This window comes from Nicotiana tomentosiformis, chromosome 5, assembly GCF_000390325.3.
Source record: "Nicotiana tomentosiformis chromosome 5, ASM39032v3, whole genome shotgun sequence".
Classification (NCBI taxonomy): domain Eukaryota; kingdom Viridiplantae; phylum Streptophyta; class Magnoliopsida; order Solanales; family Solanaceae; genus Nicotiana; species Nicotiana tomentosiformis.
In genome coordinates, this window is record NC_090816.1 from 20006545 (window position 1) to 20078633 (window position 72089).

At 39.0% G+C, this 72089-nt stretch overlaps 1 protein-coding gene and 1 long non-coding RNA gene across 2 annotated transcripts; one reads left to right on the forward strand and one right to left on the reverse strand.

The window, feature by feature from the left end:
- Window positions 1–17064: 17064 nt before the first annotated feature.
- Window positions 17065–21532, reverse strand: LOC104094378 (uncharacterized). Its single transcript, XM_033655852.2, has 4 exons — window positions 21202–21532; window positions 19811–20088; window positions 18888–19129; window positions 17065–17484 (listed from the first exon to the last, which is right to left on the reverse strand). Exons 1-4 carry the CDS (start codon window positions 21398–21400, stop codon window positions 17238–17240), a joined length of 966 nt encoding a protein of 321 aa, XP_033511743.1. The 5' UTR covers window positions 21401–21532; the 3' UTR covers window positions 17065–17237.
- A 7446-nt stretch (window positions 21533–28978) lies between these two features.
- LOC117276564 (uncharacterized) lies at window positions 28979–30346 on the forward strand. The gene is made up of 2 exons (XR_004506835.2): window positions 28979–29375; window positions 29527–30346. It is a non-coding gene; the product is annotated as an uncharacterized lncRNA (long non-coding RNA).
- Window positions 30347–72089: the final 41743 nt, after the last annotated feature.

Below are 72089 nucleotides of genomic sequence, written 5' to 3' on the forward strand. Positions count from 1 at the left end.
CTATAAATTATAATTTTTCTCATATCAATTATGATATATATATATATATATTTTTTAAAATATTGGTCAAACTTCACATAATTTGACTCTCGATAAATAAAATGTGTTATCTAAATTGAAACGAAAAAAATATTTAACTATGACAACTTAGTATGATTTGGCGTAAATATCCGTTGGGAGTAGGGGTGGGCGTCGGTCGGTTCGGTCAGTTATTATGAAAGTACGGTTCGATTTATCAGTTTTGTAATATTAATAACCAAATCAAACCAAAGTATTTACGGTTCGGTGCGGTTTTTTCGAGGTTTGGTTCAGTTATTTCCGGTTTAGTTTTTCGGTTATTAACGGTTCAAAATTTTTATCTTAAATGTATCTTCTATTGTGCTTCAGGTGCAGGAATATTCTCAGGGATGTGTTCTGAAGCATGCACTATATCAGTTGGTTATGCAGCTGAAATTATTGGCTTTATTAGATCCAAAAGAGTTAAATCCCCACATAGTTTTTTATTCTATGCCTTAAAAGTTCTTAAGCCAGGTAGTGGCTCTAATTTCTACTCACGTCTCAGAAAGCAATCTGTTTTTCCGAAAATTTTGGGTATGAGTCCAAAATTTAGATTTTTCGGTTTAATCGAAAATTGAAACATCAAAATCGTAGAAATTTAATAATTTAAAAATCGCACACCAATCGAATAACCGTTTAAACCGAAAACAAAAAATTGAAATTCACGGTTCGGTCGGTATTATGCCCACCCTTGATTGGGAGCCTAGCAACACAGAATTTAGAGTGTTATAGGTTCTAACTTGGAGTTGCCACGTTACACCATTTTTTTTTAACTCTCAGCTGGTACAGTAAAATCAATAATTATCCATTTCCCCCCTATAACATGCTTAGTTGCGATCAGAAATAATTATAGACCCCCCAAAAACGCATTCTATTATTATATGAAATAAGTCGACAAAGATAATCTTATATTATTAGAATATTTATCCAATCCTAGTCGAAAGAATGAATAACCTAAAATCTATAAATAGTGAGTAAATTGTCCATTTAATTTCTATAAATGATTCTATTAATTAAAACCATCTGCATTTAAAGCCTAACGAACTTTCACCTTTTTCTAGACACTAGCATGCAAGCAACTCTAATAAGAAAGTACGTAAGATTTATTTTTTCATCACCATTTTTCAATTTTGAATTACCAGTTTTGATACAAATCCAAACATATAACATTTGTAAATTTAGAATTTCAATACTAGCTTTTTAAAATTTTGAAAAGAAAAAAGTTAAGTTCTCGTGATTAGGGGTGTACATGGACCGAGTTGGTTCGATTTTTATCAAAACCAAACCAACTATATCGGTTTGGATTGGTTCGATTTTTTCGAATTTTTCAGTTTTAATTTTTTATTATATGAATATTATTTCAATCTTACTTCGTTAAAGCTATAGATAAAATTTTGATAAGTGAATATATGTTTAGTAAAAGTTAAAAAAACTGACAAACATATGATCTAATAAAATATTCTTATGGGAGAATCTTTTTAGTAATACATGATAGTTATTTTCTTAGTCGTCTAACAATAATTTTTCGTTGATGTACGCTTTCAAGGTTAATCTAATTTAACTAAATAATGATATGTTCTATTTATTTTTTAAAATTATCGAACTACCATTTGAAATTCGAAAAAGGTATAAGAATTTAACAGATTTTGACATATGAATATGAAAGAACAAATTAAGAGATTGGCGCACTTCAATAACACTTAATAAGAAAGTGATGGTACAACTCATTATTTAACGTAAATAAATATGGATGCACTTCATAGCCTATTAAATATTACATCCCATGAGAGAATCCCAAATATATTTAGATCTTTTCTAATTTTTTTTATATATTTATATATTGGGTTGGTTCGAGTTTTTTTACTCAATACCAAACCTAATCGGGTTTTTTAATCGATTTAGTTTGACTTTTCGATTTGGTGTGGTTTTTGGATTCAGTTTGAACATCCCTACAATTGTAATAACCTGGCTGGTCATTTTGAGTGTATTAGCCCCGATCCCCTATTTACTATTTTTTCCGTATCTGTTTCTGCTTATGTGACTTGCCGGGAGGTCTTATTTTTGGTTTCAGAGTGTTTCAGGACACTTAATCCCTAAAACATAAGCTTAAGTCTCAAGATTTTGACCATAGTCGGAAGTGTGTGAAGACGACTCCGGAATGGAGTTCTGTCGGTTCCGTTAGCTCCGTTGGATTATTTTGGACTTAGAAGCGTGTCCCTACTGTGAATTTGAGGTCTCTAGCTAATTTAGGCTTGAAATGTCGAAAGTCAAATTTTTGGGAAGTTTGACAGGGGGTTGACTTTTTGATATCGGGGTCGGATTCTGATTCCAGAAGTTGGAGTAGGTCCGTAATATTAAATATGACTTGTATGCAAAATTTGAGGTTAATTGGACGTGGTTTGGTAGGTTTCGACGTCGTTTGTGGAATTTGAAAGTTTAGAAGTTCTTTAGGCTTGAATCCGGGTATAATTGGTGTTTGATGTTATTTTGAGTGATTCGAAGGTTCGACTAAGTTCCCATGGGATTATATGACTTGTTGGTATGTTTGGTTGAGGTCTCGGGGGGCCTCGGGGGTGTTTCGTATGCCCATCAGAAGCAAATTTGGACTTAGGCATTGCTGGTTTCTTCTGGTGTTTCGCACCTGCGGTGGGAGCCCGCAGGTGCGGCCCCGCAGAAGCGAAGAGGAGGAGGCAGATGCGGGCAAGGCTGGGTTGGACTGGAAGCGCAAGTGCGAGGTTAGGAGCACATCTGCGAAACCGCAGATGCGGAAGTGGAGGCGCAGATGCGGAAAAAGGCCTGAGTAGGAAGGATCGCAGAAGCGGGCAGGGCCGGCAGATGCAGAATCTGGGAGCTTAAGTGGGATCCGCACCTGCGATGGAATTTTCGCAGATGCGGCATCGCAGATGCGGCATCGCAGATGCGACAGAAGGTCTGCAGGTGCGGTTTTGCTGGGCAGAACCTATAAATAGAAGACTTCGAGATTTTTCACTATTTTCACATTTTGGAACTCGGATTTTGGAGGATTTTGAGGAGTATTTTGAAGTGTTTGCTGAGGTAAGTTTCTTGTGCTTAATTATCTTCAATAATGGTGTTTACCCACTGATTTTACACCTAGTTGGTGAGGTTTTTAGGTGAGATTTGGGAGATTAGGGCTTGGGAATTGGAGAGTGAATTTTGGGGTTTTGGAGAGGCAAATGATGCCGGATTTTGATAAATTTAGTATGGTCCGACTCGTGAGTGAATGGGCTTTCGGGTTTTATAACTTTATCGGGTTTCGAGATGTGGGCCGGGAGGAGGTTGAGCCTATTTCGGATTTTGACTTATAATTTCGTATTTTGCTTGTGGAATTGAGTCCTTCAGCCTACATTAATTATATCGTACTGCTTGTGGCTAGATTCGGGGAGTTTGGAGATTGATTCGAGGGGAAAAAGTATTGCGGAGTAGGATTTTACGCGATTTGAGGTAAGTAACAGTTTTGAATCTGGTCCTGAGGGTATGAAACCCCGAATTTTGGTATGATGTGACTATTTTGGAGGTGACACACATGCTAGGTGACGGGCGTGTGGGCGTGCACCGTGGGAGATTGTGACTTGGTCTGTCCCGTGAGACTGTAAAGTCGAATAGACTATTGCTAGTTACTTGTTCTCTCTGTGTTATAGAGATTTGACTGCATATCATGTTAGAAATTATGCTTAGGCTATGTGATTGTAAGGTTGGGACCCGCAGAGGTCGCGTACCTGTAAATTATTTGCTAATTGTTGTCTTGTACTCAATTATAGTTTTACTTGTACATCATATCTCAGTCTCTTCTTGATTCTTGTTAAGACACTATGTTATTTGTTTGGGATGATCTTTATGATTTCCGAGGGCTGTGACACTAGAGAGGTACATGACTGAGTGAGGCCGAGGTCCTGGTTGTGAGGTATAGATACTGTAGCACGCGAGTTGTCCATGCGAATTATGATGTTTATACTTAGCACGTGAGTTGTCCGTGCGGATTCTGATATGATACTGTAGCACGTGAGTTGTCCGTGCGGATCTTGATATGTTATGATAACACGTGAGTTGTCTGTGCAGCACGTGAGTTGTCCGTGCAGATTATAGCGCTTGGGCTGTAGGAGCCCCTCCGGAGTCTGCACACCCCAGTGAGCGCATGTACCTATTGAGTGTGAGTACTGAGGGATGAGAGCCGAGTGATTGAGCTGTTGTGACGAGTTGAGTGTCTGTTGCCCTGAGAGGCTGTACTTATTTTTATTTGTTGATACACTTAGTTGTTATCTGTCATTGTTGTGGAATTTCTGAAAGATTCTATATCCGGATTACATGCACTGTAACTATATAAACTGATTTGACTTGAACTGTCGAATTTGAAAGCATGTCTATTCTTTGCTGGAATTACTGAAAATGAACTGTATTTGTATAGCTCGTCACTACCTTCTCAGTTCCTTATTTATTTCTGTTACTTGCTGAGTTGGTTGTACTCATGCTATACCCCGCACTTCATGTGCAGATCCAAGTGTGTTTGATCACGGAGGTCGTTGAGTTCATGCGCGATCGAGTACTGGAGACTACGAGATAGCTGCCGGCGTCCGCAAACCTTGTCTCTCCTTCTATGTTTTTCTTTCTTTCTGTATTGATACTTAGACACTATTTGTATTATGCTATAAATATTCCGAAACAAGCTATACTGACTGAAAGAACTGGATCCTTTAAAAATTCATTCCAATCCATCGAATTATTCGACTTTTGATGCAAAAGACTGGATATCTAGATGCTCATGACTCAGTGACACCCCGATGTCGAGCTATTTTTTTCGCACTTATGCTTTTGGTTTTACCTCATTTTTATGAAAGACTCCGGTTATTTTAAAAATATTAATTCATTTATGTTAAATGTTGAAAGTGTTTTGGAGGTGTCGGCTTGCCTAGTATCACGATAGGCGCTATCATGACGGGTTAGGTTTTGGATCGTGACAACAGTCATGATAAACAAAAAATAAATGTTCCTTCTAAAATTACCCCTTAGGAAAATAGATACTAAAGGGAATCGATAAGCATTATCCGAAACATGATTTTCCTATATTAGGTAGGTTAATTAATGATGAAAAAAAATGTTAGGTTAATCAAATTAATGTAAGAAATGACAGCTATCTTAATCCGTCCAAGAAAACCAGAGGATAAGATCATGTCAAAAACAAGTTTAGTTGATGATTAGCTTAATATGAGCAGGTGTTTACTATCAACATCTTTCATTAATTAGTAGATATACGTTCACCATCAGTTAATGAATTTTATTTGCAGTTTTTAACGGGATAAGCACCGTTGTCGCACTTGAGAAAATGTATCTATCTATATTATATTAAAAGGAGGGTAGTATGCATTGTGGTTAAACCAAGTGACAAGCTAAAATGAACCACTTGGCAATTTTAGGACAACATTAATAATTAAAAATTATAAATAAAAATATAATTAATTAAAATAGTTTAATGAATCTTATACATAATCTAAATAGATCTTAGACAGATCTAATCTATATTTATATTTATATGTATGTTTGTATTTATATCTATATCTATATTTATATCTATATATTGATCCACTCATAGATTTTCTTCTATATTAGCTAGAAATATGGAGGTGAAAAATTAATTAAAAACTATAATAGAAAAAAATAAAAAGACGTAAATTGAGATAACGTGTGACTATTTATACTTTGGAGTAAGTTAAAATATAAAATAAAACTAAAATTTATTTAGATATTAAAGATTTATTGAGTTTAAAATTAAATAAATTCAAGCAGCAAAATAAGATCTTACATAAAGTATACAAATTATTTATAAGGTAAGAGATATTTTAATAACAAGAACAATAAAGTCATATTAATATTGATAAATCGTGCAAACGAATATTTTATACGTAAATATTACTACAACATTTAGATATAATGCATTCAAACAATTAAGAAATTTTTTTTCTATGATTAATATTGGAATTGAGTTCAGTTAGTTTAAGTATGAAAGCATAACATAATTATTTAAAAATATGGTCCAATTAAGAAAATAGAATGATAAAAATTATTTGAATTTGAGATGAGAAAGTTTTTTAATTTATATATATATTATATTAGAATGAGTGTGGTAAAAATAGATATTAAATTCAAACAAGCTAATAAAAATTCACATGACAATGTAATAATATTAGGTATTGAATAATATAAAATCAAATATTAAAGAATAAATAGAGAAAAAATAAAAATTCAGATTTTTTATCATGTAAGGACATTTATAAATCATAAGTTTAGAAAATAAAATAAAGTCAATATACAATACTTAAAAATATTATTAAATAAAAGTAGTTGATAATGATATTAAATAAAATTACAAGTTAATGAAAAGCTATATAAAACGTAATAAGACTATATATTAGATTTAAAAAAACAGCAAAATTATGTTAAATTATTAGAAATTTACTATTAGAAATGAAAGGAAAAGACTATTTGAATTTAAGATTAGAATTTTTTTAAAACTATAATGAGAATGCTCAAATTATGGATAATACCACGAAATTGAAGTCTTATTTATGAAAAATAAAAAAAATAAAAAATAAAATTTTAAAAATACAAAATAAATTTCTAATATAGGTAATTTTACTAATGAAAATCAAAAATTTAATTTGTATCTTAAAACTAAAAAAGAAAGAAAATTCAGGTAAATAAATAAAATGATAGTGAAAATATTAGTACAACATTTAGATATAATATGTTCAAACAATTAAGAAAATATTTTTCTGTGATTAATATCTGGATTGAGTGCGGTTAGTTTAAGTTTGAAAGCATAGCATAATGTTTTGAAAATGCGGTCCAATTTAGAAATTAGAATGATAAGAATTATTTGAATTTGAGATAAGATTTTTTTTGTTTTTAAAAATATTACGTAAAGAAATAAAATGATAGTAAAAATATTACTACAATATTGTAACGATCCGGCCGGTCATTTTGAGTGTATTAGCCCCGAACCTCTATTTATTGTTCCCTCTATTTTATTTTGTGGTTACGTAACTTGCCGGGAGGATTCATTTTTGGTTTTAGAGTAAAATGGGACATATAGTCCCTAAATTTGGGAGTTTAAGTTCAAGAAATTGATCGTAGTTCGAATTGTGCGAAGACAGCTCCGGAATGGAGTTTCGACGGTTCCAATAGCTCCGTAGGGTGATTTTGGTCTTAGAAGCATGTTCAGATGTTGAATTGGAGGTCCGTAGGTAATTTTAGCGTCAATTTGCGAAAGTTGAAAATTGGATCATTTTTGGGAAGGTTGACCGGGAGTGGACTTTTTGATATTAGGGTCGGATTTCGATTCCGAAAGTTGGAGTAGTTCTGTAATGTCAATTATTACTTGTGTGCAAAATTTGAGATCAATCAAACTTGATTTGATAGGTTTCGACGTCAGATGTAGAAGTTTGAAGTTTTAAAATTCATTAGGCTTGAATCGATGTGCAATTCGTATTTTTAGCGTTGTTTGATGTAATTTATAGGCTCGACTAAGTTCGTATGATGTTGTCGGACTGGTTGGTGTATTTGGTCGAGGTCCCGGGGGCCTCGGGTGAGTTTCGGATGGTTAACGGATCGAAATCGGACTTAGAGCAAAGCTGAGATTTTTTCTGCCTTCTGGTGCAATCGCACATGCGGAACTATTCTCGCAGGTGCAGTTGGCAAGGCGCAAAAGCAGAATTGGGGCTTGACCTGGGGCTGTGTCGCAGGTGCATGAAGGTTTCCGCAGGTGCGAGCGAAGCTCCGTAGATGCGGAGTGAAGGAAGGGCAGCCAGAGTCGCAGAAGCGACCGCAAAAGCGAGGCCGCAGAAGGGGACCTCTTGTCTGCAGAAGCGTTAGAAGCCGCAGAAGTGGGAAGGACCTCGCATATGCGAGACCGCAGATGCGGTTAAGTTTTCGCAGAAGCGGAAGTTCTAGAAAAACACTTAAATACAAGGGTTCGTGATTTTGCTTCATTTTAAACATTTTGAGCTCGGGTCTTGGCGATTTGTGAGAGCATTTTTGAAGGATTTCTTGAGGTAAGTCTCTTGTACTCATTTTTTTTTATCAATAACCTTGTTTCCCTATTAATTTTCCCACCTAGTTTTTGGGTATTTAAGGTGGAATTTGAGAGTTTGAGGCTAGAGATTTGGAGAGTTTAATTTGGGGATTTGAGTGGCGACTTGGTGTTGGATTTTGATAAAATTGGTATGGTTTGACTCGTGGTCGAATGAGTATTCGTATTTTGTGACCTTTGCCCGATTCTGCGATGTGGTCCCGGGTTGACTTTTTGGGGCGATTTTTTGATTCTTTACTAAAGTCGTACATTTATGATTTAAATTAGTTTCTTCTAGTTGTATTCATGGTATGCAATTGTTTTTGGCTAGATTTGGGCCATTTGGAGTCGAAAAATCGAGGGAAAGGCATCCTTATCGATTGATTGAGCGAGATTTGAGGTAAGTAACTTGTCTAACCTTGTGTGGGGGGAATCTTCTTAGGATTCAGTACTGTTGTAACAATTTGTGATATGTGTGAGCCGTGTAGGCGAGGTGACGAGTGCGTACACGGGCTAATTGTAGAAAATTTTAGTTCTTGCTGAGTAGACTTCTTTTAAATTCCTTAACCGAGTTGCCTTAGCATATATAACTGTCATGTTTAGCCTAGTATCACATGTCTACGTGTCTTAACCTTTACTTGAAATTCATGCAACATGCTTAGTTGAATTACCTGTTTCCTTGATTATTGTATTCGGTCTTTAACTTTAGGATTCCTTGCTGTAAATTCGTTGTTCCATAATTTATGAGATGCATATTTACTTTTGGGATTACGAGGCATTACCTCGGGAGATCCCCCCGTCGTGCATATTTACTTTTGGGACTACGAGGCGGTACCTCGGGAGATCCCCCTATTGCATATTTACTTTTGGGACTACGAGGCGGTACCTAGGGAGATCTCCGTATCGTACATATTTACTTTTGGGACTATGGGGTGGTACTTCGGGAGATCCCCATGTTGTGTATTTACATTTGGAACTATGAGGCGGTACCTCAGGAGCGCCCCTGTTATTTACCTCTATTTGTTGTGCTGTTACTCTTTTGAAATTTTTTGTTGTTCATTTCTCAGTCATTTCATTGTGTTATTATATTTTCTGCCTCATTTCCTTTTGTTCTAGTAGGGCCCTGACCTAACCTCGCCACTACTCTACCAAGGTTAGGCTTGACACTTACTGGGTATCGCTGTGGTATACTTATACTATACTTCTGCACATCTTTTTGTGCAGATCTAGGTTCTTCCTACCAGACCAGATACCAGTGAGCTGGACTGTACGTGGAGACTTCAAGGTATATCAGCCAGCGCCCGCAGACCTCGGAGTCCCCCTCTATCCTTGTTATGTTGTTTTCCCCATTCTCTTTAGACTATGATGTATAGAGATACTTAGTATTTTCTCTTAAGAGATTGTGACTTATTTCTATCGGGTTTTGGAAGTTGTAATTATTAAAAATCGCAGTTCGTGTTTATATTTCATATGTTGAGATTTGAGTTCAGTTTTATATTCAGTTATTCCGTAAATTGTTAGGCTTACCTAGTCTTAGGGACTAGGTTCCATCACGACATCCCACGGAGGGGAAACTAGGGTCGTGACAAGTTGGTATCAGAGCTCTAGGTTCATAGGTGTTATGAATCACAAGCAGGTTTAGTAGAGTCTCGCGGATCGATACAGAGACGTATGTACTTATTTTTGAGAGGTTGTGGAACTGTTAGGAAAAGCTTCACTTCTTTGATTCCTTATCGTGCGAGATTTTGACTTCGGACTCCAAACTTCTGTTTTTCTATTCTCTCACAGATGGTGAGGACATGTACAGCTAGATCGGATGACCAGACACCCACACCCCCTGCTAGAGCCGCGAGAGGCCGAGGTCGGGGCAGGGGTAGAGGCCGAGGACGTCCACGTAGTGCAACCATAACACCCACACGAGCTGCTACAGAGGAGCCACCAGTAGCTCCAGTTGGAGGGCAGACACCTGAACGCATGTTACTGCACCAGCCCTCTAGGAGACTCTAGCCCAGTTTCTGAGCATCTTCAGCACCTTGGCTCAGGCAAGATTGATACTACTTGCTCCTGCCACATCTCAGGCCGGGGGAGGAGCAAAAACTCCCGTCGCCGGTACCCCAAAGCAGCGGGTTCAGGTTGATTAGGTTCCATAGATCATTCCAATGCAGCCGGTAGCTCTAGTTCAGCCCGAGGTTAGGGCAGCAGTTTCTGAGGCAGAGTAGCTCAGGCTCGACAGGTACAATAAGTACCACCCTCCTACCTTCAGTGGCTTGGCATCAGAGGATGCCCAAGGTTTTCTTGAGGAGTGCCACCATATCCTCCATACTATGGGTGTTGCGGAGACTAGTGGGGTTTCTTTCATTACGTTCTAACTTAGAGGAGTGGCTTATCAGTGATGGCGAGCATATGAGTTGGGTAGCTCGGCAGAGGCAGCTTCACTCACTTGGACTCAGTGCTTAGATATGTTCTTACTGGAGTATGTTCCCCAGAGTCTCAGAGAATCATGGCGCGCAGAGTTTGAGCAGTTGTACCAAGGTTTTATGACCGTGTAATAGTATGCGGTCTGATTTAGTGATTTGGCTAGGCATGCACCTACCTTGGTTGCTACTGTACGAGAGCGGGTTCGTCGGTTTAGTGAGGGGCTCAACCCTAGTATCAGATTGAGCATGGCCCGAGAGTTGGAGATGGATATTGCATACCAGCAAGTAGTGGGGATTGCTAGGAGATTGAAGGGTATGCTAACTCGAGATAGAGAGGAGAGATAGGCCAAGAGGTCTCGAGAGTCTGGCACTTATAGTGGTACTGGTGCCCCAACGGCAGCTCGTCAGGGCAGGGGTTATATGGGACACCCTGTTCATTCAGCACTTCCAACCGCCAGCGACGCTCCGGCCACTCCTAGGCCCCAGGATCTCTATTATGCACAGCCAGTGTCTAGCGTACCTCATGTGCGGGGTGCTTTCAGTTGTTAGTCTAGTCGATTAGGCCCGAGCTAGTCGCAACAACCACATCATCCGAGAGCTTGTTTTGAGTGTGGTGACACTCGCCATATAGTGAGGGATTACCCTTGATTTAGGAGGGGTATAACTCCACAGATTTCTCAGGCACTGCGTGCTCCACCAAGTCCTCAGGCTATGGTTACAGCACCAACTACCACTCCACCTGCACAGCCAGCTAGAGGTAGAGGTCGGACAGGTAGAGGTTGCCCTAGAGGAGGAGGCCATGCCAGATATTATGCCCTTCCTTATATGACGGAGGCAGTTGCATCAGATTCTGTTATCACAGGTTGTTCCGGTCTGTCACAGAGATGCATCAGTCTTATTTGATCCAGGCTCCACTTATTCCTATGTGTCATCTTATTTTGCTTTGTATTTAGGTGTACCCCGTGATTCTCTGAGTTCACCTGTCTATGTATCTACACCCGTAGGTGATTCTATTATTGTTGACCGTGTGTATCGGTCGTGTTTGATTGTTCTTAGTGGTTTTGAGACAAGAGCCAATTTATTATTGCTCAATATGGTGGATTTCGATGTTATTTTGGGCATGGACTGGTTGTCACCCTATCACGCTATCCTTTGTCATTCCAAGATGGTGACGTTGGCTATGCCAGGCCTACCATGGCTAGAGTGGAGAGGTATCTTAGATTATGTTCCTAGTAGAGTTGTCTTAATTTTTAAGACTCAACGAATGGTTGAGAAGTGGTGTGATGCGTATTTGGCCTATGTGAGAGATGTTAGTATTGATACTCATATCGTCGAGTCTGTTCCAGTAGTGAGGGGCTATTCAGATGTATTCCCCGTGGATCTTCCGGGCATGCCGTCCGACAGGCATATTGACTTTGGCATTGATTTGTTACCGGGCACTCAACCCATTTCTATTTCACCTTATCGTATGGCCCCAACAGAGTTGAAAGAATTAAAGGAACAATTGCAAGAGTTGCTCGATAAGGGCTTCATTCGGCCTAGTGTATCGCCTTGGGGTGCTCTTGTCTTGTTTGTAAAGAAGAAGGATGGTTCTATGCGAATATGTATTGATTACCACAAAAGAGAGGCCGCAGAAGCGGACCTCTTGTCCGCAGAAGCGTTAGAAGTCACAGAAGCGGGAAGGACCTCGCATATGCGAGACCGCAGATGCGGTTAAGTTTCCGCAGAAGCGAAAGTTCTAGCAGAATACTTAAATACAAGGGTTCACGATTTTGCTTCATTTTAAACATTTTGAGCTCGGGTCTTGGCGATTTGTGAGAGCATTTTTGAAGAATTTTTTGAGGTAAGTCTCTTGTATTCATTTTTGATCAATAACCTTATTTCCCCGTTGATTTTTCTACCTAGTTTGTGTGTATTTAAGGTGAAATTTGAGAGTTTGAGGCTAGAAATTTGGAGAGTTTAATTTGGGGATTTAAGTGGCGACTTGGTGTTGAATTTTGGTAAAATTGTTATGGTTGGACTCATGGTCGAATGGGTATTCGTATTTTGTGACCTTTGCCCGATTCTGAGACGTGAGTTCGGGTCGACTTTTTGGGGCAATTTTTTGATTCTTTGCTAAAGTCGTAGATTTATGATTTAAATTAGTTTCATGTAGTTGTATTCTTGGTATGTAATTGATTTTGTCTATATTTGGGCCATCAGAGTCAGAAATTCGAAGGAAAGGCATCCTTATCGATTGATTGAGCGAGATTTGAGGTAAGTGACTTGTCTAACCTTGTGTGGGGGAAATTCTCTTAGGATTTGGTACTGTTATAACAATTTGTGATATATGTGAGTCATGTACGTGAGGTGACGAGTGCGTACACGGGCTAATTATAAAAAATTTTAGTTTTGCTGAGTAGACTTCTTTTAAATTCTTTAACCGAGTTACCTTAGCATGTGTAGTTGTCATGTTTAGCCTAATATCACATGTCTACGTGTCTTAATCTTTACTTGAAATTCATGCAACATGCTTAGTTGAATTACCTGTTTCCTTGGTTATTGTATTCGGCCTTTGACTGTAGGATTCCTTGCTGTAAATTCGTTGTTCCATAATTTATGAGCTGCATATTTACTTTTGAAACTACGAGGCGGTACCTCGGGAGATCCCCCTATTGCATATTTACTTTTGGGACTACGAGGCGGTACCTCAGGAGATCCCCCTGTCGTGCATATTTAGTTTTGGGACTACGAGACGGTACTTTAGGAGATCCCTTTTTTGTGTATTTATATTTAGGACTACGAGGCGGTACCTCGGGAGTGCCCTTGTTGTTTACCTCTATTTGCCGTGCTGTTACTCTTCTAAAATTTCTTGTTGTTCATTTCTCAGTCATTTCATTGTGTTATTATATTTTCTGCTTCATTTTCTTTTTTCCCAGTAGGCCTTGACATGACCTCGTCACTACTCTACCAAGGTTAGGCTTGGCACTTACTAGGTACCGTTGTGGTGTACTTATACTATACTTCTGTATATTATTTTATGCAGATCCAGATTCTTCCTACCAGACCAGATACCAGTGAGCTGGACCCTACGTGGAGACTTCGAGGTATATCTGCCAGTGTCCGCAGACCTCAGAGTCCCCCTCTATCCTTGTTATGTTGTTTTCCCTATTCTCTTTAGACTCTGATGTATAGAGATACTTAGTATTTTCTCTTATAAACTTGTGACTTATTTCTACCGGGTTTTGGAAGTTATAATTATTAAAAATCGCAGTTCTTGTTTATATTTCATATGTTAAGATTTGAGTTCAGTTTTATATTCAGTTATTCTGCAAATTATTAGGCTTACCTAGTCTTAGAGATTAGGTGCCATCACGACTCCCACAGAGGGGAAACTGGGGCCGTGATAAATATTAAGAAATAACGTGTTCAAACAATTAAGTAAATATTTTTCTATGATTAAATAAAATTTTAAAAATACAAAATAAATTTCTACTATTGGTAAGTTTACTAATGAAAAGTAAAAATTAAACTGTATCTTGTAGCTAAAAAAGACAGAAAATTTAACTGCATCTAATATAAAATTAATTATAAGAGAACTGATGATACCTGGAACATGATAATCAAATAACTTATGTATTAATATTTTAGACTAATTAAAAGTTACAATTTAAAATAAAATATGACATTATTTTGGTTATAGGTAAAACATTAATATAAAAACTAATTAAAATTTATAGTAGGGAAGAGAATGTATAAAAAATAATTGAGGTAGTGTGAGGATACTTATACTTTAAATTAACTTAAAAATAAATAAAATAAAATAATTAAATTATATTTAAAAATATTATTAATAAATTTAAATGATTAAAATATTCTGAATAAGAGGATACAAGCATAAAAATATACCAAATTTCAAGAATAAAACATTTATATTTATTATATACTATAAAAAGGATAATAAGCAAGATGTTAATTTAATTATAAGCTAATAAAAAATTCTATGATAGTAATAATATTAAATAGTAAATAATTCAATAACTATAAGAAAAGAACAAAAAGAAAACAGAATTTACGTTAAAATGATGTGATGAATGAGACATATTTGACTTTCGGATAAAAATAAAGTGATAGTAAGAATTTTGTTAAAATAATATGACTAATGTGCTCGAACAAGACGAATCACAATATGACATGTTTAGTATTCTTTAATATTGACAGCAAAACGAAATGCAAGTACTAAAATCAAGGGGTTAGGTTGCTACAAATATAAAAATAAAGAAATAAAAAAATTGGTTGTCTACTACGAGATTTGAAAAATAATTTCATATCATGCTTCAAAAATTAAATTCTCATGTTATATAATTTTTATCTGAGAGGTTTATATTTTAAGGTTATTTGCACATGATCAAACAACCTACATCGCAATTTGACATGATTTGTCCACGCATCGCGCGTGTACTAATACTACGTTAAAGCTAGTCATTTTTTCAAGTTAGTAGGAATAAGAACTAATTTTTTCGGTTTAATTTATGTGACGGAGTTTGATCGAATAAATAAAATATAAAAACTTTTGAAACTTGTAATTTTGATATGACATGAGATTTTTATGGTTATAAAAATATATATAAAATAAAAAGTTTAAAGTTAAAAAATTTTCAAACATAAAAAAAGTGTCATTCCTTTTAAAATAACTACTAAGAAATATTTTTATCGATATCCTCTTAAAGCCTGATCTTTAACTTTTGTCCTTGTTTTAAATAATTTAGTAAAGTGGTCCCTGATGATTCATACGCTCGACTCCAGCTTATTTAGTAGTGAGATGTTATTATTGTTGGCATAATTTTTCTGGCAAAATATACTTACCAATAGTGTCCTTAATTAACACGTCTCAAGCTTCACAAATAACTCGCGAAGCTTGAGGGTGTTAAGTCATTGTTCTCGGGAATATTTCGACAATGTAGTTTGGCTTACCAATGCGGCAAGTAGCGGAGACAAATTGATTAAAAAATAATTATTCATCTATATTATCTATTAAAAAATAGATTAAATAATAATTTTTTAAATAATGAACCAACTATGTATAAGATTTATATTATCTACTTAAAAATTGATGATTTTAATTTTTAACTTCTATATTTGCAAAGACTCAAATTTAGAGTTCTCAAACTAGGGAGACTAAAAATTCTTTCAAAGTGATCGTATCAAAAAGCCACGGATAATATAAGTATTCATATTATCCACCAATTAACCCATTTTTTATCCGTATTAAATATGAGTTGGTAGGATATTTTATCAGTTTCGACCGATCTATTTCCAACTCGGCGCGCCCGTTTACCATCCCTAATGCAAAAGGCATGTAATATTTTAATCTTACAAGTCGTGGTGGGGTGGTAGCTAATTGCCAGTTACACCCTTATATTGGGTGGGTCGTACACCCCTATCCTTGTCTTGGATATATTCTTTACCTCTCCTCAAGATAAATGGGTGATAGACACGCGCTGCCACGTGTCAACATGCTAAAAAGAATTAAAAAAAAAGATTATTTTCTATATTAAACCCACCCCACTTCCCCATGTCTTCTCTTCTTCCCAAAACAAGCCCATCAGAGACCCATCCACCCACCCCTACTTCCCCGCACTCCTTCTCCTTCTGTCAACAATCTATGGGGAAAAAAAATTGTAAAACTTTATGCAAGCTTTATGGATTTTAAGAAAAGGTTTGTAAACTCTAAGAAATCTGGTCACATTTAAGGAGGATGACAGGAAATGGGGTTATATTAATCTCCATTGTTTCAGGTGAGGAGTAAGTGAAGAAGAAGAGAGAAGAAGGAAAAAGAAAAGGAAAACTTGAAGAAAAAATATAATAAGAAAAGTAGGGGAATACATTTTAAAAAAAGGTGGCGAAATTAAATTTTTAACCTGTGTTTTTTGTCTTTCCACTCTTTTCATGCTTTGAATACATATAGTGGGTGATAGGACTCTCCAAAATACAAGGGTGCAACTGACAGTACAACTCCAATGGGATAATTATCCCGTAAATAAATGATTCCTAAGAAGCATGTAATGTTAAATTTCAGAAGCATGATTCTTGATTTTAGTTTTTTAGTGGTATCTTTTCTTTTGATTTCTTAGGTAAAAGACCAGGTCAAAATGTCATTCTTGTCTATGCAATGTGAAATTTCCTAGGGTATAAAAAATCTACGCATTATAACCGTTCCAAAAATAATAGCAAAATAAATAAATAAATATTGTATATTAATTTGTAGTATATATTATGCTATACATATTTTATACATAAACAGTATATACTTTATGTATATTTGCCCAGTAACTATAATTATTTTTGTCCGGCTGGCCAAATATATTAAAAACCCTTCTTTTTCATTTTGTTACCATTTACTAGTATCTTTCATCCTTATTTGAATTTTCACATCCAGAAGTCAGTCAAAATTATGCCTATCTTGTATCTTTAATAGTCTTTCTTTCATGTTTTATCTGCTAACAGAAAAAAAATAAAAAAGACACTGAATTTCAAATTACTTTGGCTTTTCCCTCTCAAGTCTAAATTATTCCTCCTTTATTTTCCATTTAAAAGGAGTCCAAATGTCACTTCTCTGAAATAAGGTTTCACATTTTACAAGCAATAAGAGCAACATTAAAGAGATTTTATTACAACAGAAAATACAAAGGGAAGGAGTAAGTTTAAAACTTTTGAATGAAGTCAAATATATGCTTGTTAATCTCATCTGGCCTTTCTTGGTTAACAAAGTGAGCTGCACCTTCTAAAACCACCACTTCCTCCAACAATGGAACATCTTTCTTAAACTCACCATTGTGTATGTAATCTTTAGCACCTGGTATGTGATAAACCAAGTCTAATTCTCCGACCATAAACTTGGCCGGAACTTTAACTTGAGCTCCTGTCCAGGGTGCTGTGAGTTCCCAGTTTCTGCATTTCATCATAGGACAGAGAACTTTAGGATGTAAATTGTGTCCATTCAATTTCAAATTCCAAATATATAACACAGACAGTAAAGTTGTCTTTGTGTGGTTCGATGCGTGGAAGCAGCCACTAATGCTTGCATTAGTATAGACTGTCTACGTCACACTCCTTTGGGGTGCTGCCCATCCCGGGACCCTGAGTGAATGCGGATGCGTTGTGCACTGGGCTACCCTTTTATATACCACAAATGACATTTTCTTGACTAAAGAGGAGGAATTAGAGTCAAGTAATTGATAAAGAACTGAGACTTAATAGCTTCCATGTATGAAAAAATTGATCAAAACAATCTGTAAGCAACTAATTGGATAGTCTCATGAATTTTCACAATTTTCTTGACTTCCTAGAAAACATGACAACTTATATCAATCAATTGATTACACCTCGATTTCAAACTAGTTGGCGTCGGCCATACAAATCCATGGTATTGATTCCGCCTTATTCAGGTCTGCCTCATTCTAATAATAAGTAATGTCTTTTCAGGCAAATTAGAGACTTTTTAAAGGTAAAAGTTCTCTAAATCTCATACATATATCTACACAGAACATACATACTGTTTCACTCAATAATAAGTAATTTGTCTATTTAGGCAAATTGGGGATTTCTAAAGGTAAAAGTTCTCTAAATCTCATACTTATCTCTATACACACATAGTATACAAGTCGCTAATCAGAACAAAAAGTCTCTTGACAAAGATCAAAACCTAATGCAATTGTAGAAACAACAAATAAAACCTTAATCCCAACTAGTTAAACCTAAGTTGCTCGGACTCGAGTGCGGGTATTCGATACGGACACGGATTCGAGTGTCGGATTCGGCAAAATCTAAATTTTAGTATCCGGGGGTGCGGATCTAGGTATGGATACGGGTGCGGGGATTCGGCTAAGAAAATTCAAAATTACAAAAAATAGAGCTATAAAGAAATTATAAATTTTGAGAGATATTATGTGAAAAATCCTCCATCTATATCGCGGCTAATGTCTACCAAAAGTCCGAACTCAGAACACGACTCCTTGAATTCTTGGTTTTTCTGAAACACAAAGCAGCAAATATGAGACAAAAGTACTACAATATTGAAGGAATGCCATTTCCCATGTCTTAAAAATCTGTTTTATTTTTAATTTTGAGAAATCAAAATCTCAATTTTCTCTCCAAATTTGTCGATGGACTCATGTCAAAGTACATGAAGTTAGTTGACCTTATCGGGGACGTATCCCGGACACGGAATGGGTGCGGCACCCAAAACGAAGAGCCCGTGCAACTTAGGTAGAAACAAATGTGAAGTAAACAAGTAACGCGAGGAAAACAAATGCAACTGAATTTACGATATCATAAAGGTGAGGAAGACTTACATGGGAAAAGCTCGGTAATAGTTAACTCCACCAGTGAAGCCAGTCTGCTCAAACTTGCTGCTATAGTAATCCAAATCTTCCTCAGTCAGCCAAGATGAAAGCTCAATTGGAGCATCAGGGATAGCCTCAACGCCTTTGCCTTTAGGAAAATAAAATGGTGCAGAGTCGCGGAATCTGAGAAATTTCTTAAGAACAGACTTAACACCAATTGGAGCAAATTCAGCTTCAATTTCTCCTGGTACCTGCAGGTAAGATTATTGATGAACTTTCTAATTTAATCTCAACATAACTCCCACTGCTAACCTATGCCCTTATTAACCACTCAAAAAACTCTTGAATGGTATGTGAGTTGTTCCAAATAAATTACTGGGATAGTTTCTTTGGGCATATAGAACAACCTCTTTTTTATCAAATTAAAAAATACTTCCTTCACAAAGGAGAAGGAGAGCATTGTTGCATCAGTAAGAGATATTGTTGTGTGATCATGGTTACGAGTTCAAGCTGTAAAAACAATCTTTTGCAAAAATGTAAGGTAAAAATGTCTACAATAGATTCAGGGTCTATGTTGTACGGACTCTTCCAAATGCTGTCGCACCCGTGCCGGATCCTCCAAAAATGCACTACTTTTGGAGAATCCGACACACACCCAACAATATTTTCAGAGAATCCAAACAACATAGTTTACAGTGGTTCGGCCCATCCCCGAACCACATACATAAGGAGAGTTTAATGCACCGTGCTGCCTTTTATCACGACTCATTTATTTTGTATATGAAGTCTTTTTCTTTTTTCCCTAATTAGTAGTCCATACTTCATACTAAAAATGTCAAATTTCCGATGCAATTATTCGATAGTCCCCAGAAAACTTGTAAAATCCCTTCAAACACAAATTATACAGATACACAAACTAAAACAGAGAGAACCTGAAATCTCCAGACATAATGATCATCACCATATATAGCCCTCAGTCCATCAACAGTATTCATCTGTGGGTTCGTTGGAAAATAATGGATACTCAAATTAACCAAAGCCTTAACTTTATCTGGCCTAAAAAGGCACAAATGCCAAGCAATTATAGCACCCCAGTCATGACCCACAACAAACACCTTATCTTCATTTGGAGCTATGGCTTCAATAAGTGCTATAAGATCACCCACAAGGTGAAAGATACTGAATTTTGTATGATCATTAATGGGTGCACCTGTTACAAAAAAGAAAAACGAAGAAGAAAGATTGTAAGAGTGAGAACAACCTTTCTTAGAAAGGATATTGCCTGTATACTGTTCGACAAAATGCTCATAATTTCCTTTATGATACAGCAAAGTCACTGTATTTCAAATTAACTTAGTCATTTCTCATAAAAGGTCTAAATTTTGTAGAGTTGAAAGAGAACTACAAACAAATCATTTTATTTCATGAAAAGTTAAATTCAAATATTAAGGCCCGTTTGTCCATAAAAAGTTTTTCCTTTTTTTTTTTTTTAAATATGTGTTTGTTCATGAAATTTTATAAGTTTTTGGGAATTTTTTAAAAACTTCAAAACCATTTTTTTACAAAATTTCAGAAAAACTTTTTTACTCACTCACAACACATTTTCAAGCGAAATGCATGTCCAAACATAATTTCAAATTCCGAATATTATTTTTCAACTTAACTCTAAATACTACTTTTTTTCAAAAATTATAATTTTTATGTCCAAACGCTTACTAAATAGAATCGAAACTACGAAAGTCTTTTTATATATAAAGTCTTAAAACTTAGCTTTGCCTTGCTATGTGAAACAATTCCACTTCATATATATTACGCCTTTTGTCCTGTTTTATTATTAGACACGAAATTTAAGAAATTTAAAAAGAAAATCTTTTATATATAACCCAAATTTAGACAAAGTATCAATTTTTTATATTTTTTTAAAATAAATGGTGGGAAAAGTTCTATATGTTCTTTCTTATTTCACTTTTCTTATAAAAGAATGACAATTTATATCAAGCGGATCCCAACAAGTCAGGCCACTATGATAAAATAGAAATACTAAGATTAATTAAGTTTCTACAAGAGAACTACCGTCAAACCTTTTTACAACAGTTTCGTTTGTTCTAGATATTTTTGGATGTTATAACGAATTGATGTTATAGAAAACATATATTATAACAGAACATGAAATTTGATTTCGAAAAAACTTAGCTTTTATAGTGAAGTGTTGTTACGAGGATATTGTTACATAGAAGTTGAGTGTATATCATTCTTATTTTTTTTTTAAACAGACTAAAAGGGAAAATATGTCACAGATCGAATGCTAAAAATTTAACAGCACCTGTAGTATCTCCATAACCCCTTAGGTCAGGTGCCACAGCACGATAGCCACGTTCAGCTAAGTAGAAAATTTGGTGGCGCCATGAATACCAGAGCTCAGGGAAACCATGGATAAAGAGGATTATTGGACCTTGGCCTAATTCTGCTACATGCATTTGTAGGCCATTTACATCTACCATCTTGTGCTCTATCTTCTCCATTTTTTGTTTTTTCTTCTGTGTTTCTGAGTCCCTCTGAGTGACAAATTTGGGTATTTATTTTGACTTAGTATGGGCAAATGCCGGCTAATCCAAGTAACTGTAGAAAAGGTTTGGCTATGATTCCTATGGCTGTTATTGAAGTCATTGTCAATGTCACTACTATTATTACTCCATTATTGATACAATACAAAACAAATGGCCAAACCTGTCCTATAATTTGGCACGTGGTTTTTGGTGTACGAGATAGAGCAACAATAATATTCCAAAGTTTTTGAAAAGGAGAAAGCTCCCAATATTACCTCAGCCTATCTATTTTATATTTTTTCTCTATCTTGCCGTTCATAAAAATATTTATTTGTTATAAAATAAAAACTATAAAGTAAATAATGGCAGAGAAATTTATAGAAATAGTGATATATTATTCAGCTTCAAACTAACGTACAAATAAATTATTTTGACACCCAACTATTTATAGAAGAAAAGAAGTTGTTGCAACGCTTTTCGGAAGCTACTGAAAAGCTTTTCTGGAGCTACTTATAAGTGCATGTATGAGCTACTTGTAAACATATACTTGGACAATTTTAATTATCCAAGATACATATATTTACACCTTTGTAATTGTTTAGGAGAATGCTTCAAATTGTTGCAAAGGACATATACAAAATAATTTGATAGCTTAGAGGTAAACTTAATTCTTTTTTTGTCTATGTGGCTCTACTGTGAGAAATGTCAGAATCAAGCTTGAAACCCATTAGAGGGAAGTCGCAATATGAGATAAATTAATGACGTTCATAAATTTTATACCAAAATAATGAGATAGTTTATTCCATATAGAAGGTGAAATTTCTATCCTAATTATCATTTCTGAAATTTATATTGTGGGATAACCTGGTTTAAAACTTTAAACCAAATGATAGGCTTGTAAGAGCCACCGCTACACCTTTAGTTTCATTTGCATTTATTAGTGAATGAAGATCTCACTTTTACTCCTTATATTTCACGTGGAGGTAATGTCACACATGATCATTGATCATGCCCAACTCTAGTCCTAAAAAGAATAAGCGGCCGCTGTAAATATAATCCGGTCTAAAAGTCCGGAGTTGAATCCCACAAAGAACTAAGACTTCGCTATAATTGTTTAGTATCACTAAGAAGACAAGTTCGAACAATTCCTAAGTTATAAATATAAAGATTCTTATGTAAAACTAGACTAACAAATTAAGGTAGTGAATTAACAACTAGAGATACTAGGGGTTGAAGAAAGGATTAAGCAGGTCTAGAGTTATGATTTTTCCAATTGTCGGAATCCTTCCCGCTACATCTTCTATAATTTCGCCTAAGTATTCTCTACCGATCGTGAGTACTTTGACTGTCGTAGCTCTCTCTCGAGCAACTACCACAATTTACTAGACGTATTCTCTCGAACTATGCTAGCTGGAACTAATTCACTGCTCACTACGATCGCACCAAGGTTTTGTTATCTCTAATCCCGCCTTTAAACCCTCCATATTGATCTCTCACATATATTAGGAGTGATGTTGTTCAACAACTACCTAAATGCGTACTCTCTCTCTCTCTCTCTCTCTCTCTCTCTCTCTCTCTCTCGAGCAATATACACACTAAATCGGCACAATCAATTGATGGTCATTCAATCAACAACAATAAACACGTAGTTGAACAAGTAGAGAAATTCAATGGCGCAATTATATAAAAACATCACAAGAATTTATTCTACAAAAGGTTCTATCAAAACCCTAGATAACAAATTAGCTATTCATAATAGTATACAAAACTACAATATTAGAATTCATAACCAATAATGAAAATAGAAAGAAGAAAGTGAAAAACTAGTAGAAGAATTCTCCGCCTTGCTCCTAGCGTATTCTTGCCTCCTTGGGTCGAATCCCCTCTCCAAAATCGTCTCTCCTTTAGGTCGAATCTGCTCTAAAAAAAGGTCCTCCCCTTCTTAGAGATGTTCATGGAGTATTTATAGGCTGGGATTGAAGTCCTTGAGTCCAAATTCGGGTCGGAGTCTTTTAATTCACGACTTTTAATTATCGGACTATAGACCTCGCGAGGCCAGGCTTATATCGCGGTCAGCCTAGCTACAGAGTTGGCTACGCCTAGCCTGTAGCGCGGTCAAGCTGACTATAGAGCTGGTGTTACTTGGTCTGTAGCACGGTAAGGCGGACTATAGAGCTGGCTTTACTTAGTCTGTAGCACGGTTTGGGTACTTGGTGCTTTTGTGCTCTTTTATTGTATTTTTGTCCTCTTTTTGTGTAACTTTCACTCATTTTTATCTTCCAATACTCCTACACATAAAATAACATAATTTAGCTCAAACGTCGCACAATTAACTACTAAACTAACAATATGTAAGGCGAGTAATATACTAAAAATATAATATTTTGGCTGCACATCACTACCCCACACTTAAACGTTGCTCGTCCTCGAGTCAACCACCAATTCACACTAACCTTGAGCACTTTATTTTCTTTTAGCACATTCGAAGCACACCATACCTATGACTATGGTTGATAGCAATAATTAAACCTTAGCATATGCCTTCAACACACACTTCCCTTTACTTTATGTCATACTTCAAAAATTTATTCAACACCAAGATAACATGATGATAACAATCCTAGCCTCACAAACTGACTCTATATCATAATGCATTCGTGGCTTAAACAATTAATATCATATAGAAATCTAATAACGTCACATATCCCTTGCGAAATCATGTGCCCTCACAACAAGAGCAAGAGATTAAGTTGAATCCACACATTCGAATCAAATGCTCAAATATATTTTAAGGACTCAGATAAATCAAAGAAATTCCTCACTCTCACAAAGAAGTTACATGCATGCACAAAGTACCATAGGCTTTCCCATTATGTAAACCTCCACTAATGTAGGCTTGCTCAATCTAAAATCAATTAGGACTTTTTCATGATTGTAATGTGGGCTAAAGAACGAGTAGGATAAATTTAAGAATAGTGACTAATCCTCCTAAGCACTTTAACACATCACAAACTTAGCTTTAAGCGCATTTTTCTTCAACACAACTTCACTTTCACAAATAATATCACACCCAAAAATATTTCTTCTTTCTTTAAGCACTACTTTAACTCATACCCACTAGCAAGAACAAGATATTCTTATTTTCTTTTGCTACATATTTTTTTATTCTTTTCTACCATTCCTGCTAGTGGGGTATTTCTTACAATATAAGTACACTTTTTTTTTTCATTGGTTCCACTCAAAAGCCACCCAAGTTCCCTCCTTACTTCTTTTAGCACTCATTTTGCAATTAAAGTACTTTAAGAAGGAAAAAGATCAAAACAATGATAATTAAGAACAAAAGAGTATAGGCTTGTAATGTGATTTCCAAATAAAAGTTTATAGGCTCAAAAGAGTTGACTAGGGATAAGTTTTATTTGTGGTAAGCATTAAGCTCAAACAAATCAAAGAAAGCATAATATCATTTTTCAAACCGAGCAAAACTTTTTCACTTCAACTCACATGCCGAGCAAGTTCTAGACTCTAATGCAATGACACAGACTATATAATTTCTCATCACACATGGTACATGACTCACTAAGGACGGTTCCATTCCGATTCTTAAACAATTGCAAGTATTCATGGAGTCATAAAATATTAAGCATCAAGCACAACGTGACACAAGCCAAGAAAACGTGATATAGGCGTCAATAACATGTTATCTACTCAACACGACATCATAAGCATTTTCAAACCATAGGGAAGGTACTAAATATGCTAGAGCCTAAATATGCTACTATCAAACATGTCAAAAGGGCGCCTAGAAAGTTCATCTTCCTTCTTTTATTCCCTAAGTACTATTCTACTCTAAAAATAAAAAGTTATGACCCGGTTCAAATTACATCTCATGAAAAAGAACCGAGGCACAAAGAAAAACCACGGGGGATTATTATTACCTACAAAAATAAAAAAAATATTTTTGGATTTTTTTTTTGTATTTTTGATTAGACTTTAAACCCTCAAGAAAACTGTCTAATAGATTCATCGTCGGGAAAAGTCCAATCTTTTCTATTTTTCTAAGAAAATATATTATTCAATCAAACTGACACAACTAAAATAGCATAGAAAGTCACCCAAACAATCTCCTCACCCCACACTTAAAATTGTGCATTGTCCTCAGTGCACACTATAACTAATAAGAGAATAAAAGAAACTCCCTGGTAGGCCAAAGGCCGAAGCTTTAGCAGCTCATGGGATACTCAGACTTCTCCAGGCCTGGTCCTTCGTATGGGCACCCCATACTTAGTTCTAACCATCTGGCTGACTGTTGCATCCTTCCAATAACTTTGATTTCCATGCTCCTAAAATATATATAAAAAAAATGACACTACAAAAATAATACAATAAAAAAATAAAAAAATAAAAAAAGCAATAAAGTTGGGTTGCTTCCCAACAAGCGCCTAATTTAACATCGCGGCACAACGTGAATCACTTTCTGCCTCCACTTTGAACTTGTGAATTGGATCCCAAGTTTTGATTCAAGCTTATGATTGTGCTCTTGGGGTGGTGGAACAAATCTAACCAACCCAAGAAAATAATATAATACTCTGCACTTCTTGGACTTTATGTGAGGTGTGTAATCTTGACTATCTGGCAAGAAAAATTCCAGAATGTAGACACATTGTTCCTCATTCCTTGACTTATCAATTAGCTCGACTGACTCTATTTCCATATCATCATCCAAACACAATACGAAAAAATACTTGGAGTGAGGACCAATGCGCTCAAATACATAAACTTCAGGTCTTTTCACATCCTCAACACCAATGACACTAGAGTCAACTAAATTTGTATCATGAACGTTGGTCGACTCTAGTATTACTTCTTCAATATCGGCATCCTCAAATTCTAGTTGGATAGATTGTTGGTGTTCTACTCTGACCTCCTCCATTGTCACCTGAATTTCCGTATCTAATTCATGCTCTTCTTGGGTACTATCCCGAACATTGACTTGTTGAGCATTAAATGTTTCAACCAATTGACTCACTTGTGCCTCCAGTTTGTGAATCATAACATCTTGCCTTTGTATGTGCAATTGTTTCTATTATTTTGTTCTACAAGGCATCGTAGCATATCCTTGATCTCTTTCAGGTCATTATCCCTGGGCTCTTTGTTCCTATTAACATTACAAGAAAAAGTAGAACCATCATAGTTAGGGGTTGGGGGAGGATAAGAAATATCAGTACAACCATGAAAGTGACCATCTTGACCACCACACATATCACACACATTCCGCACATAAGATTGAGTTGGTGCACATAACTCGCTCTCGGAAGTATTTGGATAATTTTGCCACAGGTGGTTTCCTTCACAATATGTATGAGGATCAATGGTAGAATTACCAATACTTAAACTTTCATAATTCCAAGATGCCATGTTTCTCAAATCAACAAGTAAAACAAAAATAAAAAAAATCAAATACCAAAAAAATAAAATAAAATAAAAGTTCAAACTTGAAACTTAGCAATATGTACACCTACATCTACACCATTAGTTCCCCGGCAACGACACCAAAATTTGATCACGCCCAACTCTAATCCTAAAAAAGATAAGCGGTCGTTGCAAATATAATTCGGTCTAAAAGTCCGGAGTCGAATCCCACAGAGAACCAAGGCTTCGCTATAATTGTTAAGTATCACTAAGAAGACAAGTTCGTATAATTTCTAAGTTATAAATATAAAGATTCTTATGTTAAACTAATTAACTAACAAATTAAGGTAGTGAATTAACAACTAGAGATACTAGGGATTGGAGAAAAGATTAAAGAGGTCTAGAGATGATTTTCCAATTATCGGAATCCTTCCCGCTACGTCTTCTATAATTTCGCCTAAGTATTCTCTACCGATCGTGAGTACTTTGGCTGTCGTAGCTCTCTCTCTCTCTCAAGAAATTACCATAATTTACTAGACGTATTCTCTCGAACTACGCTAGCTGGCACAAATTCACCGCTCATTACGATCGCACCAAGGTTTCGTTATCTCTAATTCCGCTTTTAAACCCTCAATATTGATCTCTCACATATATTAGGAGTGATGTTGTTCAACAACTACCTAGATGCGTACTCTCTCTCGAGCAATATATACACTAAATAGGCACAGGCAATTGATGACCATTCAATCAACAGTAATAAATACGTAGCTGAACAAGTAGAGAAATCCAACGGCTCAATTATATAAAACCGTCACAAGAATTTATCCTACAAAAGGTTCTATCAAAACCCTAGACAACAAATTAGCTATTCATAATAGTATGCAAAACTCCAATACTAGAATTCATAACCAATAATGAAAATAGGAAGAAGGAAGTAAAAAACTCGTTGAAGAATTCTCCGTCTTGCTCCTAGCGTGTTCTTGCCTCCTTGGGTCGAATCGCCTCTTAAAAAACATCTCTCCTTTAGGTCGAATTTGCTCTAAAAAAACGTCCTCCTCTTCTTAGACATGTTCATGGAGTATTTATAGGCTAGGGTTGAAGTCCTTGAGAGTCCAAATCTAGGTCGGAGTCTTTTAATTCACGACTTTTAATTACCGGGCTATAGACCTCGCGAGGCCATGCTTATAGCGCGGTCAGCCTGGCTAAGACCTGGCTATGCCTGCCCTGTAGTGCGATCAAGCTAACTATAGAGCTGGTGTTACTTTGTGTGTAGCATGGTAAGGCACTTGATGCTTTTGTGCTCTTTTCTTGTATTTTTGTCCTCTTTTTGTGCAACTTTCACTCATCTTTGTCTTCCGATGCTCCTAGACTTAAAATAACATAATTTAGCTCAAATATATCACAATTAACCACTAAACTAACAATATGCAAGGCGAGTAATATACTAAAAATATAGCATTTTGTCCGCACATCAATCATGAATTAAGATGAAGTTGATTCTCGAAATTTGAGTGCATTATTTTAGCAAATACTAGTAGATGAAATTATTGACATTGACACATTTCGAGTTTCAACATTTACTTTAGATAGTTTAATGATAGATTTTTAATTGTATGCTGAGAGTGTTGTCTACTATTTCTAGAGGACAAAAAACTAATCTTTTGAGAAAGTGATGTTGCGTTTCTCCATTCCAAATTGGCTGAAGCAGACCACGTTATAATGAGATTCCTTCAAGAGTGGTGAGCTTGAAAATAACAGTAGTAGACTTGGCCATATTGTGTCTGACCTAATTTAATTGGAAATTGAGAATTTTAATTTGATAGATTTAGTATTGAATTTTTTATTACCTTCTTAAAATGATGGATTCAAAAGTAATAAGTATTCTCTTTATCCCATTTTATAATATGACACTTTGGATTTCGAGAGTCAAATTTATTATTTTGATTGTGAATTCAGACATATAATCTTTAAGTTTTTTGAAAAATAATTATAGAAAAGGGTATTACATAACAAGGAAGAAAGGGTAGTTTAGTCATTAACTATGTATCTATTAGTATTAATGAATTAGTTAGAAGTTAGTTAGGATATTAAAAATATTGTTAATTCTGGTATTAGTCCATATAGATTCTATATATATGGGCTTGTACTCTCATCTTTGAATAACATATTATCATCTCCTTCCTCCTCTATCTCTTCTTCTCTCTTCTATCTCTGCAAAGTCTGTTGCATTTCTCTGTAATTACTTAAACAAATTCATGGTATCAGAGCAGTCGAGCAAGAATTCTTAGCTCGGTGTTCGATCTCTGTTCTTCCGCAGAATTAATTCTTCATTGTTGTCTTCTGCAAGTGTATTCTTTAAATTCTTTGTCATCAATGACGATTGAAGATTTGACACCCCCAGATGTGAGTCAAAATTCACACGCAGCGGGTACAACCCAATATTTCAATATGAATAAAGCCCCAGAAATCGACTACAATTATCCATTGTTCTTGTCACCAGCAGATGTGAGTGGAATTCGGATTATCTTATTTCAATTGATAGGTATCGAAAACTACTCTATCTGGTATCATTCTATGAGAGTAGCACCGATAAGTGGAAATTTTGACTGCTTATTAGCACATTTTAGCTTTTATTTTAGTCCGAAAGTATTGAATTATGTTCCCAAAACTAATAAAATTGTGCATATTACAAGAATGCTAGAATTTTAGTCTCCCGATATGAAATCCGACTAAGAAAGGAGTGTTCCGAAGCACAAGGCAATAAAGGGCGTAGAAACACAAATGTGTGGTCTGCAGAAGAAATTGCAGACCGCAGAATTCCATCTACGGCCACAGACCAAGAAGAAGAATTTAGCAGAACTTTGAGCAATGCACATTAATTGTGCAATCGCAGAACTGGGCTAAGAGTCAAAAATCAGAGAGTATGCAAAAAGACCATGTTCAGGAGCCTTTGTGAATTGCGGACCACACAAGAATTGTGCGGCTGCAGAAGATTGCCTTGCGATCGCAGTCCAGAAATGTGCAGTCGCAAAAGATTGCCTCGCGGCCGCAACTCAGAAATGTGCGGCCGCAGAACTCAACTTCCTGCCAACTGAAAAAATATGCGGACCGCACATGGATTTGTGCGGCCATAGAACCTCCTGATGGGCATTTTTGTCCGAGATTTTTAATCCTGTATAAATACACGAGTTTTACAAAATTTGGTCAAGTTTGAACATCTGAAGTTGCTGTAGCCATTTGTTTTTACTACTTTAGGAAGTTTTACATTATTTTGGTGTATTTACATTAGATTTCATCATTTTAATCTTCCCATATGTGTTTAATTAGCTTATCTTCTTTATTTTCTTCAAAATTCATTGTGAGTAGCTAAACTCTTACTAGAGTTGTGACCCAACCCTAGTGTATAAAACTTATGGGTATCTAATTTAGTGCTTGTTTATGATTGGGGTTGATTATTTAGCTTAGTTTATGCTTCAATTTTAGAATTAATGGTTGCAAATATTGATTCATGCCTATTTGACTTAGTCTCTACTTGAGAAAGAGGGACCTAGTCTAGGATAACTTGGCTAACAAAGAATTGGGTCAATTGAGAGATTGATTAGCCCAACTAAAGGGTTCAACTTAGAGATAGTAATAACCCGACTTGAGCTCTTATCAACTATTTTGGTTGATACCCTTTTGGTCTTGAGAAAGCTAAATTGGGCAAAATCACTCTCTGACCGAGAGGTATTGAGTGGGTAGTGTAGAGTTATGAGCTATAATACATCCAAATCAATAAAACAAGCATTAACGTCTTTGCCCCATTAGGCAAACACCTAGGTTATGGTCACAACCCTAGGCCTTTTACCCAATTTAAAAAACCTTAAAAACATTTATCTCTAGTCTATTTTCTTTATCTTGCGATCATTAGATTAACGGTAGAAATAGGAAACCAAAACCTTTTTGTGGAAGTGCAATCTAGATAACTCATTTGCTTGCTTCAAATATATACTCCTAACTCCCATCATAACTCCCAGTAGATTCGACCCCGACTCATAGTTGGGTAATTATTATTGTATACGATCATATCATATCTCTTACTGAGGTGTGTTAGGGATGTGATCAAGAACTACTGGGTAGGAACAAATTAGGGTTGGTTAATGGGTTGTGTTCTAAAGATAAATTCCCAGATTGTACTTGGAATCACTGGGAAAGGGTGAATGCTATTGTGCTATCTTGGATTATGAATTCTGTTGCCAATGGTCTTATTGGTGGTATTATGTATGCGTTTAGTGCACAAGCTGTGTGAAATGATTTACATGAATGGTTTAACAAGGTAGATGGGTCTAGTTCATTCAATTTCCATAAATAAATTGCTACACTAAGTCAGGAACAACTTCTGTCTTTGTGTACTTCTCAAAACTCAAATATTTGTGGGAAGAATTTAAAGCTTTAGTTCCAGCTCCTGGGTGTGACTGTGTAAAGTCTAAGAAATTTGTAGTGCATTTACAGAAAGTAAAGTTGTTTCAATTTTTAATGGGGTTGAATGATTCATACAGTCAAGCTAGGAGTCAAATCTTGATGATGAGTCCCACACCAACTGTTAACCGAGCTTATGGCTTAATCATCGGTGATGAAGGCCAAAAATTTGTTGATGCTGCCTCAGGACTATTGGGTGAAAATTCAGCCATGTCTACAAATCATTATGATGTGTCTATGTATACCAGAACTGGACATGGAGGAAATCAGAAATTCAAGAAAAACTACAATATCCAATGTGATTTATGCAAAATGAAAGGACATAACAAAGAAAATTACTAAAAAATTGTGGGGTATCCTCCTAAATTCAAGAATATGAAGAAAAGGGGAGTTGAAAATGCAGCCTACAATGTGATGACTGAGAACAGTGCACATGTCAGGAATACAAGTTACAATGGGTCAACTGAGGTTAACTCCCAGGCAAATCAATTCCAAGCATCAGGAAATTCAGTTAATCAAGTGCCGATGTATATAAATATAGACACAGGAAAGTTCAATTACAATATGGGACAATGGCCTACTACTCAACTAAATTTACAAGGGTTGCCTCCAATAACAAACTGTACTTTTTCAAGGGAACAGTATGAGCAAATCCTGCAAATATTGAATAAATCTTCAGGTGTTAATGGTTCTAAGACTTATACAGCTAATGCAACAGGTATTAACATTGCTTGTTTAGCCTCAACTAGTCTACAAGAGTGGATAATCGACACTGGTGCTACCAATCATATGGTAGTTGATTTAAGTCTGTTGAACCAAACTTCCATTGTTCAACCAGAATATCCAAAGAGAGTGTTCTTACCTAATAGAGATATAACACATGTAGTTCACACCAGTTCTAGTAATATCACTAATAGAATCACAGTAACAAATGTGTTGTATTCCACAGTTCAAGTACAATTTACTATCTATTTCTAAGGTCACCAAAGAACTAAAGTGCTCAGTAGCTTTTTTTCATGATTTTTATATTTTTCAGGATCTCTTCAATGGGCAGGTGAGAGCGATTGGCAATGAAAATAATGGATTATACGTTCTAAGTGGAAATCTTCAACCAGTTGGATCCAGTGATGAAGTTCTGTTAGCAGCAGAAGAACCACCAATGATCATTGAACTCAAGACCAATGAAGACATAAATCTATGGCATAAAAGATTTGGACATGTATCAGCTTCAATACTCAAGAAATTACTATCTGTAAAGACTGAAATAATAGCTGAAAGAGTAGATAAATGTAATATATGTCCATGTGCAAAACAAAAAAGACTTCCTTTACCAATTAGTAATACAAAAACTACTGTTTGTTTTGAATTAGTACATATTGATCTATGGGGGCCTTACAAAGTACCTACATTTGATGGAAACTAATACTTCTTAATAGTAGTAGATGACTACACTACATTCACTTGGATATATCTATTGAAATTAAAGTTTGATGTGAGCACTGTACTACAGAAGTTCATTACATTAGTCAGAACATAGTTTGATAAGTTAGTCAAAGCAATCGGAACAGATAATTCATTAATTTGTATACAGTATGTGAGATCATGTCCAACAATCTAGGAATTATTCATCAAAAAACTTGTGCTTATACACCTCAGCAAAATGGAGTTGCTGTGAGAAAATATAGACATATCCTAGAAGTCACAAGGGCAATAAGATTTCTAGCAAACGTACCAATCAGATTCTGGGGGCATTGTGTAGTAGTTGCAGTTTACCTGATCAATAGGCTGCCAACGTAGTCATAAACAATCAAACAACTTATGAGAGGTTGTTTGACAAGAAGCCTACCCTAACTCAATAAAGAATACTGGGATGTCTTGCCTATGCAAAAATAGTTCAGGAACATGACAAAATGATGCCTAGATAAAAATGACAGTACATATGGGATATTCAATTGAACAGAAGGGATACTTACTATATGATCTAGAAAATAGATCATTTCTGGTAAGTAGAGATGTCAGTTTTAGGGAAGATATATTCCCATTCAAATAGAATCAAAGCACATCTACCACTATCTTCACTTAGGACAACAACAATAATAAGAACAACAACCCAGTATAATCCCACTAGTGGGGTCTGGGGAGGGTAGTATGTACGCAGACCTTACCCCTATCCTGGGGTAGAGATGCTGTTTCCGATAGACCCTCGGCTCTCTCCCTCTAAGAACTACCCACCTTGCTCTTAGGGTGACTCGAACTCACAACCTCTTGGTTGGAAGTGGAGGGTGCTTACCACTAGAGCAACCCACTCTTCACTTAGGATAACAGTTTCCACAAAGTGTTCTATGAGACAGGTGGTCAACCATCTACAACTTTAAATCAAAGAATTCCTGAAACAACTGAGAATCATGATGCTGCTACTCCTGAATTCTTTGATCAACCATCTGAGTTTAATCCAGAAATAGAACTCATGGATCAACAAGGTGAGGTAAGTCAGCTGGATCAAATCACCGAAACTCAAACACCAACTATGTCATCCTCTGTTAAACCATCTCATGTCACTATATCCTCGACAGATCAAGATGAACTCAGAAAGTCACAAAGGGAAAAGGCCAACTTTTTGGCTCAGAGACTTTGTCTTGCTGAATATTCATCAAGACACACCCTATGAATTGTCTAAAAATCTTACATATGATAATATATCACCTATATATCAAGATTACACTACATCCATCTCTTCAATCATAGAGCCTACTAGCTACTCAGAGGCTATCAAGGATCCTAGGTGGATAGAAGCAATCAAAGATGAAATTAAAGCATTGCAAGGCAATTACACATGGGACATATTCAATCTACCAGAAGGTAAACATCCAATATGATGCAAATGGATCTATAAGATTAAGTATAAAGCTTCTGGGAAAATTGAAAGATTTAAAGCCAGATTAGTAGTAAAGGGATTTAGCCAACATGAAGGCATTGATTATCAAGAAACATTCAGCCCAGTAGTTAAAATGAAGTCAATCAGAATAATACTGGCTATTGCTGCCCAGAAACAGTGGCATATACATCAAATGGATGTATATAATGCCTTCCTACAAGATGATCTTTATGATGAAATTTATATGCAAATGCCACAAGGATTTATCATTCAGGGGAGAAGAAATCAGTTTGTCGACTTGTTAAATCCTTATATGATTTGAAACAGGCTCCGAGACAATGGAATGCTAAATTAACATAAGCTTTATTGGGGTATGCATTTCAGCAGAGTCAGTTTGATCACTCTCTTTTCTTCAAAAAGACTTCAGAAGGCATCACTATAGTGTTAGTATATATTGATGACATGCTTATCATATGAGACAGTCTTAGCTTGATACAAAACACCAAAACTGCCCTGCAGAAGGCCTTCAAAATGAAAGACTTAGGTGAGCTAAAATATTTCCTAGGCATTGAATTTGCCAGGTCCAAGCAAGGAATCTTAATGCACCAAAGGAAGTATGTACTAGAACTTATTTCTGAAACTGGACTAGGGGCTGCCAAAGCTGCTATCACACCTCTAGATTACAATGTAAAGCTCACAACAAAGGAATATGATCACTACTAAAAATTTAGGTTTTAGCGACGGACAAATTCTGTAGCTAAACAGAAAAATTCGTCTCTAATCTTATCTAGCGACGGATTATCAAAAGATTCTGCTAGCTAAGAGCGTTTTAGTGACGACGTTCGTAGCTAATTTTATTTTTTTATAGTGGATTATTGTGTCAAGACCACTAAATCAGACACATTCACTGATGACAAATAAATGGAGGATCATACTCCCTATCAAAGATTGATAGGTAAGTTGCTGTACATTACCATGACCCGACCTGATATAGCCTTTAGTGTTCAAACTCTCAGTCAATTTCTTCAGAATCCTAAAATGTCTCACATGGAAGCTGCACTTAGAATTATAAGATATCTGAAAAATAGTCGGGTCAAGGTGTTCTACTATCTAATAACATTAGCAATACAGTCATGGGATTTTGTGATGCTGATTGGGCTTTATGCCCCCACACAAGAAAATTTGTTACAGGTTATATGATTAAACTTGGGGATTCTTTAGTTTCCTAAAAATCTAAGAAGCAAACAACTATTTCAAGAAGCTCAACAGAAGCTGAATATAGAAGCATTGCTGCCACAGTTGCAGAGTAAATTTGGATGATTGGCTTACTAAAAGAAGTTGGTTTTCAGATCAAACGACCTATTGATATTTACAGTGATAGTAAAGCTGCTATGCAAATTGCAGCTAATCCACTATATCATGAGAGAACCAAACACATCGAAATTGATTGTCACTTGATTCGAGAAAAACTATTACAAGGACTGATCACAACCAAGTACATTCCAACTAGAGAACAACGAGGAGACATCTTAACTAAAGGGCTCAACAAAGTTCATCATGAATACCTCAGTTCCAAGCTAGGAGTTTATAATATTTTTGCACTGCCTAGTTTGAGGGGAAGTGTAGAAAAGAGTATCACATAATAAGGAGGAAAGGGTAGTTTAGTCATTAGCTATATATCAGTTAGTATTAATGAATTAGTTAGAAGTTAGTTAGGATATTAAAAATATTGTTAATTCTGGTATTAGTCCATATATATGGGCTTGTACTCTCACACTTCTTTAACAAGATGAATAACAGATTATCATCTCCTTCCTCCTCTATCTCTTCTTTTCTCTTCTATCTTTGCAAGGTCTGTTGCGTTTCTTTGTAATTGCTTAGACAATTTCAATAATTTACATATTTAGAAACTACATAAAAAGTACTATAAGTGATAATAATTAACAATTTAAAATATTTAAAGGACATACGAATACATTGCGGTTAAGATTTTCTATTTTGACTCTCGAAAAGCAAGAAATATCAAATAAATTGGGACAAAGAAAATAATATTTTTAAAATTTTGATAATCTTTTACTTATATATTTATATTTTGTATAAAAAGTTTGGTTTGGATTGAACCCGTGCCTAACTGGCATGGTTTTCCAATCTAGAAAACGACTTCTCCTTCACTTTCCTAATAATAATTCAAAATTTGGAGCTTGAGTCGACCCCACATGCACGAACGGTCACTAAAACTTTAATATTATGGTGCTATAATGTTATACGTACTCCCAACTACTGTGTCCGAATAATATTAATGTAACCAACTGAGAAATATTATTCCGCCCAACGGATCTCAATATTATTGCTACTGCCATTTGAACGTATACCTTCTGAAGTAGTATTTGTTACTGCGAATGACTGATGTTTGGATCAATTTGCGCATATATTAATGATCTTAGTAAATATTTACTATCTCCTATTTGCTTAAGTACCAAATACCAAATAACTCTTTTTGATAAATTGAAAAAAATCGCCTAACCTTATCTTATGACTAAGGGAATTTAAACCTGATCTATCATGGTTGGTGGTACATTTATTTTATATTGCATCATTGAAAACTCAAAGTTCTAACTTTATAAAATGGAGAGATAAGCATTAAGTTTTATAGTGGGATGAATGAGATATTTCCGCTCTTAACTAGAAATATCGAGTTCGAGAGCTCAAATGGAAAAACCAATGTTAGGAAGAGCTAAATTTTAAGGAACTAGTTTTACTGTACCTGCGTTTCAAGTGTGTACCGCGTCAAATATGTTACATATAGTGTAAATGTTAATATTTTATTATATGAAATATAAGTATGTTGTGTTGTATCTCACTTAACATCTCTTTATAAATAATATTTTTGGTGTTTGTTCCCTTCTATCTCTTTGACTGCTTTGTCATGATTAAATAATTTGTCGTCGACATTTTTTAGATTGACACTGTGATTATATCATTGTAAATCATAAACATATTCAAAATTATTTTGAAAGAACTGATGTATTTTTTAACAAAATTAGAGTCTTATTTGTTTCTTTATAATTGGAAATAGTAGTGACAAATTCGGTCAGAATTTTGATATAGAGCTCTAATTTGTATTTATGTAACAAACAAATTCCAGGAGTTAGTTTTGTGTTGGTTAAAATTATTAACGCTTAGACTTTTAACAATTGAAAGATATATCACTTATTAAGATATCTAAAATTTAATGAGGATGAAATAACTTAAGTATTCGTGCAGATAGGTCATATTAGGACCCATAGCCCTAGCTGCTTTTGTGCAGGTTTTTTTGTTCTTAAGCAAGATTGGACATTTGAATAATAAACTCATGATAACCAACACAAAGCTTCAATTTGTAGCTAAAAGGAAGTCATTCTACTATGCTCTTCACTCATGAAATTCCAATTTTCTTCAGAAATTTAAGCATTGTTGGAAAAATATTGGATTATGGAGAATAGGATTTAGCTTGAGGCGTGTCAAGAACACTGTCCTTAAAGATATTTCGCCCACACCGTGATAAATATTATTAGGCGTATCCCCCAGAATTCAACAAGCTCTTATAATATAACTAGGAAAAGAAACAACAAAGATTAATGAGAAGAAAACAAAGCACAAAACAAAAGGGAAGAAAAGTTTCTAACACTGTTCACCCTTTTCCAACATGAAGACAAAGAGGTATATATAGTCTAAAAGATAAGTAGACTATCTATTTCATATTACAGGCTATTCAAAGAAGTAGACCATCAGAAATAGGGGGTTCAAATCGAATCGGAAAATCGTATCAAATCGAAAAATCAAACCAAATCGATTAAAAAATTCGACTAGGTTTGGTTTGACTTGTTTTAGTATTGAGTAAAAAAAACCCAAACCAAACCGACATATAAATATATAATTTTTATATATATTTTTAAGACTTTATATTGAATTTTCTTTAAAAAAATGTTGAAATATTTGGGATCCTCTCATGTGTTAACCTTGAAATCGTACATTAACGAAAATTATTGTTAGACGACTAAGAAAATAACTATCATGTGTTACTAAAAAAAATTCTCCCATTAGAATATTTTAATAGATCTTATATTTGTCAATTTTTTCAATATTTACTAAACATATATTCACTTATCAAAACTTTATCTATAACTTTAACAAAGTAAAATTGGAATAATATTTATATAAAAAAAAATCCGAAAACCCGATAAAACCGAACCAATCCAAACCGATATAGTTGGTTTGGTTTGGTTTTGATAAAAACCGAACCAACCCGGTCCATGTACACCCCTAATCAGAAACGTTCAAGCCATAAAGGCTATTCCAAAATACGTTAAATCTTAAGCCATTAAGATTGGTCCATTGACTTTTCAATACTAACGTACAAATCCATACTAATGAGCATTCAATTGTGATTTATTTTGTCCCAAATGAATTCATAAATAAATTAATTTTCTGTTACAAATATATTCAAAATAATTACTATAGACTCAATAATATAGTATTAAGAAAAAGAATCTAGACATAGTTTTGAAATAATTCTTTTTGAGATATCAAAATAATTTTCTATCAATCCCCCACATATCTCAAAAAGAATATTAAAAATATAGTGAAATAAAAAATTTTGCTGGGTTTTCACAAATGAGCATAATGCGTCGAATCTGGTGTCTCTTGGACTATGAACCAGACCTAGATAAACTAAGATTAAACTTACAGAACAATTGGTGAAGTTTAGAACTTTTATGAACCAAGAATTATTTTGTAAGTTTAGTGTCTTATCTATCACATTATACCCCCGCACACTTTGTTGTTTGTCGCTAATAGGCCATGCGCGCGCCTGATTTTCATGAGTGCTCTAGAAGTCTTTTGCCATAAATTTTATAGGAGCGGCCCCACTTCACACTCATATAGGTCCATCCATTAAGTGTATTCTGCAGCACAATACACCACCTACAATAGGCTATGGATTAAGAGTATAATAACTCAATCTCACATTCCTTGCAGTCTTGCACTATACACACACACCATATGAAGAAGCATAATTTAATAGTGCATATGTTTGATCAACTAATGTGTCACGACCTAAAATCCATTAAAGGTAGTGATGGCGCCTAACACCACTGTCAGGCAAGCCAACAATAAAAGTTTAACTCAATTATTCATTTTAGTATTTTGAAATCAAAATACTCCTTCAATTAAATAATCAGGAATAAAATTTACAGAGTAAATGATAATGTTTCCCCAACTACAATACTAAACAACTCGTAAGTACCCCCAAAACTCGGTGTCATAAGTGCATGAGTATCAACTAAGAAGTAAAATAAAATAGAGCATCTGTCTGGAATAAAAATTAGACAAGAAAAATACAAATAACCCTGGAGGAGATTCTGTTGGTTGCGGATCGTATCCTAAAATACAGCTCGTGACAAGTCCCCACATCATCCTTGCCTCCATGCCCAAAGGACCACCGGACATAAAAATACATGCACAAAAATATGCAGCAAGTGTAGTATGAGTACGTAAATCCATGTGTACCCAGTAAGTATCTACCCTAACCCCAAAGAAGTAGTGACGAGGGGTCGACATCGACAGTCACTAGTGGTCCAATAATACCAGGTACAGTAAAGAGATAAATAAATATGAGGCAGAGTAAATAAGTGAAATAAACAAGCAGAAAATACGTAGTACAAATTCCCCTCTTTACAATAGGCTCAAGCTCTCAATTAGCAAATTTCCTCCTCAATCGGAGCATATATATAAATATATAGCGGACCTCACCAAAATGGGTCATTATACTTCAAATCAGGAAGAACTCACAGATACACTGGCTTCTTGCCAAATGTTACGCACGATTTCATGAGGATATTTTATAGAAATGCCGAGACGTACGGCCTGATCCTATCATAATATGTGCACTGCCGAGGGTCGAACATCACGAACCATAGATGCATCTATTAACCTGCCGAGGCGAACGACCTGCTCCCATGAGAGTATGGTACATAAATCCCGCCGAGGCGAACAACCCAATCCCATTAGAATAAGGAGCTTTGACGGGTCCTTGACCCCAGTCACGAATGAACGTGTGAGTTGTACTTTCTTTAACAAAAACCTTTCAATGAAACATATATATCACGGAAACATGTCGTAAGAGGAGTAAAACTATTTGGTGACTAATCATGAACTCGTGAAGTCTCTACAATAGCAAGTCTAGTCTCAAGTGGTAATGTAAAACAGAGGAATTTAATAGGCGAGAGACTGCTCAAACAGTACAGCTATAGCATGATATGAACCTAAGCCTACCCGGACAATAATATGAATGTAGCTACGTATGGGCTCTCGTCACCTCGCGCTTACGTAGCCCCCACAACAAGTAGCACACAACAATATACAATACCTAGGGGTAGTTTTCCCCTCACAGAGTTAGACATGAAACTTACCTCGCTCCGACATTCCATAATCTGGCTCCAACGCCACTCTAACACCCCAAACCGATGCCCGTCGCTCCAAAACTAGTCAAACAATGTACAAACCCATAAAAATATACTCTAATACTCATAACGAATCAATTTAAACAAATTTAAAACTCCGCTCGAAAAGTCGATAAAGCAAACCTCGAGCCCACATGCCCGGATTCCGAAAATATTCGAAGATAACCATCACCCGTAGCATCATAAACTCAAATATATAATTTATTCTTAATTCCATGCCCAATTTCGTGGTCAATATCCAAAAATACTAATTTCTAGGTTTACTACCAAAATCCCAAATTTCTACTAATTTCCATGCTTAATCCGTATATAAATCATGTATTTAACTCACAATGTGAAGAAAGCACTTAACCCATTATAGTTGATGAAGATGACACTCCAAAAGTGCTCCAAAATCGGCTCCCATGGACGAAATGAAGTGAAATTGAGTCAAACCCTCGTTTTAAAGAAGCACATTGCCCAACCCGATCTTCGCACCTGCGGTCCAATAGCCACTTCTGCGGCTCCACAACTGCGGAAATGCCATCGCAGGTGCGGCTCCATATCGGCCCAACAGTCCCCCGCTTTTGCGCCCAAGGTAGCGCACCTGCGCTCCCGCTTCTGCGGGCCACAATCGCTTCTGCGCACAGACATGTCGCTTCTGCGGCCTTCCCCCTCAGCCCAGCTACCGCTTCTGCGACCCCCTGGTTGCTTTTGCGGCTCCACACCTACGGCCAAAACCTCGCAGGTGCGGTTACACCAAATGACAGCAGCTCAAGCATTCTTCCAAACCCAAACTCGATCCGTTTACCATCCGGAATCCACCCGAGGCCCCCCGGGACCTCAACCAAACCTACCAACAAATCTTAAAACACAATATGAACTTAGGCGAACCTTCAAATCACATTAAACAATGCCAAAACTATGAATCACATCCCAATTCAAGCTTAATGAACTTTAGAACTTCAAACTTCTACATTCGACACCGAGACCTACCAAATCAAGTCCGATTGACCTCAAATTTTCCACACAAGTCACATTTGACATTACGAACCTACTCTAACTTCCAGAATTGGAATCTGACCCCGATATCAAAAGGTCCACTCCCGGTCAAACTTCTCAAAACCCTTCAAATTTCTAACTTTTGCCAAATGATCCCGAAATGACCTACAGACCTCCAAATCCACATCCGGACATGCTCCCAATACCAGAATCCCCATACAGAGCTATTCCAGACTCGGAATCCCAAACAGACATCAATAACATTGAAATGCACTTCAACCCAAATTTAAGATATTCTTCCAAAATGCCAACCTTCCACAATAGGCGCCGGAATGCTCCCGGCTCATCCAAAACCCGATCCAGACATACGCCCAAGTCTAAAATTATCATACAAACCTATTGGAACCTTCCAATTCCGATTCCGAGGTCGTTTACTCAAAAATCAAACCTTAGTCAATTCTTCCAACTTAAAGCTTCCGAAATTAGGATTTTCTTCCCAAACTACTCCGAACTTCCCAAAATTCAATTCCGACCATACGTGCAAGTCATAATTCCTGAAGTGAAACTACTCAAGGCCTCAAACCTTAAACATACGTTCTTCCTCAAATGTGCTAAGAACTGCTCTAGAGTTGTCCGAAATCATTGTTTAACACCTCGGGCACCTACCTATGCTACCACAACCCAGTTGAGCACATTAGCTCGAGAAAATCTAAATATTCTCCCTTTTATTCAGTCAAGTTAGCCTTAGAGCCAAATTCTAACATCTGAAATTCTCTACCAGGTATGTTCCCAACATACGAACACCGTATCCATTACTACACGATGTACCAATACCTGATTGTATACTCTTACTGAATTCACACCATGCACCTCATTATTCACATGACTATAATGACATCCCCTAACAACAATAGTCGAAATCCCACGAATCTGATGCCCACAACACACCTCATGAAGCATATAAGTCCCGTTTTCACTCTCGCAATACTGCCACGACTGAAGAGATTTGTAGAAACTGATAACCACCTGCTGAATCACAACTCATGAAGTCTCTCCTCCCGACAAGTACCATTACCTCATTCTGGACTGAATATCGATATTTACTCTTAAATGTGCCTCATATAAATCTGATCGCGCTGATCCCAGGTCCAATAATCTCGTCTCACCCGGTACAAGCTGCTTAGGAAATAAGCCACCTCAGATACTTCCAAATGTCTCATATGATGCCACAATGTGCCAACAAGCTACAAACTCAAATGTGATACGTAAGGAAACGAACTCTGGAAAGATCTACTCAACCCACGTAACTAATTTAAACAACCAAAAAGATGTTATGAACCTTCCTCAAGAAATGAGAAGCAAAACATACAATAATAGATATGCGAAACTGTACTCAATGTCACACTGTTGTGGCATGAAACCTGATCCATATATGATACCCGTGGTGGCATGCCACCTGATCCAAACAACATATCCGTGGCGGCGTGCCACCCGATCCAACCATATACCCGTGGCGGCGTTTCACCCGATCTAAATAACATATCCGTAGTGGCGTGCCACCCGATCCACACATAATAATCTAAAGAAAACACACATCGAGCCATAACGCTTATACTCACGAAATGCCCGTATATCAACCATAAGCACGCCAAGTGCATAATACAAATCCCGGGGATACGGGTAGAGCCATACGCTATGAAACTCAAGCACAACTAAGGTGCAATAAATGACCTGTATCTTGAGAGCCATCCTGCTATCACAACACCACAAATTACACGGGATCTCAACACGAGTGCGAATAATCAAACCGCCTCACAACCCACATAGCACAATAGAGATTACACTAAATAGTTGACGACGAAAATAACATCCTAGGCTCGAAGACTTCTCCGCAAGCAACGCTATGCTGAGATGAACACATCCGACCCGATATAGAGTACACACTCACATTTAGATCCATTCATAGACCTCAAGCCGATTCTGATCGTACTTTACTGAGCTAATAACCTTTCAAGGATCCACCCCCAAGAATAGTCGTCAAATCCGGTACAAACTTCCATAATTCACAACCAATTAAACAGAGCGCCCTTCAGGCACAAATTCTCACATTAGTGATAGTACCACAATCTCCATACTTGGTTCCAATATTTAATCAATTAAGTGACTACATGTCACACATATACAATCCTCCCGCATGATACGCTCCCACGACCTTCCGCACCAGGTAACAAGTCTACACATCCATACCACCGGTCATACTAATGCCATAAAGCAAATCAAGGATCCGCAATTCAGTACAAAAAGCTTCTTACGCATGACACTGAGTTCAGGTGATGCTAAAGACAGTACCAGCTTACTCTAAACATTTGAATTCTTTCCTGCTCATCCGAGCTCGTGACATTCTTGTCGACATCAAACTGTAACGTTGATCCTCAACTTCCAATTCCCATACCGCTCACTGCACCTAACATACCAATACATGAGAGTACAAGAATTCCATCAAATATAATCAATTACGGCTGCCGTCAAGCCTCACACGTACCTCCACAAATCACATGCATAACTTAACACGCTGAAGGAACTGATCATTGCCACCATCATGCCAATTCAACCATTGCTAACTAATCCGACTTCTTCTAATTTACTCTGGACTTGCCTTACGAATAATAATAGCTCCATTCAAAACATCATGAACCAAAATCCGTACTCATCCTGAGAGACCTTATTTCACGAGACCACGTTGTCTCCAAATCCCACGAACCATCTCATACCCTCCTTATGCGTATATTCGCATCTTTAACTGGTATACCCATTCTGAAAATCCCTCTATGAATCTGAAGTCATTTTCTCCCATTCCTCCAATTTTACACCGCAGACCGAAGATAACGTAGAACACTCCAAGCCACTTTCATAATCCGCTACTAAAGCTCGATACTTAACCATACTACAGACTCGAAATCCTTAGGCAACACACTTTAATTTTGAACCTACTAGGACCATTGTTGAGAGTCACCCACTCTGACTTGTTCCAGAACATGATCAAACTCCAAGGACCTGCTGGCACATGAACACCCTCTCAAAGAAGCAACCGACTGAATTCCTTTTCTTGTACCTCAAATCCGCACAAAGCATCGACTTTAAGTCTTTCCAAAACCTGAACATGAATAGATAAGGCCAAATATAACACACACATTCCTCATATTCTTTGCTCAAATTACCACTGATGTTTTCTTTCCTTAGTCGTAATAGCCCACCAATACACCGATAACTAGAAACCACACGAGTAGACAACCACGCAATCCAATCATAAACGGTGAGGCTCTCCCACTTAGTTTGAAGCTACCATTACATAACACTGGGACCCACCGAGATTCCCTCTCCCCCATTGACATCAGCTGAAAGTGCAACAATACATCCCAAACTCAAAGTCATGTTTCATCCAAATAAAATTCGTGGACCTAGTCTGTGCCTACCATGAATTCCTAAATGGCTCTAAACTTTCCTCAAGGCATGTGGACATCCCATCACAGAACCCATATGTTACTCTGCCACTCTCCCACTTTGGTCAGACCCTCTCCTTTAAGCAATGTCTGAACTTTCACTTTTCATATGTGGCCTGCTAGTAACGCAACCATCGCGAGACACCTTCCGCCCTATCCTTCCTCATCTTTCGCTACCCAAATACTGCATCAAAGCAAAATCCATCACTGTAACGCTTGAGCTAATAAATTTCCACCAACTCCAAGCCTCCTAGAAGATCTTCCTTCTAAAGCTATCAACATTAGAAATACCCATTCGATTCCGAAAATGCTACATTCCGCTATCTCTGACAACCGCTTCTCCGGCATCATTTCACACTACCCTACCCCGAGGGCAAGTTGATGAAGCCCATAACACCGGCGAACCTTAACGTGTTCAACAAGGACGATGACACCACATCACAATTAAGAATTCCACCACGCTCGAAAATACTAAGTCTCGTTACTCCATTATCCCAAACCTGGACATTCATAGTAATCTGCGCGCAACCTTGAAACCATTGAAAACATAGCTACTGAGCCGAAATGACAGAACCTCCTTCCGCAAGAAGACGATAATAACTTGCTCGAATGTCAGAGAGAAACATCCTGCCCACGTCTGTAGTACCACTACAACTCCTCGATGCCCAATTGACACGAGCGCTGAACATCGTATAAGAATGAGTAGTAAGGATATAAAGGCATAAGCCTCAAAGGAATCAAATCGCACGATGAGGAATCAAGAAAAGGGAAGTTCTCCTAACAGTCCTGTAGCCTCTCGAAGATAAGTACAGACATCTCCGTACCGATCCGTAAGACTCTACTAGACTCGCCCATGACTCGTGAGACCTAAGTGAACCTAGTGCTCTGATACCACATTGTCATGACCCCAAATCCATTAAAGGTCGTGATGGCTCCTAACATCACTGTCACGCAAGCCAACAATACAAGTTCAACTCGATTATTCATTTTAGTATTTTGAAATCAAAATACTCCATCAATTAAATAATCAGGAATAAAATTATAGAGTAAATGATAATGTTTCCCCAACTACAATACTGAACAACTCGTAAGTAACCCCAAAACCCGGTGTCACAAGTGTATGCGCATCAACTAGGAAGTAAAATAAAATACAGCATCTATTCGGAATACAAATTAGACAGAAAAATACAAAATAAACCTGGAAGAGACTCTACTGGCTGCGGATCGTAACCTGAAATGCAGCTCGCGGCAAGTCCCCGCATCATCCGTGCCTAATGTCACACCCCTTTTTACCCCCCCCCCCCACAAAGATAATGTATTATGGATTGTTGTGGGTTAAAGAGTTTTTCCAATTAAAATGATAAATTTGAGTAGGGATTATTTTATAAACAGAGTCGCCACTTGAAATTGATTTTTTGGGTGTTCCAAGTCACCTTTTATTTGAATTCCTAGTAAAAGGAATATTTGACTCTATTATTATTGGTCTACAAAAAAAAAGTACGGGTAAGGAATTCTGTTAACCGGGGAGAAGGTGTAAGGCATTCCCCGAGTCCTGTGATTCTAGCACGGTCGCTTTATTAACTATAACTTGGCTTGGATTAATTTTGGACATACTGTGATTTATTGGTTTTTATATTTTATCTATTCGCTTTTAATTATTAAAATTTGAAATTATCTTTGAAACGGATCACATGTGTATAAATCCATTTTATTTAGTGCGCTAAAATCATATCACGCGCACGTGTACACAATTAATCACGCTTTATTATTTACTAAGATTGTTTTTGGCCAAAGTCGCGCGAACGCGTACCTTGATTTATTTTGAAAATCATAATTATGTCACGCGAACGTATACATAATCACGATAATAAGTTTAAAACGCGCCTAAAAGTGTACTAGCGGTATTTATGAGTGTTCAAATCCTAAGTTTGAGATTATTGTAAAGTCACAAATTATAAAATTTATTGTGGAGAAGTGTAGCATTTAGATATTATTATAACTAAAGATATTACTATAATATCCCTATTGTTCCTATAATCAAGCATAGAGATAATTCTAAAATGAAAATGCTTTAAACAACAATACAATCACATCAAGTTAACAGAACAGTAACATAGAGGACAATGTTCAGTAGAGCACAAATCTAAGCACTAAAATATTAATAATAAAGTTTACCAGTTTATGATTATTAAAGGAAACAGAAGAATTACCATGAGAGTAAAAGTGGACCTTTACGTCAAAGACTATGACGTCAACACCCTTTGAAACTTTAAAGACCAAAGCCGGCTTCGAACTGAAATCAGTGGTTGAAAATCTCGCCGGTGACTGAACCTCGACCGAAACTCTAATAACAACGATGATTTAAAGGCTGTTTTATGGTGTTGCTATAGCTGATTTTTTTTAGCTTGATTTCAGGTTTAAAAGTTGCAATTTATGGACTATTATTTTTTTTGCTCGGTTTGGAGTGTTGATTTAGGGACTGCTTTTGGGTGAAAAAATGGGCTGATTTTTAGCTGCCTCCCAATTGGCTTTTGTGAAGAAGTGGTAGTGTTTGGCAGTGGTGTTAAGTTATTGGGTTATGGAGTTTTAGAAGTGATTTTAGTGGTGGAAAAATGAGTGTAATGAATGGTATCTCCGAAGGAAAAAGATAACATCCATTTGTAGTATATATATATATATATATATATATATATATATATATATATTGTGCTGTATTTTTTTCTCTCTCTGGTCTCTGTCCCCGGATCTAACTTGCCCTCTTTTTTCTTCTTTCTCGGATCCCCTCTCTTTCGTCTCCCATTTTTGACTTTCCTCCCCCTTTTTTGACTTTTTGTTATACGTATATTAGAATGAAAATTGGGGGAAGGAGAAATTGGATTCCTACCTTATGTGAGCTTTTGAAAAGTGAGTAGCCAATTGGGAAAAGTGCATGTGCAAGATTTGTGTAAATTTTTCAAGGCCACATCGCTGTGCCACCCTTTCATTCAGTTTTTTTTTACTCCTTTTTATTTATTTATTTAGAGATAATAGATAAATAGTGTAAAATATTACATCTTACTAACCAAAGGATTAAAGTACTAAATATTCAATATTTATTTATAGAAAGTCTTTAGACTAACAAAATATATACTGATAAAATATATTTTAATTTTTTTAAAATTAAAACAAGACTAATTATCTAAAAATATAACCTTTTTTTATTTTTAATTTTCTGAAAAGTGTATAAAAAGATAAAACAAAAGCTTTAAAAATATTTACCAACTAAAAAGTGATGAAAAAATTCAAATATGGTCAAAAATTAGGTGATCACAACATACTCCTCTTTGCTTGGAAACATGAAGTGTTTTCAGGCAAAGAAAGATGAGTGATATGACTAATTTTTGTCCATACCATTATTCAAAAGGGTAGAGAGAAAAGAGTGCAACCGAGTCCTAGTTTTGGACGACCTACATATCCCGGGTTATAAGGGAATCAAGTCGCGTGTAGTTCAAGGAAAATGATGGAATTCTGAGTTGGAGAGTCGAGTGAGATTCCGTCGAGGCTCCGGTCTGTGGTCATGTTATTACATCAAAAGCAAAAGAAACTAAACAAGCCTATAAGTTATGAGTTACAATATTTCTATTTATAAGTCTTCTAAAATTTGATCTTGAATCTTGACTGGTTCTTCAAGCAAACTCTTATCCGAACCTTGATGCTTGCTAGCTGCAGGTGCCAGCTCATTCTTCTATGGCCTCTTCTGATGAAGACGGGAAATGAAATGCTCGTGATTTCAGTCATGTCTTGAGCAATTCACATCTTTTCATCCGCTTCTGCATTTTGGATTCACTTCTTTTTCTTTTCTTTTCTTTATTCTGGATTGAGAATTCTTCTATTTTTCATCTCGAACCCGTGCCTCGAGGTAAAACCTGCTTAGACACCAAAACAAACAAACGAACGAAATTTTTTCTGCCCCAGTTTTCACTAGAAAAATTTCATGAGTTATTTGTAACAAAACTCTATACTACTTCATTATCGAAAGCAATAAAAGGTTGGGATTGGTGTACCCTGGGAAAACATGATTCTTTAGTTATGGTGTACCCTGATTGTCTAAATGGTGTCTCAACTAAGAATTGGGGTACCTTATATTGGGGAAATACGATAGAGAATAGTGTACCCTAATACTAGTAAGGAGCCTAAGGAGTGGAGACCCTTATGTCTAAAAAATAAAACCAACTAATGAGTGGAGACCCTATGACGGAAAACACAACTAGGGATTGGTGTACCCTGATACTAGTGAGGAAAAGTAACCAAGGGTTGGTACCCTGTATTACAAAAAAAGAATGTAATCAGGGATTGGTACCCTGTATTACTAAAATGAAATGTAACCAGGGGTTGGCACCCTGTATTATTGAAGAGGAAATGTAACAAGGGGTTGGTACCCTTTATTACTAAAAGGAAAAGGTAACCAGGGGTTGGTACCCTATATTACTGAAATGAAAATGTAACCAGAGGTTGGTACTTTGTATTACTGATAAAATGCCGGATCCCTGGGGCGAAAAGGTTCTACCTGGGTTAAGCTACGTAAAACATCCTGAGCGAAAAGTACTTCTACCCGGAACTTTGAGTTGAATCCCCCTAGGCGAAAAGGTTCTACCTGGGTTAAGCCACATAAAACAACCTGAGCGAAGAGTACTTCTACCCGAAACTATGAGCTGGATCCCAGTAGGCGAAAAGGTTCTACCAGGGTTAAGCTACGTAAAACACCCTGAGCGAAAAGTACTTCTACCCGGAACTATGAGCTTGATCCCCCTAGGAGAAAAGGTTCTACTTGGGTTATGCTACGTAAAAAATACTCAGCAAAGAGTACTTCTACCCAGAACTATGAGCTGGATCCCCCTAGGCAAAAAGGTTCTACCTGGGTTAAGTTAGGTAAAACATCCTAAGCAAAGAGTACTTCTACCCGGAACTATGAGCTGGATCCCCTAGGTAAAAAGGTTCTACCTGGGTTAAGCTACGTAAAACAACCTGAGCGAAGAGTACCTCTACCCGGAATAATGAGCTGGATCCCCCCAGGCGAAAAGTTTCTACCTGGGTTAAGCTACGTAAAACATCTTGAGCAAAAAGTACTTCTACCCGGAACTATGAGCTGGATCCCCTTAGGCGAAAAGGTTCTACCTGGGTTAAGCTACGTAAAACAACTTGAGCGAAGAGTACTTCAACCCAGAACTATGAGCTGGATCCCCCCTAGGAGAAAAGGTTATACCTGGGTTAAGCAAATAAACCAGCATGAGTGAAGAGTACTTCTACCCGAAAATATGAACTGGATCCTCTAAGTGAAAAGGTTCTACCGGGATTAAGCTACATAAAACATCATGAGCGAAGAGTACTTCTACCCGGAACTATGAGCTAGATCCCTCCAGGAGAAATGCTTCTACCTGGGTTAAGCTACGTAAAACAACCTGAGTGAAAAGTACTTATACTCGAAACTATGAGCTGGATCCCCTAGGAGATATGGTTCTACCTGGGTTAAGCTACGTAAAACATCCTGAGCGTAGAGTACTTCTAGCCGGAGCAATGAGCTGGATCCCCCTAGGCGAAAAGGTTCTACCTGGGTTATTCTAGGTAAAACATCCTGAGCGAAGAGTACTTCTACACGGAATAATGAGCTGGATTCCCCTAAGGAAAAAGGTTCTACCTAGGTTAAGCTACGTAAAACATCATGAGCGAAGAGTACTTCTACCCGGAACTATGAGCTAGATCCCTCAAGGAGAAATGGTTCTACCTGGGTTAAGCTACGTAAAATAACCTGAGCGAAGAGTACTTCTACCCAAAATTATGAGCTGGATCCCCCTAGGCGAAATGGTTCTACCTAGGTTAAGCTACGTAAAACATCCTGAGCGAAGAGTACTTCTACCCGGAACAATGAGTTGGAGCCCCCTAGGAGAAAAGGTTCTACCCGGGTTACGCTAGATAAAACATTCTAAGCGAAGAGTACTTCTACCAGGAACAATGAGCTGGATCCCCCTAGGGGAAAAGGTTCTACCTGGGTTAAGCTACGTAAAACATCCTGAGCGAAGCGTACTTCTACTTAGAACTATTAGATGGATCCCCCTAGGTGATAAGGTTCTACCTGGGTTAAGCTACATAAAACATCCTGAGCGAAAAGTACTTCTACCCGGAACTATGAGCTGGATACCCCTAGGTGAAATGGTTCTACCTGGATTAAGCTACGTAAAACATCCTGAGAGAGGAGTACTTCTATTTGGATCTATTAGCTGGATCCCCTTACGCAAAAAGGTTTTACCTAGGTTAAACTACATAAAACAACCTGAGAGAAGAGTACTTCTACCCGGAACAATGAGCTGGGTCCCCCTAGGCAAAAAGGTTCTACCATGCTTAAGTTACGTAAAACATCTTGAGCGAAGAGTACTTCTACCCAGAACTATGAGCTGGATCCCCTAGGCGAAATTGTTCTACCTGGGTTAAGCTATGTAAAACTCCCTGAGCGAAGAGTACTTCTTTCCGAAACTATGAGCTGGATCCCCCTAGGCGAAAAGGTTCTACCTGGGTTAAGTTACGTAAAACAGCTTGAGCAATATGAGCTGGATCCCCTAGGAGAAATTGTTCTACCTGGGTTAAGCTATGTAAAACATACTCAGCAAAGAGTACTTCTACCCAGAACTATGAGCTGGATCCCCCTAGGCAAAAAGGTTCTACCTGGGTTAAGCTAGGTAAAACATTCTAAGCAAAGAATACTTCCACCCGGAACTATGAGCTGGATCCCCTAGGCAAAAAGGTTCTACCTGGGTTAACTACGTAAAAAAACCTGAGCAAAGAGTACTTCTACCCGGAACAATGAGCTGGATCTTCCTAGGCGAAAAGTTTCTACCTGGGTTAAGCTACGTAAAACATCTTGAGCAAAAAGTACTTCTACCCGGAACTATGAGCTGGATCCCCTTAGGCGAAAAGGTTCTACCTGGGTTAGGCTACGTAAAACAACTTGAGCGAAGAGTACTTCTACCCAGAACTATGAGCTGGATCCCCCTAGGAGAAAAGGTTATACCTGGGTTAAGCAAATAAACCAGCATGAGTGAAGAGTACTTCTACCCGGAAATATGAACTGGATCCCCTAAGTGAAAAGGTTCTACCGGGATTAAGCTACATAAAACATCATGAGCGAAGAGTACTTCTACCCGGAACTATGAGCTAGATCCCTCCAGGAGAAATGCTTCTACCTGGGTTAAGCTACGTAAAACAACCTGAGTGAAAAGTACTTATACTCGAAACTATGAGCTGGATCCCCCTAGGAGATATGGTTCTACCTGGGTTAAGCTACGTAAAACATCCTGAGCGTAGAGTACTTCTAGCCGGAACAATGAGCTGGATCCCCCTAGGTGAAAAGGTTCTACCTGGGTTATGCTAGGTAAAACATCCTGAGCGAAGAGTACTTCTACCCGGAATAATGAGCTGGAGTCCCCTAAGGAAAAAGGTTCTACCTGGGTTAAGCTACGTAAAACATCAAGAGCGAAGAGTACTTCTACCCGGAACTATGAGCTAGATCCCTCTAGGAGAAATGGTTCTACCTGGGTTAAGCTACGTAAAATAACCTGAGCGAAGAGTACTTCTACCCGAAACTATGAGCTGGATCCCCCTAGGCGAAATGGTTCTACCTAGGTTAAGCTACGTAAAACATACTCAGCGAAGAGTACTTCTACCCGCAACAATGAGTTGGAGCCCCTAGGAGAAAAAGTTCTACCCGGGTTACGCTAGATAAAACATTCTAAGCGAAGAGTACTTCTACCAGGAACAATTAGCTGGATCCCCCTAGGGGAAAAGGTTCTACCTGGGTTAAGCTACGTAAAACATCCTGAGTGAAGCGTACTTCTACTTAGAACTATTAGATGGATCCCCCTAGGCGACAAGGTTCTACCTGGGTTAAACTACATAAAACATCCTGAGCGAAAAGTACTTCTACCCGGAACTATGAGCTGGATACCCCTAGGCGAAATGGTTCTACCTGGATTAAGCTACGTAAAACATCTTGAGAGAAGAGTACTTTTATTCAGATCTATTAGCTGGATCCCCTTACGCAAAAAGGTTTTACCTAGGTTAAACTACATAAAACAACCTGAGAGAAGAGTACTTCTACCCGGAACAATGAGCTGGGTCCCCCTAGGCGAAAAGGTTCTACCATGGTTAAGTTACGTAAAACATCTTGAGCGAAGAGTACTTCTACCCAGAACTATGAGCTGGATCCCCTAGGCGAAATTGTTCTACCTGGGTTAAGCTATGTAAAACTCCCTGAGGGAAGAGTACTTCTTTCCGAAACTATGAGCTGGATCCCCCTAGGCGAAAAAGTTCTACCTGGGTTAAGTTACGTAAAACAGCTTGAGCAATATGAGCTGGATCCCCTAGGAGAAATTGTTCTACCTGGGTTAAGCTATGTAAAAATCCCTCAGCGAAGAGTACTTCTACCCGAAACTATGAGCTGGATCCCCCTAGGCGAAAAGGTTCTACCTGGGTTAAGCTACGTAAAACACCCTAAGATAAGAGTACTTCTACCCGGAACTATGAGCTGCATCCCTCTAGGCAAAAAGGTTCTGCCCGGGTTAAGCTATGTAAAACAGCCTGAGGGAAGAGTATTTCTACCCGAAAATATGAGCTGGATCCCCCTAGGCGAAACGTTTCTACCTGGGTTAAGCTATGTAAAACATCTTGAGCAAAGAGTATTTCTAACCGGAACTATGAGCTGGATCCCCCTAGGAGAAAAGGTTCTACCAGGTTTAAGCTGCATAAAACATCCTGAGCGAAGAGTACTTCTACCCGGAACTATGAGCTGGATCCCCCTAGGAGAAAAGGTTCTACTTGGGTTATGCTACATAAAACATACTCAGCAAAGAGTACTTCTACCCAGAACTATGAGCTGGATCCCCCTAGGCAAAAAGGTTCTACCTGGGTTAAGCTAGGTAAAACATCCTAAGCAAAGAGTACTTCCACCCGGAACTATGAGCTGGATCCCCTAGGCAAAAAGGTTCTACCTGGGTTAACTACGTAAAACAACCTGAGCAAAGAGTACTTCTACCCGGAACAATGAGCTGGATCTCCCTAGGCGAAAAGTTTCTACCTGGGTTAAGCTACGTAAAACATCTTGAGCAAAGAGTACTTCTACCCGGAACTATGAGCTGGATCCCCTTAGGCGAAAACGTTCAACTTGGGTTAAGCTACGTAAAGTAACCTGAGCGAAGAGTACTTCTACCCAGAACTATGAGCTGGATCCCCCCCAGGAGAAAAGGTTATACCTGGGTTAAGTTAAGTAAACCAGCATGAGTGAAGAGTACTTCTACCCGGAAATAGGAGCTGGATCCCGCTAAGCAAAAAGGTTCTACCAGGGTTAAGCTACATAAAACATCATGAGCGAAGAGTACTTCTACCCAGAACTATGAGCTAGATACCTCCAGGAGAAATGCTTCTACCTGGGTTAAGCTACGTAAAACAACCTGAGCGAAAAGTACTTCTACTCGAAACTATGAGCTGGATCCCCCTAGGCGAAATGGTTCTATCTGGGTTAAGCTACGTAAAACATCCTGAGCAAAGAGTACTTCTACCCGGAACAATGTGCTGGATCCCCCTAGGTGAAAAGGTTCTACCTGGGTTACGCTAGGTAAAACATCCTGAGCGAAGAGTACTTCTACCCAGAACAATGAGCTGGATTCCCCTAGGGAAAAAGGTTTTACATGGGTTAAGCTACGTAAAACATCATGAGCGAAGAGTACTTCTACCCGAAACTATGAGCTAGATCCCTCCAGGAGAAATGGTTCTACCTGGGTTAAGCAACGTAAAACAACCTGAGCGAAGAGTACTTCTACCCGAAACTATGAGCTGTATCCCCTTAGGCGAAAAGGTTCTACCTGGGTTAAGCTACGTAAAACAACCTGAGCGAAGAGTACTTCTACCCAGACCTATGAGCTGGATCCCCCCTAGGAGAAAAGGTTATACCTGGGTTAAGCTAAGTAAACCATCATGAGTGAAGAGTACTTCTACCCGGAAATATGAACTGGATCCCCTAAGTGAAAAGGTTCTACCAGGATTAAGCTACGTAAAACATCATGAGCGAAGAGTACTTCTACCCAGAACTATGAGCTAGATACCTCCAGGAGAAATGCTTCTACCTGGGTTAAGCTACGTAAAACAACCTGAGCGAAAAGTACTTCTACTCGAAACTATGAGCTGGATCCCCCTAGGCGAAATGGTTCTATCTGGGTTAAGCTACGTAAAACATCCTGAGCAAAGAGTACTTTTACCCGGAACAATGAGCTGGATCCCCCTAGGTGAAAAGGTTCTACCTGGGTTACGCTAGGTAAAACATCCTGAGCGAAGAGTACTTCTACCCAGAACAATGAGCTGGATTCCCCTAGGGAAAAAGGTTTTACATGGGTTAAGCTACGTAAAACATCATGAGCAAAGAGTACTTCTACCCGAAACTATGAGCTAGATCCCTCCAGGAGAAATGGTTCTACCTGGGTTAAGCAACGTAAAACAACCTGAGCGAAGAGTACTTCTACCCGAAACTATGAGCTATATCCCCTTATGCGAAAAGGTTCTACCTGGGTTAAGCTACGTAAAACAACCTGAGCGAAGAGTACTTCTACCCAGACCTATGAGCTGGATCCCCCCTAGGAGAAAATGTTATACCTGGGTTAAGCTAAGTAAACCATCATGAGTGAAGAGTACTTGTACCCGGAAATATGAACTGGATCCCCTAAGTGAAAAGGTTCTACCAGGATTAAGCTACGTAAAACATCATGAGCGAAGAGTACTTCTACCCGGAACTATGAGCTAGATCACTTCAGGAGAAATGCTTCTACCTGGGTTAAGCTACGTAAAACAACCTGAGTGAAAAGTACTTCTACTCGAAACTATGAGCTGGATCCCGCTAGGCGAAATGGTTCTACCTGGGTTAAGCTACGTAAAACATCCTGAGCGAAGAGTACTTCTACCCGGAACAATGAGCTGGATCCCCCTAGGTGAAAAGGTTCTACCTGGGTTACGCTAGGTGAAACATCCTGAGCGAAGAGTACTTCTACCCAGAACAATGAACTGGATTCCCCTAGGGAAAAAGGTTCTACCTGGGTTAAGCTATGTAAAACATCATGAGCGAAGAGTACTTCTTCCCGAAACTATGAGCTAGATCCCTCCAGGAGAAATGGTTCTACCTGGGTTAAGCTACGTAAAATAATCTGAGCGAAGAGTACTTCTACCCGAAACTATGAGCTGGATCCCCCTAGGCGAAATGGATCTACCTAGGTTAAGCTACGTAAAACATCCTGAGCGAAGAGAACTTCTACCCGGAACAATGAGCTGGATCCCACTAGGAGAAAAAGTTCTACCTGGGTTACGCTAGATAAAACATCCTGAGCGAAGCGTACTTCTACCCGGAACAATGAGCTGGATCCCCCTAGGGGAAAAGGTTTTACCTGAGTTAAGCTACGTAAAACATCCTGAGCGAAGCGTACTTCTACTCAGAACTATTAGATGGATCCCCCTAGGCGACAAGGTTCTACCTGGGTTAAGCTAAGTAAAACCTCCTAAGAGAAGAGTACTTCTACCCGAAACTATGAGCTGGATACCCCTAGGCGAAATGGTTCTACCTGGATTAAGCTACGTAAAAACATCCTGAGCGAAGAGTACTTCTACTCGGAACTATTAGCTGGATCCCCTTACGCAAAAAGGATCTACCTGGGTTAAGCTACATAAAACAACCTGAGAGAAAAGTACTACTACCAGGATCAATGAGTTGGGTCCCCTTAGGCGAAAAGGTTCTACTTGGGTTAAGATACGTAAAACATTTTAAGCGAAGAGTACTTCTACCCGGGACTATGAGCTGGATCCCCAAGGCGAAATTGTTCTACCTGGGTTAAGCTATGTAAAACTCCCTCAGCGAAGAGTACTTCTACCCGAAACTATGAGCTAGATCCCCCTAGGCGAAAAGGTTCTTCCTGCGTTAAGCTTCGTAAAACTCCCTAAGCGAAGAGTACTTCTACCCGGAACTATGAGCTGGATCCCTCTAGGCAAAAAGGTTCTACCCGGGTTAAGCTACGTAAAACATCCTGAGGGAAGAGTATTTCAACCGGAAAATATGAGTTGGATCCCCCTAGGTGAAACGGTTCTACCTGGGTTAAGCTACATAAAACATCTTGAGCAAAAAGTACTTTTACCAGGAACTATGAGCTGGATCCCCTTCGGTGAAAATGTTCTACCTGGGTTAAGCTACGTAAAACAACCTAACCGAAGAGTACTTCTACCTAGAACTATGAGTTGGATCCCCCTAGGAGAAAAGGTTATACCTGGGTTAAGCTAAGTAAACCAGCCTGAGCGAAGAGTACTTCTACCCGGAAATATGAGCTGGATGCCCCTAAGCGAAAAGGTTCTACCTAGGTTAAGCTACGTAAAACAACATGAACGAAGAGTACTTCTGCCCAAAACTATGAGCTGTATCCCCCGAGGCGAAATGGTTCTACCAGGGTTAAGCAACGTAAAACATCCTAAGCGAAGAGTACTACTACTCGGAACTATTAGATGGATCCCCCTAGGCGACAAGGTTCTACCTGGGTTAAGCTACGTAAAACATGCTGAGCGAAGAGTGTTTCTACCCGGAACTATGAGCTGGATACCCCTAGGCGAAATGGTTTTACTTGGATTAAGCTACGTAAAACATCCTGAGCGAAGAGTACTTCTACTCGGAACTATTAGCTGGATCCTCCTATGCGATAAGGTTCTACCTGGGTTTAGCTACATAAAACATCATGAGCGAAGAGAACTTGTACCCGAAACTATGGCGAAGAGTACTTCTACCCGGAACTATGAGCTGGATACCCCTAGGCGAAATGGTTCTACCTGGGTTAAGCTACGTAAAACATCCTGAGCGAAGAGTACTTTTACTCGAAACTATTAGCTGAATCGCCCTAGGTGACAAGGTTCTACCCGGGTTAAGCTTCGTAAAACATCCTGAGCGAAGAGTACTTCTACCTGGAACTATGAGCTGGATCCCCCTAGGCGAAATGGATCTACCTGGGTTAAACTACATAAAACATCCTGAGCGAAGAGTACTTCTACTCGGAATAATGAGCAGGATCCCCCTAGGGGAAAAGGTTCTACCTGGGTTAAGCTACGTAAAACATCTTGAGCGAAGAGTACTTCTACCCAGAATTATGAGCTGGATCCCCTTAGGCGAAATCTTTCTACCTGGGTTAAGCTACGTAAAACGCCCCGAGCGGAAAGTACTTCTACGCGGAACTATGAGCTGGATCCCTCTATAAGAAAAGGTTCTACCCGGGTTAAGCTACGTAAAACAGCCCGAGCGAAGAGTATTTCTACTTGAAAATATGAGCTGGATCACCCTAGGCGAAAAAGTTCTACCTGAGTTAAGCTACGTAAAACATCCAGAGTGAAGAAAACTTCTACCCGGAACTATGAGCTGGATCCTCCAGGCGAAAAGTTTGTACCTAGGTTAAGCTAAGTAAAATAGCTTGAGCGAAGAGTACTTCTACCCGGAAATATGAGCTGGATCCCCCTAGGCGAAAAGGTTCTTCCTTGGTTAAGCTACGTAAAACATCCTGAGCGAAGAGTACTTCTACCCGGAACTATGAGCTGGATCCTCCTAGGCGAAATGGTTCTACCTGGGTTAAGCTACATAAAACATCCTGAGCGAAGAGTACTTCTACTCTTAACTATGAGCTGGATCCCCCTAGGCGATAAGGTTCTACTTGGGTCAAGCTACCTAAAACATGCTGAGCGAAGAGTACTTCTACCCGGAACTATGAGCTGGATCCCCCTCGGCGAAAGGGTTCTACTTGGGTTAAGCTACGTAAAACCTCGTATGCGAAGAGTACTTCTACCCGGAACTATGAGCTGGATCCCCCTAGGAAAAATGGTTCTACCTGGGTTAAGTTACGTAACACATCATGAGCGAAGAGTACTTCTACACAGAACTATGAGTTGGATCCCCCTAGGCGAAAAAGTTCTACCTGGGTTAAGCTACGTAAAACATCATGAGCAAAGAGTATTTCTACCCGGAACTAAGAGTTGGATACCCTTACGCCAAAAGGTTCTACCTAGGTTAAGCTACATAAAACAACCTGAGAAAAGAGTACTTCTACCCGGAACAATGAGCTGGATCCCCCTAGGCGAAAAAGTTCTACCTGGGTTAAGTTACGTAAAACATCTTGAGCGAAGAGTACTTCTACCCAGAACTATGAGCTAGATCCCCTAGGCGAAATTGTTCTACCTGGGTTAAGCTACGTAAAACTCCCTGAGCGAAGAGTACTTCTACCCGAAACTATGAGCTGGATCCCCCTAGGCAAAATGGTTCTACCTGGGTTAAGCTACGTAAAACATCCTGAGCGAAGAGTACTTCTACTCTTAACTATGAGCTGGATCCCCCTAGGCGATAAGGTTCTACTTGGGTTAAGCTACCTAAAACATGCTGAGAGAAGAGTAATTCTACCCGGAACTATGAGCTGGATCCCCCTCGGCGAAAGGGTTCTACTTGGGTTAAGCTACGTAAAACATCGTAAGCGAAGAGTACTTCTACCCGGAACTATGAGCTGGATCCCCCTAGGCAAAATGGTTCTACCTGGGTTAGGTTACGTAACACATCATGAGCGAAGAGTACTTCTACACAGAACAATGAGTTGGATCCCCCTAGGTGAAAAAGTTGTACCTGGGTTAAGCTACGTAAAATATCATGAGCAAAGAGTATTTCTACTCGGAACTATGAGCTGGATCCCCTTACGCAAAAAGGTTCTACCTAGGTTAAGCTACATAAAACAACCTGAGAGAAGAGTACTTCTACCCGGAACAATGAGCTGGATCCCCCTAGGCGAAAAAGTTCTACCTGGGTTAATTTACGTAAAACATCTTGAGCGAAGAGTACTTCTACCCAGAACTATGAGCTGGATCCCCTAGGTGAAATTGTTCTACCTGGGTTAAGCTACGTAAAACTCCCTGAGCGAAGAGTACTTCTACCCGAAACTATGAGCTGGATCCCCCTAGGCGAAAAGGTTCTACCTGGGTTAAGCTACGTGAAACAACTTGAGCGAAGAGTACTTCTACCCGAAACTATGAGCGGGATCCCCCTAGGCGAAATTGTTCTACCTGGGTTAAACTACGTAAAACACCCTAAGCGAAGAGTACTTCTACCCGGAACTATGAGCTGGATCCCCTAGGCAAAAAGGTTCTACCCGGGTTAAGCTACGTAAAACATCTTGAGCAAAGAGTGCTTCTACCAGGAACTATAAGCTGGATCCCCCTAGGCGAAAAGGTTCTACCTGAACGAAGAGTACTTCTACCTAGAACTATGAGCTGGAGCCCCCTAGGAGAAAAGGTCATACGTGGGTTAAGCTATGTAAACCAGCCTGAGCGAAGAGTAGTTCAACCCGGAAATATGAGCTGGATCCCCCTAAGCGAAAAGGTTCTACCTGGGTTAAGCTACCTAAAACATCATGAGCGAAGAGTACTTCTACCCAGAACTATGAGCTAGATCCCTCCAGGAAAAATGGTTCTACCTATGTTAAGCTACGTAAAACAACATGAGCGAAGAGTACTTCTACCCGAAACTATGAGCTGGATCCCCTTAGGCGAAAAGGTTCTACCTGGGTCAAGCTACATAAAACATCCTAAGCGAAGAGTACTTCTACTCGGAACTATTAGATGGATCCCCCTAGGCGACAAGGTTCTACCTGGGTTAAGCTACGTAAAACATGCTGAGCGAAGAGTACTTCTACCAGGAACTATGAGCTGGATACCCCTAGGCGAAATGGTTCTACCTGGATTAAGCTACGTAAAACATCCTAAGCGAAGAGTACTTCTACTCGGAACTATTAGCTGGATCCTCCTAGGAGACAAGGTTCTACCTGGGTTAAGCTACATAAAACATCATGAGCGAAGAGAACTTCTATCCGGAACTATGGCGAAAAGTACTTCTACCCGAAACTATGAGCTGGATACCCCGAAGCAAAATGGTTCTACATGGGTTAAGCTACGTAAAACATCCTGAGCGAAGAGTACTTTTACTCGAAACTATTAACTGAATCTCCCTAGGCGAAAAGGTTGTACCTAGGTTAAGCTAAGTAAAACAGCCTGAGAGAAGAGTACTTCTACCCAGAAATATTAGATGGATGCCCCTAGGCGAAAAGGTTCTTCCTGGGTTAAGCTAGTAAAACATCCTGAGCGAAGAGTACTTCTACCCGGAACTATGAGCTAGATCCCCCTAGGCGAAATGGTTCTACTCGTGTTAATCTACGTAAAACATCCGGAGCGAAGAGTACTTCTACTCTTAACTATGAGCTGGATCCCCCAAGGCGATAAGGTTCTACTTGGGTTAAGCTACCTAATACATCCTGAGCGAAGAGTACTTCTACCCGGAACTATGAGCTGGATTCCCCTCGGTGAAATTGTTCTACTTGGGTTAAGCTACGTAAAACATCCTAAGGGAAGAGTACTTCTACCCGCAACTATGAGTTGGATCCCCCTAGGCGAAATGGTTCTACCTGGGTTAAGCTACGTAACACATCCTGAGCGAAGAGTACTTCTACCAGAAACTTTGAGTTGGATCCCCCTAGGCAGAAAGGTTCTACCTGGGTTAAACTTCGTAAAACATCCTGAGCAAAGAGAACTTCTACCAAGAACTATGAGCTGGATCCCCTTAGGCGAAAAGGTTCTATGTGGGTTAAGCTGCATAAAACATCTTGAGAAAAGAGCACTTCTACCCGGAACTATGAGCTGCATCCTCTTACGCAAAAAGGTTCTACCTAGGTTAAGCTACATAAAACAACTTGAGAGAAGAGTACTTCTACCTAGAACAATGAGCTGAGGCGAAAAGGTTCTACCTGGGTTAAGTTACGTAAAACATCTTGAGCGAAGAGTACTTCTACTCGGAACTATGAGCTGGATCCCCTAGGCAAAAATTTTCTACCTGGGTTAAGCTACATAAAATTCCCCAAGCGAAGAGTACTTCTACCCGAAACTATGATCTGGATCCCCCTTGGCGAAAAGGTTCTACCTGGGTTAAGCTACGTAAAACAACTTGAGCGAAGAGTACTTCTACCCGGAACTATGAGCTGGATACCCCTAGGCGAAATGGTTCTACCTGGGTTAAGCTACGTAAAACATCTTGCTCGAAGAGTACTTTTACTCGAAACTATTGGCTGAATCGCCCTAGGCGACAAGGTTCTACCTGGGTTAAGCTTCGTAAAACATCCTGAGCGAAGAGTACTTCTACCCGGAACTATGAGCTGGATCCCCCTAGGCGAAATGGTTCTACCTGGGTTAAACTACATAAAACATCCTGAGCGAAGAGTATTTCTACCCGGAACAATGAGCTGGATCCCCCTAGGGGAAAAGGTTCTACCTGGGTTAAGCTACGTAAAACATCTTGAGCGAAGAATACTTCTACCCAGAATTATGAGTTAGATCCCCTTAGGCGAAATCTTTCTACCTGGGTTAAGCTACGTTAAACACCCTGAGCGGAAAGTACTTCTACGCGGAACTATGAGCTGGATCTCTCTATAAGAAAAGGTTCTACCCGGGTTGAGCTACGTAGAACAGCCCGAGCGAAGAGTATTTCTACCTGAAAATATGAGCTGGATCACCCTAGGCGAAAAAGTTCTACCTGGGTTAAGCTACGTAAAACATCCAGAGTGAAGAAAACTTCTACCCGGAACTATGAGCTGGATCCTCCAGGCGAAAAGGTTGTACCAAGGTTAAGCTAAGTAAAACAGCTTGAGCGAAGAGTACTTCTACCCGAAAATATGAGCTGGATCCCCCTAGGCGAAAAGGTTCTTCCTTGGTTAAGCTATGTAAAACATCCTGAGTGAAGAGTACTTCTAACCGGAACTATGAGCTGTATCCTCCTAGGCGAAATGGTTCTACCTGGGTTAAGCTACGTAAAACATCCTGAGCGAAGAGTACTTCTACTCTTAACTATGAGCTGGATCCCCCTAGGCGATAAGGTTCTACTTGGGTTAAGCTACCTAAAACATGCTGAGTGAAGAGTACTTCTACCCGGAACTATGAGCTAGATCCCCCTCGGCGAAAGGGTTCTACTTGGGTTAAGCTACGTAAAACCTCGTAAGCGAAGAGTACTTCTACCCGGAACTATGAGCTGGATCCCCCTAGGAAAAATGGTTCTACCTGGGTTAAGCTACATAAAACAATCATGAGCGAAGAGTACTTCTACACAGAACTATGAGTTGGATCCCCCTAGGCAAAAAAGTTCTACCTAGGTTAAGCTACGTAAAACATCATGAGCAAAGAGTATTTCTACCCGGAACTATGAGCTGGATACCCTTACGCAAAACGGTTCTACCTAGGTTAAGCTATATAAAACAACCCGAGAGAAGAGTACTTCTACCCGGAACAATGAGCTGGATCCCCCTAGGCGAAAAAGTTCTACCTGGGTTAAGTTACGTAAAACATCTTGAGCGAAGAGTACTTCTACCCAGAACTATGAGCTGGATCCCCTAGGCAAAATTGTTCTACCTGGGTTAAGCTACGTTAAACTCCCTAAGCGAAGAGTACTTCTACCCGAAACTATGAGCTGGATCCCTCTAGGAGAAATGGTTCTACCTGGGTTAAGCAACGTAAAACATCCTGAGCGAAGAGTACTTCTTCTCTTAACTATGAGCTGGATCCCCCTAGGCGATAACGTTCTACTTGGGTTAAGCTACCTAAAACATGCTGAGCGAAGAGTACTTCTACCCGGAACTATGAGCTGGATCCCCCTCGGCGAAAGTGTTCTACTTGGGTTAAGCTACGTAAAACATCGTAAGCGAAGAGTACTTCTACCCGGAACTATGAGCTGGATCCCCCTCGGGAAAATGGTTCTACCTGGGTTAGGTTACGTAACACATCATGAGCGAAGAGTACTTCTACACAGAACTATGAGTTGGATCCCCCTAGGCGAAAAAGTTCTACCTGGGTTAAGCTACGTAAACGATCATGAGCAAAAAGTATTTCTACCCTGAACTATGAGCTGGATCCCCTTACGCAAAAAGGTTCTACCTAGGTTAAGCTACATAAAACAACCTGAGAGAAGAGTACTTCTACCCGGAACAATGAGCTGGATCCCCCTAGGCTAAAAAGTTCTACCTGGGTTAAGTTACGTAAAACATCTTGAGCGAAGAGTACTTCTACCAAGAACTATGAGCTGGATCCCCTAGGCGAATTGTTCTACCTGGGTTAAGCTACGTAAAACTCCCTGAGCGAAGAGTACTTCTACCCGAAACTATGAGCTGGATCCCCCTAGGCGAAAAGGTTCTACCTGGGTTAAGCTACGTGAAACAACTTGAGCGTAGAGTACTTTTACCCGGAACTATGAGCGAGATCCCCTAGGCGAAATTGTTCTACCTGGGTTAAACTACGTAAAACACCCTAAGCGAAGAGTACTTCTACCCGGAACTATGAGCTGGATCCCCTAGGCAAAAAGGTTCTACCCGGGTTAAGCTACGTAAAACATCTTGAGCAAAAAGTGCTTCTACCTAGAACTATGAGCTGGAGCCCCCTAGGAGAAAAGGTCATACCTGGGTTAAGCTAAGTAAACCAGCCTGAGCGAAGAGTAGTTCAACCCGAAAATATGAGCTGGATCCCCCTAAGCGAAAAGGTTCTACCTGGGTTAAGCTACCTAAAACATCATGAGCGAAGAGTACTTCTACCCGGAACTATGAGCTAGATCCCTCCAGGAAAAATGGTTCTACCTATGTTAAGCTACATAAAACAACATGAGCGAAGAGTACTTCTACCCGAAACTATGAGCAGGATCCCCTTAGGCGAAAAGGTTCTACCTGGGTTAAGCTACGTAGCACATCCTAAGCGAAGAGTACTTCTACTCGGAACTATTATATGGATCCCCCTAGGCGACAAGGTTCGACCTGGGTTAAGCTACGTAAAATATGCTGAGCGAAGAGTACTTCTACCAGGAACTATGAGCTGGATACCTCTAGGCGAAATGGTTCTACCTGGATTAAGCTACGTAAAACATCCTGAGCAAAGAGTACTTCTACTTGGAACTATTAGCTGGATCCTCCTAGGAGACAAGGTTCTACCTGGGTTAAGCTACATAAAACATCATGAGCGAAGAGAACTTCTACCCGGAACTATGGCGAAGAGTACTTCTACCCGAAACTATGAGCTGGATACCCCGAAGCGAAATGGTTCTACATGGGTTAAGCTACGTAAAACATCCTGAGCAAAGAGTACTTTTACTCGAAACTATTAACTGAATCTCCCTAGGCGAAAAGGTTGTACCTAGGTTAAGCTAAGTAAAACAGCCTGAGAGAAGAGTACTTCTACCCAGAAATGTTAGATGGATGCCCCTAGGCGAAAAGGTTCTTCCTGGGTTAAGCTAGTAAAACATCCTGAGCGAAGAGTACTTCTAACCGGAACTATGAGCTAGATCCCCCTAGGCGAAATGGTTCTACTCGTGTTAATCTACGTAAAACATCTGGAGCGAAGAGTACTTCTACTCTTAACTATGAGCTGGATCCCCCTAGGCGATAAGGTTCTACTTGGGTTAAGCTACCTAAAACATCCTGAGTGAAGAGTACTTCTACCCGGAAATACTTGGGTTAAGCTACGTAAAACATCCTAAGGGAAGAGTACTTCTACCCGGAACTATGAGTTGGATCCCCCTAGGCGAAATGGTTCTACCTGGGTTAAGCTACGTAACACATCCTGAGCGAAGAGTACTTCTACCCGGAACTTTGAGTTGGATCCCCCTAGGCGGAAAAGTTCTACCTGGGTTAAGCTTCGTAAAACATCCTTAGCAAAGAGAACTTCTACCAGGAACTATGAGCTGGATCCCCTTAGGCGAAAAGGTTCTACATGGGTTAAGCTGCGTAAAACATCTTGAGAAAAAAGCACTTCTACCCGGAACTATGAGCTGCATCCTCTTACGCAAAAAGGTTCTACCTAGGTTAAGTTACATAAAACAACTTGAGAGAAGAGTACTTCTACCCAGAACAATGAGCTGGTTCCCCTAGGCGAAAAGGTTCTACATGGGTTAAGTTACGTAAAACATCTTGAGCGAAGAGTACTTCTACTCGGAACTATGAGCTGGATCCCCTAGGCAAAAATTTTCTACCTGGGTTAAGCTACGTAAAATTCCCCGAGCGAAGAGTACTTCTACCCGAAACTATGATTTGGATCCCCCTAGGCAAAAAGGTTCTACCTGGGTTAAGCTACGTAAAACAACTTGAGCGAAGAGTACTTCTACCCAGAACTATGAGCTGGATCCCCCTAGGCAAAATTATTCTACCTGGGTTAAGCTACTTAAAACACCCTGAGTGAAGAATATTTCTACCTGGAACTATGAGCTGGATCCCTCTAGGCAAAAAGGTTCTACCCGGGTTAAGCTACGTAAAACAGCCTGAGGGAAGAGTACTTCTACCCGAAAATATGAGCTGGATCCCCCTAGGCGAAACGGTTCTAGCTGGGTTAAGTTACGAAAAATATCCTGAGCAAAGAATACTTCTACCCGGAACTATGAGCTGGATCCCCTAGGCGAAAAGGTTCTGCCTGGGTTAAGCTATGTAAAACAGCCTGAGCGAAGAGTACTTCTACCCGGAAATATGAGATGGATCCCCCTAGGCGAAAAGGTTCTTCCTGGGTTAAGCTACATAAAACATCCTGAGCGAAGAGTACTTCTACCCGGAACTATGTGCTGGATCCCCTTAGGAGAAATGGTTCTACCTGGGTGAAGCTACGTAAAACATCTTGAGTGAATAGTACTTCTACCCGGAACTATGAGCTGGATCCCGTTAGGCGATAAGGTTCTACCTGGGTTAAGCTACGTAAAACATCTTGAGCGAATAGTACTTCTACCCGGAACTATGAGCTGGATCCCCCTCGACGAAATGGTTTTACTTGGGTTAAGCTACGTAAAACATCCTAAGCGTAGAGTAGTTCGACCCGAAACTATGAGTTGGATCCCTTAGGCGAAAAGGTTCTACCTGGGTTAAGCTAAGTAAAACAACTTGAGCGAAGAGTACTTCTACCTGAAACTATGAGCTGGATCCCCATAGGCGAAATGGTTTTACCTGGGTGAAGCTACGTAAAACATCTTGAGCGAAGAGTACTTCTATTCGGAACAATGAGCTGGATCCCCCTAGGCGGAAAGGTTCTACCTGGGTTAAGCTTCGTAAAACATCCTGAGCAAAGAGAACTTCTACCAGGAACTATGAGCTGGATCCCCTTAGGCGAAAAGGTTCTACGTGGGTTAAGCTGCGTAAAACATCTTGAGAAAAGAGCACTTCTACCCGGAACTATGAGCTGCATCCCCTTACGCAAAAAGGTTCTACCTAGTTTAAGCTACATAAAACAACTTGAGAGAAGAATACTTCTACCCAGAACAATGAGATGGTTCCCCTAGGCGAAAAGGTTCTACCTGGGTTAAGTTACGTAAAGCATTCTGTCCCCCTAGGCGAAAAGGTTCTTCCTGGGTTAAGCTACATAAAACATCCTGAGCGAAGAGTACTTCTACCCGGAACTATGTGCTGGATCCCCCTAGGAGAAATGGTTCTACCTGGGTGAAGCTACGTAAAACATCTTGAGCGAAGAGTACTTCTACTCGGAACTATGAGCTGGATCCCCTTAGGCGATAAGGTTCTACCTGGGTTAAGCTACGTAAAACATCCTGAGCGAAGAGTACTTCTACCCAGAACTATGAGCTGGATCCCCCTTGACGAAATGGTTTTACTTGGGTTAAGCTACGTAAAACATCCTAAGCGTAGAGTAGTTCGACCCGGAACTATGAATTGGATCCCCTAGGCGAAAAGGTTCTACCTGGGTTAAGCTAAGTAAAAGACCTTGAGCGAAGAGTACTTCTACCTGAAACTATGAGCTGGATCCCCATAGGTGAAATGGTTCTACCTGGGTGAAGCTACGTAAAACATCTTGAGCGAAGAGTACTTCTACTCGGAACTATGAGCTGGATCCCCTTAGGCGATAAGGTTTTACCTGGGTTAAGCTACATAAAACATCCTGAGCGAAGAGTACTTCTACCCGGAACTATGTGCTGTATCCCCTAGGCGAAATGGTTCTACCTGGGTGAAGCTACGTAAAACATCTTGAGCGAAGAGTACTTCTACTCGGAACTATGAGCTGGATCCCCTTAGGCGATAGGGTTCTACCTGGGTTAAGCTACGTAAAACATCCTGAGCGAAGAGTACTTCTACCCGGAACTATGAGCTGGACCCCCTTGACTAAATGGTTTTACTTGGGTTAAGCTACGTAAAACATCCTAAGCGTAGAGTAGTTCGACCCGAAACTATGAGTTGGATCCCCTAGGCGAAAAGGTTCTACCTGGGTTAGGCTACGTAAAACAACTTGAGCGAAGAGTACTTCAACTTGAAACTATGAGCTGGATCCCCCTAGGCGAAATTGTTCTACCCGGGTTAAGCTACGTAAAACACCCTGAGCGAAGAGTACATCTACCCGGAACTATGAGCTAGATCCCTCTAGGCGAAAAGGTTCTACCCGGGTTATGCTACATAAAACATCCTGAGCGAAGAGTACTTCTACCCGGAACTATGTGCTGGATCCCCCTAGGAGAAATGGTTCTACCTGGGTGAAGCTACGTAAAACATCTTGAGCGAAGAGTACTTCTACTCGGAACTATAAGCTGGATCCCCTTAGGCGATAAGGTTCTACCTGGGTTAAGCTACGTAACACATCCTGAGCGAAGAGTACTTCTACCCGGAACTTTGAGTTGGATCCCCCTAGGCGGAAAAGTTCTACCTGGGTTAAGCTTCGTAAAACATCCTTAGCAAAGAGAACTTCTACCAGGAACTTTGAGCTGGATCCCCTTAGGCGAAAAGGTTCTACATGGGTTAAGCTGCGTAAAACATCTTGAGAAAAAAGCACTTCTACCCGGAACTATGAGCTGCATCCTCTTACGCAAAAAGGTTCTACCTAGGTTAAGTTACATAAAACAACTTGAGAGAAGAGTACTTCTACCCAGAACAATGAGCTGGTTCCCCTAGGCGAAAAGGTTCTACATGGGTTAAGTTACGTAAAACATCTTGAGCGAAGAGTACTTCTACTCGGAACTATGAGCTGGATCCCCTAGGCAAAAATTTTCTACCTGGGTTAAGCTACGTAAAATTCCCCGAGCGAAGAGTACTTCTACCCGAAACTATGATTTGGATCCCCCTAGGCAAAAAGGTTCTACCTGGGTTAAGCTACGTAAAACAACTTGAGCGAAGAGTACTTCTACCCAGAACTATGAGCTGGATCCCCCTAGGCAAAATTATTCTACCTGGGTTAAGCTACTTAAAACACCCTGAGTGAAGAATATTTCTACCTGGAACTATGAGCTGGATCCCTCTAGGCAAAAAGGTTCTACCCGGGTTAAGCTACGTAAAACAGCCTGAGGGAAGAGTACTTCTACCCGAAAATATGAGCTGGATCCCCCTAGGCGAAACGGTTCTAGCTGGGTTAAGTTACGAAAAATATCCTGAGCAAAGAATACTTCTACCCGGAACTATGAGCTGGATCCCCTAGGCGAAAAGGTTCTACCTGGGTTAAGCTATGTAAAACAGCCTGAGCGAAGAGTACTTCTACCCGGAAATATGAGATGGATCCCCCTAGGCGAAAAGGTTCTTCCTGGGTTAAGCTACATAAAACATCCTGAGCGAAGAGTACTTCTACCCGGAACTATGTGCTGGATCCCCTTAGGAGAAATGGTTCTACCTGGGTGAAGCTACGTAAAACATCTTGAGTGAATAGTACTTCTACCCGGAACTATGAGCTGGATCCCGTTAGGCGATAAGGTTCTACCTGGGTTAAGCTACGTAAAACATCTTGAGCGAATAGTACTTCTACCCGGAACTATGAGCTGGATCCCCCTCGACGAAATGGTTTTACTTGGGTTAAGCTACGTAAAACATCCTAAGCGTAGAGTAGTTCGACCCGAAACTATGAGTTGGATCCCTTAGGCGAAAAGGTTCTACCTGGGTTAAGCTAAGTAAAACAACTTGAGCGAAGAGTACTTCTACCTGAAACTATGAGCTGGATCCCCATAGGCGAAATGGTTTTACCTGGGTGAAGCTACGTAAAACATCTTGAGCGAAGAGTACTTCTATTCGGAACAATGAGCTGGATCCCCCTAGGCGGAAAGGTTCTACCTGGGTTAAGCTTCGTAAAACATCCTGAGCAAAGAGAACTTCTACCAGGAACTATGAGCTGGATCCCCTTAGGCGAAAAGGTTCTACGTGGGTTAAGCTGCGTAAAACATCTTGAGAAAAGAGCACTTCTACCCGGAACTATGAGCTGCATCCCCTTACGCAAAAAGGTTCTACCTAGTTTAAGCTACATAAAACAACTTGAGAGAAGAATACTTCTACCCAGAACAATGAGATGGTTCCCCTAGGCGAAAAGGTTCTACCTGGGTTAAGTTACGTAAAGCATTCTGTCCCCCTAGGCGAAAAGGTTCTTCCTGGGTTAAGCTACATAAAACATCCTGAGCGAAGAGTACTTCTACCCGGAACTATGTGCTGGATCCCCCTAGGAGAAATGGTTCTACCTGGGTGAAGCTACGTAAAACATCTTGAGCGAAGAGTACTTCTACTCGGAACTATGAGCTGGATCCCCTTAGGCGATAAGGTTCTACCTGGGTTAAGCTACGTAAAACATCCTGAGCGAAGAGTACTTCTACCCAGAACTATGAGCTGGATCCCCCTTGACGAAATGGTTTTACTTGGGTTAAGCTACGTAAAACATCCTAAGCGTAGAGTAGTTCGACCCGGAACTATGAATTGGATCCCCTAGGCGAAAAGGTTCTACCTGGGTTAAGCTAAGTAAAAGACCTTGAGCGAAGAGTACTTCTACCTGAAACTATGAGCTGGATCCCCATAGGTGAAATGGTTCTACCTGGGTGAAGCTACGTAAAACATCTTGAGCGAAGAGTACTTCTACTCGGAACTATGAGCTGGATCCCCTTAGGCGATAAGGTTTTACCTGGGTTAAGCTACATAAAACATCCTGAGCGAAGAGTACTTCTACCCGGAACTATGTGCTGTATCCCCTAGGCGAAATGGTTCTACCTGGGTGAAGCTACGTAAAACATCTTGAGCGAAGAGTACTTCTACTCGGAACTATGAGCTGGATCCCCTTAGGCGATAGGGTTCTACCTGGGTTAAGCTACGTAAAACATCCTGAGCGAAGAGTACTTCTACCCGGAACTATGAGCTGGACCCCCTTGACTAAATGGTTTTACTTGGGTTAAGCTACGTAAAACATCCTAAGCGTAGAGTAGTTCGACCCGAAACTATGAGTTGGATCCCCTAGGCGAAAAGGTTCTACCTGGGTTAGGCTACGTAAAACAACTTGAGCGAAGAGTACTTCAACTTGAAACTATGAGCTGGATCCCCCTAGGCGAAATTGTTCTACCCGGGTTAAGCTACGTAAAACACCCTGAGCGAAGAGTACATCTACCCGGAACTATGAGCTGGATCCCTCTAGGCGAAAAGGTTCTACCCGGGTTATGCTACATAAAACATCCTGAGCGAAGAGTACTTCTACCCGGAACTATGTGCTGGATCCCCCTAGGAGAAATGGTTCTACCTGGGTGAAGCTACGTAAAACATCTTGAGCGAAGAGTACTTCTACTCGGAACTATAAGCTGGATCCCCTTAGGCGATAAGGTTCTACCTGGGTTAAGCTACGTAAAACATCCTGAGCGAAGAGTACTTCTACCCAGAACTATGAGCTGGATCCCCCTTGACGAAATGGTTTTACTTGGGTTAAGCTACGTAAAACATCCTAAGCGTAGAGTAGTTCGACCCGGAACTATGAGTTGGATCCCCTAGGCGAAAAGGTTCTACCTGGGTTAAGCTAAGTAAAACAACTTGAGCGAAGAGTACTTCTACCTGAAACTATGAGCTGGATCCCCATAAGCGAAATGGTTCTAC

Bases quoted from the DNA above. Each gene is read 5' to 3' on its own strand.
- LOC104094378 (XM_033655852.2), bottom strand. From the start codon at position 21,400: ATGGAGAAGATAGAGCACAAGATGGTAGATGTAAATGGCCTACAAATG. The intron at 20,089-21,201 runs GTGCTGTTAAAT...TTTTTGTAACAG, and splicing joins GGGTTATGGAGATACTACAG to GTGCACCCATTAATGATCAT. The intron at 17,485-18,887 runs GTAAGTCTTCCT...GATGAAATGCAG, and splicing joins TATTACCGAGCTTTTCCCAT to AAACTGGGAACTCACAGCAC.